Source organism: Leucopleurus acutus (assembly GCF_964270905.1).
Source record: "Leucopleurus acutus genome assembly, chromosome: 20".
Taxonomy (NCBI): Eukaryota; Metazoa; Chordata; class Mammalia; order Artiodactyla; family Delphinidae; genus Leucopleurus; species Leucopleurus acutus.
The window spans coordinates 45,358,853-45,430,941 of NC_139162.1; the positions used below are offsets into that span (position 1 = coordinate 45,358,853).

At 38.9% G+C, this 72,089-nt stretch overlaps 1 protein-coding gene and 2 pseudogenes across 5 annotated transcripts; 1 reads left to right on the forward strand and 2 right to left on the reverse strand.

The window, feature by feature from the left end:
- Positions 1 to 26,542: 26,542 nt before the first annotated feature.
- Positions 26,543 to 27,115, reverse strand: LOC309977295 (large ribosomal subunit protein P1-like; annotated as a pseudogene). The gene has a single exon. The product of its transcript is annotated as a large ribosomal subunit protein P1-like (transcript).
- Positions 27,116 to 30,616: 3,501 nt separating this feature from the next.
- Positions 30,617 to 31,691, forward strand: LOC309976582 (eukaryotic translation initiation factor 1-like; annotated as a pseudogene). The gene has a single exon. The product of its transcript is annotated as a eukaryotic translation initiation factor 1-like (transcript).
- Positions 31,692 to 37,934: 6,243 nt separating this feature from the next.
- Positions 37,935 to 57,529, reverse strand: ZFP30 (ZFP30 zinc finger protein). Of its 3 annotated transcripts, none has more exons than XM_082862971.1 (6): positions 57,375 to 57,529; positions 56,864 to 56,934; positions 52,013 to 52,100; positions 48,641 to 48,767; positions 47,555 to 47,653; positions 37,935 to 41,657 (listed from the first exon to the last, which is right to left on the reverse strand). In XM_082862971.1, the coding sequence occupies exons 3-6, from the start codon at positions 52,019 to 52,021 to the stop codon at positions 40,288 to 40,290; spliced, it is 1,605 nt and encodes a 534-aa protein (XP_082719097.1). In that variant the 5' UTR covers positions 52,022 to 52,100; positions 56,864 to 56,934; positions 57,375 to 57,529; the 3' UTR covers positions 37,935 to 40,287. The 3 variants fall into 3 exon arrangements, with proteins under 3 accessions (XP_082719097.1, XP_082719098.1, XP_082719099.1); XM_082862972.1 differs by having other exon boundaries at positions 56,864 to 57,025; XM_082862973.1 differs by lacking the exon at positions 57,375 to 57,529 and adding an exon at positions 57,034 to 57,138.
- Between the last annotated feature and the right edge of the window lie 14,560 nt (positions 57,530 to 72,089).

A 72,089-nucleotide genomic window follows, 5' to 3' on the forward strand; every position in this document is an offset into this window, starting at 1 on the left:
ATATAGGAAGTAAAGTAGGAAAAAGTGCAGTTAATCACTGCAGTAAGGTATGAGAGAGTAGAGGTAGGGAGAAATGTCTTTTGAGTGTTGTGAAATTATTTAAGTGATTATTATGATATTCAACTGCATTACAGTGACTTTGTAATATTTTCATCTAGTATCATAGTTTGACAGTTATCATTTTATTCTAAAGTTAATCATTTAACATCTGCTATGTCCCAGTCAATTTATTTATTTTGAATGAAATAGGAATTATATCTTCCTTTGGGATGGTTTGGGAATCAGAAACAGCAAAGCAAAGCAAAAATTTATGTATATGTGTTGAAAACTGTGACATGAAGAAAAGAATCATGATGTTGTGATTGAGAATAAACATGGATCTACTTATAGTCAGCAGGGCAAGCATTTCTTTGCAAGAAATGTTTAACCTAAGATGAAAGGATGAATAGTCAGCCTTTCATTGAGCCCAGGAGAGGTGATTCTTAGGAGGTGAAATAGCCTGTAAAAAGCTGTATGAAATGGAAAGGTTGTGGGCATAATCTAGGAGCTGAACAGTAGCAAGTGTCCTAAGAGAGTAAAGAGGACAGTTTCTTCCAGAGAAGTCTTTAGGTAAGCAAAGGCCATATTATATTCTATGGTAACATGTTTGGATTTTATTCTAAGAGTAAAGTAAATGATTAATATTATTAAATGGGAACTCCTAAACTTTGATTTATATTGGAATCATCTTGTGAAGTTATTAAACATGTAGATGCCCAATTACTCCTTTAGATTTGATTCACCTTGGTCTGGGGTGGTACCCAAATAGCTGTACTTGTAAGAAGCTCTCCAGATTATTCTGATTGACACCTAAATTTCAAATCACCACAATCTTACATAATCTCTCATTATTCTCTCAGCTCATAATTGTTTTCATTTAAAACTACCTAATTATATTGAAAGTTCTTTAAGCCATTTATTTCTTTTCAAGAGTTGTTTTCATTTTGTATCCTGTTTTTAAGATAGAAACTGTATGTTTTGCTGGCTGCTAGAAAGTTATCTTTGTTTGCTTTTTTGTTTTCTTTTAGGTTTACTCTCCAGGTATAAGACCAAGAAGTTATCTCCAGAGGACATTTATGAAATCAGTTTATCCTGATGGAAGATAATAGGAGGAAGTAAAACTCCTTGTCTTAAAGGATCTATTTTGAGAAATGAGTGGCAGAGCAAAAGTGAGTTTGAGGGTTAACAGGGACCTCGAGATAGATATTTCAGTCAAATGAAAATCATCTATAACATGCCAACATGTAGAAAACATTCATCTTTTACTCTGAATCAGAGAATTCATAATAGTCAGAAACTTTATGAATATAGGGAATGTGGAAAACCCTTTAGTTGTGGCTCAAATTTTGTTCAACATGAGGAAATTCATTCTGGTGATAAACTTTTGATTGTAAAGAATGTGGGAATACCTTTAATAGTGTCTATCGGGAGTTCCCTAGCTGTCCAGTAGTTAGGACTCGGTGCATTCACTGCCGTCGGCCCAGGTTCAATCCCTGGTCGGGGAACTAGGATCCTGCAAGCCACGCAGTGTGGCCAAAAAAAAAAAAAAGTGTCTAAGTGTACATCAGAAAATTCATACTGGTGAGAAACTATGAATGTAATGTATATGGGAAGGTCTTTAGTTGTAGCTATCAGCTTACTCTGCATCAGAGATTTCATACTGGTGAGAAACTCTATGAATGTCAAGATTGTGGAAGAGCTTTTCTACTTGTTTTTTTCCTTACACACCATCAGAAAATTCATACAGGCAAGAAACCCTGTGAATGTAAGGAATGTAGGAAAACTTTTAGTGCATGTGGTCAACTTACCTGTCAGCAGAAAATTCATACAGGCAAGAAGCCCTGTGAATGTTAAGGAATGTGGGAAGGCCTTTAGACTTGATTTTTACCTCATTGAACACAGAAGAATACATACAGGTAAGAAACCTTATGAATGTAAGCAATATGAAAAAACCTTTAGTGTGTGTGAACAGTTTAATTGATATAAAACTGTTCATACTGGTATAAAACCTTTTGACTGTAAGGTATGTGGGAAGGCTTTTAGTTGTAATAGCAACCTTAGAGTACATCATAGAATGCATACTGGTAAGAAATCATATGAATGTAAGGAATGTGGGAAGACTTGTGGGAGTATATTCTCAAGCTAGTGTACATAAGAAAATTCATACTGATGTGAAACCCTACAAATGTATAGAATGAGGGAAGGCCTTTAAATTTAGTTTCTATTTTACTGAGCATCAGATAATTCACACTGGTGAAAAGCCCTATGAATGTAAAGAACGTGGAAAGGCCTTTATTCATAGAACAGATCTAAAAGAACATCTGAGAATTCATTCTGGTTTAAAACTCTATGTATGTAAAGAATGTGATAAGGCCTTTAGTTGATGTGGACAGTTGACTCAACAGCAGAAAATTCATACGGGTATAAGACCCTATGAATGTAAGGAATGTGGAAAGGCCTTTAGTCATAGTGGAGACCTTAGACCATATCAAAGAATTCATATTGGTGAGAAATCCTCTGAGTGTAAAGAATGTGGGAAGGCCTTTAGACTTAATTCATACTTTACTGAACATCAGAGTTTTCATACTGCTGAGAAACCCTATAAGTTATGTAGGAAGGTCTTTAGACAACATTCACATCTTTATTGGCATCAGAGAATTCAGAATGTAATGGAATATAGGAAAGCCTTTCCATGTCATTTTCTGTTTACAGAAGAGCAAAATATTCATGCCAGAAAGAAATTCTGTGAATGTGACTCTTTCCAGACATGTTAATTTAATAAGTGTGTAACAGCCTTCTAATACCTCTCAATCCTTCTTAAATTTTAGGAAGTTCGTATTAGGAAATAAACCTGTTAATGTAACTGTTAACCAAGAATTCCAAGAACAGAGACCTGGTTGAAGAAAAAAAGGAAAAAAGCGCTTTTATTTGGGGTTTGTTAGAACTGCAGCCCAAGAAACACAACCCACTCGAATTGTGTTCTGCTGGACTATAAAATGGAGTAGGCTTAAAAAGGTAAAAAACTGCAAAGTTACATAAGTTGTCAAGAATTAGGATGTGAGCTGGCAAGAGGTAAGGGTGCTTGTTAAACAAGGATGCTTTGGGGTTACATAATTGTGTCAGGGGGTGGGAGACTTTTAAACTACAAGTTTGCAACTAGCAGCTGCTAGCAAATACTGTTTTGAAAACAGCTGGTGCTGTCCTTGAGTTTTAATACAATTCAGAGAAAATTCAAGTTCTCAGTGATGCATGAATGTGTTTCAGACCAGATCCTCAGTGTCTGCCAGATTACATTTTTGTATGCCTGAACTATGAATACTCCATTATAATTTCAATTTGTCATCAAAATAATTGTGGGGAAGTTTTTAATCAATGACATATACTTATCATCATTGCCTTTACTATCTGTGTGATAGTGGGCAACACATTTACCCATTTATAAAATGGTACCCACCTAAAAGTGTGGTTGATAGTTTATAACATGTACAATTTTGCAAAAACTACCTGGCCAAAAAACTCCTTTGAATGAAAAATAGATATGATAATTTTTATTATTATCAACATTATACTTAATGAGTTTCTTAATATAAAGACATAATGAAGGTAACAAATTTAGAAAGCCATTCATCACTTATTGTATTTCAGGAAATTCATCTTTGATAAAATCCATAAGAATATAAAGAACATGTAAAGATCAAATGCAGACTTCATTGCATAAGTTCTACTAGAAAATTAGAGCTGAAAAGTAACCCTAAGGATTTAATGAGTGTGAGAATATTAAGAATATAGCTGGTGAAACATCAGGGAATGGTGTGAAGGATTTTACCAATAATGAAGAAGTTAAAAGGATAACAAAGAGCATACTGCCTAGAAAATATTTACCAACTTTATTATGAAAAATTTCTGACAAAAACATAGAACGCATTCTGTAATGAACATCCATTTACCCTTCACCTAGATTTGAAAATTTACACTTTGTATATTTGCTTCATTTTTCTATAAAATATAATTTTTGCTGTACCATTTAAGAATAAATTGTAAACACTGTATCACTTTACCCTCAATAAATCAGTTTGTATCCTAGAAGTTAGGATATTACCAAAATATTACAATCATACCTTAAAAATTAATTCTATACATTCTAATATTCAGTCCATATTTAATTTTCCCTAATATTCTCAAGAATATCTTTTAACAAGGATTCACTCTCCAGGCTCATACTTGTTAGTGGTTATGTCACTTTTAAACTGAACAGCACTCCCCCATCTTTGTTTCATGGTTATGTTTTTTTGAAGAATCCATCACAGTTGTCTTAGAATGTCTTAAGTTCTTGGTTTGTCAAATTTATTTCCTCATAATGTTGTTCATCTTGTTACACTGTTTCTAAATTGGAACTTAAGTAGAAGCTTGATTTGCCTCTTGTTAAACATTTTTAGCAAGAACACTTCACAGGTATCTGTGACTGCCAGATCTCTCATTATAAAACTAGCTTATTTTTTTGCAATTAGTAAGTAATTGGGTAATAATTTGCACCTCCTCTTGGAAATGTATAATAATCTATATGTGTAAAACAAGTAACAGATTAAACTGAAAGTCAAATTTTAAATTATAACCCATTCAGAGAGGACTGGTACTGAAATGTTTGTATTTCAAAATTTGTGAGATGTAGCCAAACCTCTACTCAGTGTGAAATTAACATCCTTCGATGCATACAGAAAACTAAAATTAAGGGATGGGACTTTTTGTTATCTCCCACCTCAGCTCCTATTCCAGTGTCTTTCTCATATATTAGGCACTTGATAAAACTTGAAAAAAATAAGCAGTCAAGTGAAAAAGTTAAAAAATTACAAAATAAAACGAATGCTAACAGAAGGAAGTAGTTAATGCAATTTAAACTAGAAATTAATTTTAAAAAACACTCGTAGACTTATCCAATTTTTCCAATTTAAATTAGAAATTAATTTTAAAAAACACTCGTAGACTTACCCAATTTTTCAAAATTTGATAAAAGAAAATGACACAATTATAGCAGCATGAATAACAAGAGGGATATTATTAACACAGCTACTGATGTTGTTCTTTGTGAGGAAATATTATGTAAATTTATTTCAATATATACAAAATTCCAGTTAATGAATTATTGTCTAGAAAGTGAACTTTATTGAAATTGATAAAACATAATCAAGCCTGAAAAGACCATTAATGAGTGGGAAAGTTAAATTTAGCAAAAAAGCTCCTTTTTATGAGCCAGCACTTACAATCTGTTAGCTCCTTGGATAAAAACTTCAAGGAGATAATCCTTAACAGAATTTTCCCAGTTCATGCTGCATGACTGATGTAATCCAGATGACAAAACTAGGGAATAGTTATTAAAAGGCAAATCTAGATGAGTTCTAATTAAATAGAAAAGGCAAAAAGCTAAATAGAATATTTGTCAGCAAAATGATATAAAAGCATTATGCAGTAAATTCTCATTTATTTGAAATAAACCAGCATTGGAAATTTCTAATTATGTACATATCTAGCTTAAATGATTGAAAACAGAACTTGATTAATTCTCTTTTATCTTCTAGATTCATTCTCTTAGCCTTACTATCACTGATATTGTCCTGATTTCTCAAAATGAAAAAGTGCTCTCTCATTTTAACATTTTGAAGGTGATACAATTTAACAATCAGTGGCATCCTGTAATTACTTTCAAGTAAATACCAACCAAGATTTTTATGTGTATGAAAAGCTTTCATTGGTATTTTCTGGTAAGATCAACAGTGTTCCAGTATCAAAACATTTTATATTTGATGGAATGTATTGTATGTATATACACATGCCTATACACACTCTAGACATAAGGATTTAAATTTAATTCTTTATAAGAGTTTCTTGAAAACAACTGCCAAAACAAGGCACTTCAATGTTTTTATTTAGATTTTAATAAATGGTGCTGGGACTCTTATACATACAATGCATACCACATACAGGCAGCTCCTGAAAATCTAAATAACTTCTGGTGAATATCAGAGAATACCTGAAGTACTTGGCATTAGATCATCTAAGGAAACCCGATGATCTAATACCAGAACACGAGAGAATATACACCACAATTTAAAAAGTAAGTGTGGCATAATGTGATCTATGTCTAGGGTTTGTCACAAGGAGCATGAGTGGAGACAATGGCAACAGTGAGATTGCTGGGAGAAGTAATTTCACCTAGCATATCACTCTTTCTTAAACTAGTTAGTAAGTACTATTGTTTGCTTCTGGGAGAATGTGAGAGGCTACTGATTGGTATTATTCTGGAAAAAACAGGAGCATCCCTATACTTAGGACTAGCTGGCAAGGAATTTTGTACCACAATAGCCCTCCTGCTAGCCTGTCTCTCTCTAAAAACAAATCAGAGTACAAATCAAGGCAGCACATCCTAGTCCTGCCCTGAGGCAGATTACGTCAAAAGGATCCTCAAGTGTAAAACTGAGTATATGTCAGAATACCAAACATTTGATAAAAGTAGATTCTCATATAATAGAGAAACAAAGCTAACCAACTGGAAAGAATACCAGTAGAATAAACAGAACAGGACTTTTAAGTATGAATAGCATCCTCAAAATGATGTGAACATATATACTATATCCCCAAAACAGAATCTACTAGAGATTACACAAGTTATTTAAATGTTTTTGCGAAAATAACTCAGTAGAGGGACTTCTGTTTCTAAAAAGATGGAATACATGTCCTTTTCCCTGTTCTTCCTGCTAAATACAACTCAAAACTCTGGACATTATATATAAAACATACAAGATGACTCTCAAAGATGAAGAGAAGCTAGGGACCACAGGACCTAAGCAGCAACATGGGGTGAGTTCCACAGGTTTCATTTTTATCCCAAACTTGGAGCTAAAGAAGCTGGTAATTGAAATGCTAATGTGCAGAGACTGAAAAAAAGTCTCAAGAAAAGCCTCTTCTCTCCAACCAGAGAAACAGGAAAGGACAGCCTAACAAGACATGAAACTTTTAAACAACTGCTCTACTTCAGGCAAACACCACCAAAAAATCTGTGGCCCTATCCCCACCACTGACACCAGAGGCCAAATGGAGACTCTAGCCCTCTGACCTTTATTAGGTTGTAAAAAGTATCCCCAATGTCCCCACCAGATTGTGTCAGAAAAAGTTGAGTATGAAGTCCACCCTTTAATGGGCCCCTCCACTACCAGTACAATGTCAATGGTGCCTAAATGGGGAGCCTGACCTTCCATAACCAATGAAAATATTGTTCAGGAAATGAGAAATCGAGAACAGCCTCAGATGAAAATGATTTTTAACAACAGGCATACCCTCAAAGAATGACTTCCAGGATTTGTTGCCAACAAAACTATCCCCAAAGAATGCCTAAAGAAATACCTGTAAACAAAAATGAAACATTAAAGAATCGTGGAAAACAAGGAAGGTAGACAGAACACCATAAGAGCAAAACGGGGTAAAATAGATTTTCCTTTCCTTAATTATGTTTGACAGTTTAAACAAAAATCATAACACTGTCTAATGTGGTCTTCAAGAAATATTCAAGTCAATTAGAAATGAGAGAGAAGAAAGGAAAGTAAGGTTTCTATACTTACAGTGGATAAATGTTGAACCATTATACTTCAGTATGTACAGCTGGCCCTCCATGTCTGTGGGTTCCATATCCACAGGTTGAAAATACTTGAAAAAAAAATTCCAGAAAGTTCCAAAAAGCTAAACTTAAATTTGCCACATGCTGGCAACTATTTACATAGCATTTAAATTGTATTCCCAACTGTTTACATAACATTTATATTTTATTAAGTATTATAAGTAGTCTAGAGATAATTTATAGTATACAAGCATGTGTGTAGGTTATATGCAAGTACTACACCATTTTATGTAAGTAGGGAATTGGGCATCTGTGGATTTTGGTATATGCAGTGGGTCCAGGCATTAATACACTGTACCAGGGGACAACTGTATATATTATGTCATGCCTAGAACCACTCTTAAAAAAATATATAAGAGACCCCACAAATACTCTAAACAGAAAAATAGCAGAGTAGGAAACTACAGTAGTCCATCCAACCACAAAAGTAATTAATAGACTGGCAAAAACAGAATCGACTTTTTCAAAAATCTGGTAACTAATCAAGAGCGTACAGCATTCAGAGAACTTCTGAATCAAGAGAAAAACAAGTGTTATCATAATAAATGAAGTAAGAAAGACAAATACCATATGATATCACTTATATATGTAGTCTAAAATATAACACAAATGAACTTATCTATGAAACAGAAACAGACTCAAAGATATAGAGAACAGACTTATGGTTGCCAAGCGGGTGGGGTGGGGTGGGGGAGGGATGGATTGAGAGTTTGGGATTAGCAATTGCAAACTATTGTATATAGAATACATAAACAAGTTCCTACTATGTAGCACAAAGAACTATATTCAATATCGTGTAATAAACCATAATGGAAAAGAAAAAATAACCAAGTGAATCTCAGAGCTTTGTGGTATTTTAATTTACCCTGGTCCCATGCCTCATTCCCCAGCTCAGCAGCAGTCTTGACTACAACAGCCCACACTCCCAATACTGCTACCTAGAATCTATAGGAAAAGGGAAATCACAATAGGAAAGGCAAATATATATTAAGGATTGAAGATTACTTAAATAACCCAGTATGTAGATTAAAATTAAATTTTTAAAATTGTAAAAGTGATAACTACAATAAACAGTAAAAGGATAAATATGAAGATATAAAAGAGAACATCAAAATAAAGTCTGGGAGGGAAATATAAAAATATATATCTTTTAGAACATGACTAACTTGAATGGTTATCAGTTTAAAGCAAGTAGATATAGTTATGGGTCAACATACTTGAACTCCACAGTAACTACAAAGCAAAAACATACAATAGATTCACAAAATATAAAAAGAAAGGAACTCAAGCATATCACAAAAGAAAATCATCCGAAAAAAAAAAGGACTGCAAAAACAACTGCAAAACAAGGATTAAATGGCAATAAATATACAACTATCAATAATTACTTTAAACATCATTGGACTAAATGCTCCAATCAAAAGACATAGAGTGGCAGATTGGGAGAAAAAGAAAAAGAACCTGCAATATGCTGCCTAAAGACACTCACTTCAGGGCAAAAGACACAGACTGAAAGTAAGGGGATGGATAAAGATATGTCATGCAAATAGAAAAGAAAAAGGGGGTAGCCATACCCATATCAAACAAAATAAAGGCCATAAAGAAAGACAAAGGCATTACATAATGATATAGGGATAAATACAAGAGGAGGATATTACATTTGTTAACATGTACATACCCAAAACAGGAACACCTAAATATATACAGCAAATACAGACATAGAGGAAGAAATTGACAATGCAATATTATGAGACTTTAACACCCCACTAACATCAATGGATGGATCATACAGACAGAAAATAAATAAGGCAAGAGAGATCCTAAATGACACCAGTTGTACTTCATTGATATCTACAGGACACTATATCCAAAACAAACAAAAACAAACAGAATACACATTCTTTTCAAGCACCCATGGAATGTTTTCTAGGATAGACCACATACTAGGTCACAAAAGCCTTAGCAAAGAAGAGGATAGAAATTATTTCAAGCATCTTTTCTGACCACAACGTTTGAAACTAGAAATTACCAACAGAAAGAAAACAGGAAAAGAAGGAAAACATAGAGACTAAACAACATGCTACTTTAAAACCAATGGATCAATGATGAAATCAAAGAAATCAGAAAACTTGTGGCAAAAGAAAATGAAAACACAACATTACCAATTCTATGATGCACCAAAAACAGTTCTAGGAGGGAAGTTCATAATGATACAGGACTTCCTCAAGAAATAAGAAAAAAATCTCGAAAAAAAAAAAAAAACCCAGAAAACAACCTAGGGACCTCCCTGGTGGTCCAGTGGTAATGAATCCACCTTACAGTGCAGGGGACATGGGTTCGATCCCTCGTCAGGGAACTAAGATTCCACATGCTGTGGGGCAACTAAGCTCGCACGCCACAACTACTGAGCTTGCATGCTTCAACTACAGAGGCTGCAAACTACTGGGCCCACACACCCTGGAGCCTGCGCACCACAACTAGAGAGAGAAAACCCACATGCCACACCTAGAGAGAAGCCCGTACACTGCAACAAAAGATCCCACATACCTTGACAAATATCCCGTGTGCCACAACTAAGACCCGACACAGCCAAAAATAAAATAAATAATAAATGAATCTTTTAAAAAAAACCCAACCTAAACTACCACCTAATACAATTAGAAAAAGAACAAACAATGCCCAAAGTCAGCAGAAGAAAGGAAGTAATAAAGACCAGAGAGGAAATAAATAAGAGATTTTTAAGCTTCCCTGGTGGCACAGTGGTTAAGAATCCACCTGCAGGGGACATGGGTTCGAGCTGTGGTCTGGGAAGATCCCACATGCCACGGAGCAACAGCCTGTGCACCACAACTACTGAACCTGTGAGCCACAACTACTGAGTCCACATGCTATATCTACTGAAGCCCGCGTGCCTGGAGCCTTGCTCTGCAACAAGAGAAGCCACCACAGTGAGAAGCCCACACACCGCAATGAAGAGTAGCTCCCATTCGCCACAACTAGAGAAAGCCTGCGCACAGCAATGAAGACCCAATGCAGCCAAAAATAATTAAATTTTAAAAAAATAGAAAAGATCAATAAAACCAATAACGGGTTCTGTGAGAAGTTTTTAAAATGGACAAACCTTTAGCCACACTCATCAAAAAGAAGAGAGACAGGATCCAAATAAAATAAGAAATGAAAGAGGAGAAATAACCAATACCACAGAAATACAAGAAATCATGACAGAATACTATGAACAGTTACATGCCAACAAATTGGACAAGCTAGAAGAAAGGGACAAGTTTCTAGAAACAGCCTGCCAAGAATGAGTCAATAAGAAACGTAATTTGAACAAACTGATCACTAGAAGTGAAATAGAATCTGTAATTTTAAAAAATCCCTACAAACAGAAGTCCAGGACTGGACGGCTTCACTGGGGAATTCTACAAAACATGTAAAGAAAATTTAATACCTATCCTCAAACTATTCCAAAAAATTTAAGAGGAACACTCCCAAATTCATTTTTACAAGGCCACCATTACCCTGATACCAAAACCGGACAAAGACACTACAAAAAAAGAAATTACAGGTCAATATATTTGATGAATATAGATGCAAAAATCCTAAACGTATTAGCAAACCAAATCCAACAATACATAAAAAGGATCATACACTATGATCAAGTTTGATTTATTCCAGGGTCACAGGGATGGTTCAACATTAGCAAATCAATCAATATGATACACCACATTAACAAAAGGAAGAATAAAAATCACATGATCATCTCAACAGACACAGAAAATCCATTTGACAGCATTCAACATGCATTCATGATAAAAAATTCCTATCAAAGTATGAGAGTGTATATGGAACATATCTCAGTAAAATGAAGGCCATTTATGACAAACCTACAATTAACATAATACTCAATGTGAAAAGCTGAAAACCTTTCCTCTGAATATTCAGAAACAAGTAAAGGACACCCGCTCTTGCCACTTCTATTTAATATAGTGTTGGAAATCTTAGCCACTGTAATCAGATAAGAAGAAGAACTAAAATGTATCCAAATTGGAAAGGAACAGGTAAAACTCACCATTTGCAGATGACATGTTAATCTATATAGAAAACACCAAAGTGCCCACCCCAAAAATATAAAAAGTAATAAATGAATTCAGCAAAGCTGCAGGATACAAGATTAATATACAGAAATCTATGGTGTTTCTTTAATAATGAAATATAAGAAAAAGTGGGAAAAAATCCCATTTAAAAGTGTCAAAAACAATAAAATAACTAGGAATAACCTTAACCAATGGAGTGAAAGACCTATACACTGAAAACTATAAAACACTGATGAAGGAATTTGAAGATGATACAAAGAAATGGAAAGATACCACCATTCTTGGAAGAATTAATATTGTTAAAATGCCCATACTTCCCAAAGCAATCTACAGATTCAATGCAGTCCCTGTCAAAATACCCACAACATTTTCCATAGAACTAGGACAAATAATCCTAAAATTCAAATGGAACCACAAAAGACCCAGAATTGCCTAAGCAATCCTGAGAAAAATAACAAAGCTGGACGTGTCACCTTCCTTGACTTCAGACTATACTACAAAACTCCAGTAATCAAAACAGCATGATAAACTTCACTGTAGCACTATTTACAATAGCCAAGACATGGAAGCAACCTAAATGTCCATCAAGACATGAATGGAGGGGGCTTCCCTGGTGGCACAGTGGTTAGGAATCCACCTGCCAATGCAGGGGTCACAGGTCCAAGCCCTGGTCCGGGAAGATCCCACATGCTGCAGAGCAACTAAGCCCATGTGCCCACAACTAATGAGCCTGTGCTCTAGAGCCTGTGAGCCACAACTACTGAGCCCACATGCCACAACTCCTGAAACCCATGCACCGCACCTAGAGCCCATGCTCCGCAACAAGAGAAGCTACCATAATGAGAAGCCTGCATACCGCAATGAAGAGTAGCCTCCACTTGCTGCAGCTAGAGAAAGCCCGTGTGCAGCAATGAAGACCCAATGCAGCCAAAAATAAATAAATTTTAAAAAGAGAGAGAGGAATGGATAAAGAAGATATGGTATATATATACAATGGAATATTACTCAGCCATAAAAAAGAATGAAATAGTGCTATTTGCTGCAACATGGATGGACCTCGAGATTATCATACTAAATAAAAGTAAGCCAGACAGGAAAAGGCAAGTATCATATGATATCACTTATATGTGGAATATTAAAAAATAATACAGGGACTTCCCTGGTGGTCCAGTGGTTAAGACTCCATGCTCCCAGTGCAGGGGGTCTAGGTTCAATTCCTGCTCAGGGAACTAGACCCTGCATGCCGTAACTAAAAGATCCCACATGCTGCAATGAAGACCTTGCATGCAGCAACAAATATGCTGCACACCACAACTAAGACCCAGGGCAGCCAATAAATAAATAGATAAATATTGTTTTAAAAAGATACAAATGAACTTATTTACAAAACAGAAGTATACCCACAGCTACAGAAAACAAACTTATAGTTACCAAAGGTGAAGTGGGGGAGAGATAAATTAGGAGTTTCGGATTAACATGTACACACTACTATATATAAAACAGATAACCAACACGGGTCTACTGTATAGCACAGGGAACTATACTTAATATTTTGTAATAACCTATAAGGGAAAAGAATCTGAAAGATGTTATATGTATAACTGAATCACTTTGCTCTACACCTGGAACTAACAACATTGTAAATCAACAATTCATCAGTAAAAAAAAAAAAAAAAACAACAACAACAACAAAACAGCATGGTATTGGCACAAAAATAGTCATGCAGGTCAGTGGAGCAGAAGAGAGTCCAGAAATAAACCTATGCACCTATGGTCAATTAATCTATGACAAAGGAGGCAAGAATATACAATGGAGAAAAGACAGTCTCTTCAACTAGTTGTGCTGGGAAAACTGGACAGCTAAATGTAGGACAATGAGATTAGAACATTTACCTCACAACATATACAGAAAAACTCAAAACGGATCAAGAACCTAAATGTAAGACCGGAAACTATAAACTCCTAGAAGAGAACCTAGGCGAAACATGTTTTGACATAAATCATCACAATATTTTCTTAGATCAGACTCCCAAGGCAAAAGAAATAAAAGCAAAAAAACCCAAATGGGACCTAGTTAAACTTAAAAGCTTTTGTACAGCAAAGGAAACTTTCAAAAAGACAAAAGGACAACCTACAGAGTGGGTGAAAATATTTGCAAGCAATTCAACCAACAAGGGGTTAATATTCCAAAATACACAAACAGCTCATATAAATCAATATGAAAAAACAAACAACCCAATCAAAACATGGGCAAAAGACCTAAATAGACATTTCTCCCAAGAAGACATACAGATGGCCAACAGGCACATGAAAAGATGCTCAACATCACTAATTCTTAGAGAAATGCTAATAAAAACAACAATGAGATATCACCTCACAATGGTCAGAATAGTTACCATCCAAAAGTCTACAAATAAATGCTGGAGAGAGTGTGGAGAAAAGGGAACACTCCTACAGTGCTGGTTGGAATGTAAATTGGTACAGCCACTATGGAGAACAGTATGGAGGTTCCTCAAAAAACTAAAAATAGACTACCATCTGATCCAGCAATTCTATCCCTGGTATATATTTGGAAAAAATTAAAAACACTAATCAGAAAAGGTACATACACCCCAATGTTCACTGCAGCACTATTTACAACAGCCAAGCTATAAAAACAACCCAACTGCCCATGAACAGATGAATGGATAAAGAAGTTATGGTAGAAAACAAATGCTGGAGAGGGTGTGGAGAAAAGGGAACCCTCTTGCACTGTTGGTGGGAATGTAAATTGGTACAGCCACTATGGAGAACAGTATGGAGGTTCCTTAAAAAACTAAAAATAGAACTACCATATGACTCAGCAAGCCCACTACTGGGCATATACCCTGAGAAAACCATAATTCAAAAATAGACATGTACCACAATGTTCATTGCAGCACTATTTACAATAGCCAGGACATGGAAGCAACATAAGTGTCCATCAGCAGATGAATGGATAAAGAAGTTGCGGCACATATATACAATGGAATATTAGTCATCCATGAAAAGAAATGAAACTGAGTTATTTGTAGTAAGGTGGATGGACCTAGAGTCTGTCATACAGAGTGAAGTAAGTCAGAAAGAGAAAAACAAATACCATCTGCTAACACATATATAAGGAATCTAAAAAACAAAAATGGTTCTGATGAACCTAGGGGCAGGACAGGAATAAAGACACAGACGTAGAGAATGGACTTGAGGACATGGGGAGGGGGAAGGGTAAGCTGGGACAAAGTAAGAGAGTAGCACTGACATATGTACACTACCAAATGTAAAATAGCTAGTGGAAGCAGCTGCATGGCACAGGGAGATCAGCTCAGTGCTTTGCCACCAACTAGAGGGGTGGGATAAGGAGGGTGGGAGGGAGATGCAAGAGGGAGGGGATATGGGGATATACATATGCATATAGCGGATTTACTTTTTTATACAGCAGAAACTAACACAACACTATAAAGCAATTATACTCCAATAAAGATGTTTAAAAAAAGAAAATGTTATGGTAGAGATTGGTTCAAGATGGTGTAGTAGAAGGACGTGTGCTCACTCCCTCTTGCGAGAGAACTGGAATCACAACTAACTGCTGAACAGTTATCAACAGAAAAACACTGGAACTCACCATAAAAGATACCCCACATCCAAAGACAAAGGAGAAGCCTCAATGAGATGGTACAAGGGGTGCAATCACAATAAAATCAAATCCCATAACTACTGGGTGGGTGACTCACAAACTGGAGAACAATTATGCCACAGAAGTTCACCCACTGGAGTGAAGGTTCTGAGCCCTACGGAGGGTTTCCCAACCTGGGGGTCTGGAAATGGGAGGAGGAATCCCCAGAAATCAGACTCTGAAGGCCAGTGGAATTTGATGGCAGGACATCGACAGGACTGGGGGAAACAGAGACTCCACTCTTGGAGGGCACACACAAAGTAGGACCCAGGGGGAAGGATCAGTGACCCTATAGGAGACTGAACCAGACCTACGTGCTAGTGTTGGAGGGTCTCCTGCAGAGGCAGGGGGTGGCTGTGGCTCACTGCAGGGACAAGGACACTGGCAGCAGAAGTTCTGGGAAGTACTCATTGGCGGGAGCCCTCCCGGAGTGGAGTCCACACACCATTAGCCCCACCAAACAGCCTGTAGGTTCCAGTGCTGGGTTGCCTCAGGGCAAACAACCAAAAGGGAGGGAACTCAGCCCCACCCACCAGCAGAGAAGTGGCTTAAAGTTTTACTAAGTTCTGCCCACCAGAGCAACACCCAGGTCTACACACCAACAAGTCCCTCCCATCAGGAAGCTTGCACAAGCCTCTTAGCCTCATCCACCAGAAGGCAGACAGGAGAAACAAGAAGAACTACAGTCCTGCAGCCTGCAGAATGAAAACCATAATCACAGAAAGAAAGACAAAATGAAAAGGCAGAGGACTATGTCCCAGATGAAGGAACAAGATAAAACCCCAGAAAACAACAAAATGAAGTGGAGATAGGCAAACTTCCAGAAAACAAAATTCAGAATAATGACAGTGAAGATGATCCAGGACCTCAGAAAAAGAATGCAGGCAAAGATTGAGAAGATGCAGGAAACGGTTCACAAAGACCAAGAAGAATTAAAGAACAAACGGAGATGAACAATACAATAAGTGAAATGAAAAATACACTGGAAGGAATCAGTGGCAGAATAACTGAAGCAGAAGGATAAGTGACCTGGAAGACAGAATGGAAATCACTGCCACAGAACAAAGAAAAAACAATGAAAAGAAATGAAGACAGCCTAAGAGACCCCTGGAACAACACTAAACACACCAACATTCACATTATAGGGGTCGCAGAAGAAGTGAGAGAGAAAGGACCCAAGAAAATATTTGAAGAGATTATAGTCAAAAACTTCCCTAACATGGCAAAGGAAATAGCCACCCAAGTCCAGGAAGCAGAGAGTCCCCTACAGTATAAAACCAAGGAGAAACACACCAAGACACATAGTAATCAAATTGATAAATAAAAGACAAAGAAAAATTATTAAAAGTAACAAGAGAAAAATGACAAACAACATACAAGGGAACTCCCATAAGGTTAACAGCTGATTTCTCAGCAGAAACTCTATAAGCCAGAAGGGAGTGGCAAGATATATTTAAAGTGATGAAAGGGAAGAACCTACAACCAAGATTACTCTACCCTGCAAGGATCTCATTCAGGTTCAGCAGAAAAATCAAAAGCTTTACAAACAAAAACTAAGAATTCAGCACTACCAAACCAGCTCTACAACAAATGCTAAAGGAATTTCTCTAAGTGGGAAACACAAAGAGAAGAAAAGGACCTACAAAAACAAACCGAAAACAATTAAGAAAATGGTAATAGGTACATATCGATAATTACCTTAAATGTAAATGGATTAAATGCTCCAACCAAAAGACACAGACTTGCTGAATGGATACAAAAACAAGACCCATATATATGCTGTCTACAAGAGACTTACTTCAGACCTAGGGACACATACAGACTGAAAGTGAGGGGATGGAAAAAGATATTCCATGCAAATGGAAATCAAAAGAAAGCTGGAGTAGCAATACTCATATCATATAAAATAGACTTTAAAATAAAGAATGTTACAAAAGACAAGAAAGGATGCTACATAATGATCAAGGGATCAATCCAAGAAGAAGATATAACAATTATAAATATATATGCACTCAACATAGGAGCACCTCAATACATAAGGCAAATGCTAACAGCTATAAAAGAGGAAATTGACAGTAATACAAAAATAGTGGGGGACTTTAACCCTCACTTACACCAATGTGCAGATCATCCAGACAGAAAATTAATAAGGAAACACAAACTTTAAATGACATAACAGACTAGATAGATTTAATTGATATTTATGGGACATTCTATCCAAAAACAGCAGATTACACTTTCTTCTCAAGTGCACATGAAACATTCTCCAGGATAAATCACATCTTGGGTCACAAATCAAACCTTGGTAAATTTAAGAAAATTGAAATTGTATCAAGCATCTTTTCTGACAACAATGCTATGAGATTAGAAATAAATTACAGGGAAAAAAAAGTAAAAACACAAACACATGCAGGCTACACGATACGCTACTAAATATCCAAGAGATCACTGAAGAAATCAAAGAGGAAATAAATACCTAGAGACAAATGACAATGAAAACACGACAATCCAAAACCTATGGGATGCAGCAAAAGCAGTTCTAAGAGGAAAGTTTATAGTAATACAATCCTACCTCAAGAAACAAGAAACACCTCAAATAAACAATCTAACCTTACACCTAAAGGAACTAGAGAAAGAAGAACAAACAAAACCCAAAGTTAGTCGAAGGAAAGAAATCATAAAGATCAGATCAGAAATAAATGAAATAGAAACAAAACAATAGCAAAGATCAATAAAACTAAAAGCTGGTTCTTTGAGAAGATAAACAAAATTGATAAAATTTTAGCCAGACTTATTAAGAAAAAGAGGGAGAGGAGTCAAATCAACAAAATTAGAAATAAATAAGAGGAAGTTACAACGGACACCACAGAAATACAAAGCATCATAAGAGACTACTACAAGCAACTCTATGCCAATAAAATGGACAACCTGGAAGAAATGGACAAATACTTAGAAAGGTATAACCTTCCAAAACCAGGAAGAAATAGAAAACATGAACAGACCAATCACAAGTAACGAAATTGAAACTGTGATTAAAAATCTTCCAACAAACAGAAGTCCAGGACCAGATGGCTTCATAGGTGAATTCTATAACACATTTAGAGAAGAGCTAACACCCATCCTACTCAAACTCTTCCAGAAAACTGCAGAGGAATACTCCCAAACTCATTCTACGAGGCTACCATCACCCTGATACCAAAACCAGACAAAGATACTATAAAAAAAGAAAATTACAGACCAATATCACTGATGAATATAGATGCAAAAATCCTCAACAAAATACAAGCAAACAGAATTGAACAACACATTAAAAGGATCATACACCATGATCAATTGGGATTTATCCCAAGGATGCAAGTATTCTGCAATATACACAATCAATATGATACACCATATTAACAAATTGAAGAATAAAAACAATATGATCATCTCAATAGTTGCAGAAAAAGCTTTTCACAAAATTCAACACACATTTATGATAAAAACTCTCCAGAGGGACTTCACTGGTGGTGCAGTGCTTAAGAATCTGCCTGCCAATGAAAGGGACATGGGTCCGAGCCCCGGTCCGGGAAGATCCCACATACCATGGAGCAACTAAGCCCATGTGCCACAACTACTGAGCCTGAGTGCCACAACTACTGAAGCCTATGTGCTTAGAGCCCGTGCTCTGCAACAAGAGAAGCCACTGCAATGAAAAGCCCATGCACCACAACAAAGAGTAGCCCCTGCTTGCCACAGCTAGAGAAAGCCCACACGCAGCAATGAAGACCCAATGCAGCCATAAATAAATAAATAAATAACCAAATAATTTTATTTATTTATTTATTTAAAAAAAGACTCTCCAGAAATTGGGCATAGAGGGAACCTACCTGAACATAATAAAGGCCATATACGACAAACCCACAGCAAACGTCATTCTCTATGGTAAAAAACTGAAAGCATTTCCTCTAAGATCAGCAACAAGACAAGGATGTCCACTCTCACCACTATTTTTCAGCATGGTTTTGGAAGTCCTAGCCATAGCAATCAGAAAAGGAAATGAAATAAAAGGAATCCAAATCAGAAAAGAAGAAGTAAAACTGTCACTGTTTGCAGATGACATGATACTATACACAGAGAATCCTAAAGATGCCACCAGAAAACTACTAGAGGTAATCAATGAATTTGGTAAAGTTGCACAGAAATCTCCTGCATTCCTATACACTAACAATGAAAGATCAGAAAGAGAAATTAAGGAAACAATCCCATTCACTATTGCAAGAAAAAGAATAAAATACCTAGGAATAAACCTGCCCAAGGAGGTAAAAGACCTGTACTCAGAAAACTATAAGACACTGATGAAAGAAATCAGAGATGATACAAACAAATGGAGAGATATACCATGTTCTTGGATTGGAAGAATATTGTGAAAATGACTATACTACCCAAAGCAATCTACAGATTCAATGCAATCCCTATCAAATTACCAATGGTATTTTTCACAGAACTACAACAAAAAAATCTTAAGCTTTGTATGGCGACACAAAAGACCCCAAACAGCCAAAGCAATCTTGAGGGAAAAAATCTGAGCTGGAGGAATCAGGCTCCCCAACTTCAGACTATACTACAAAGCTACAATAATCAAGACAGTATGGTACTGGCACAAAAACAGAAATACAGATCAATGGAACAGGATAGAAAGCCCAGAGATAAACCCATGTACCTATGGTCAACTAATCTATGACAAACGAGGCAATGATATACAATGGAGAAAAGACAGTCTTTTCAATAAGTGGTGCTGGGAAAACTGGACAGCTACGTGTAAAAGAATGAAATTAGAACACTCCCTACACCATACACACAAAACCTCAAAATGGATTAAAGACCTAAATGTAAGACTGGACACTATAAAACTCTTAGAGGAAAACATAGGAAGAACACTCTTTGATATAAATCACAACAAGATCTTTTTTGACCCACCTCCTAGAATGGAAATAAAAACAAAAATAAACAAAATTAAAAGCTTTTGCACAGCAAAGGAAACTATAAACAAGATGAAAAGACAACCCTCAGAATGGGAGAAAATATTTGCAAATGAATCAATGGATAAAGGATTAACCTCCAAAATATATAAACAGCTCATGCAGCTCAATATCAAAACAACAACCCAGTCAAAAAATGGGCAGAAGACCTAAATAGACATTTCTCCAAAGAAGACATACAGATGGCCAACAAACACATGAAAAAATGCTCAACATCACTAATTATTAGAGAAGAGCAAATCAAAACTACAATGAGGTATCACCTCACACCTGTTAGAATGGGCATCATCAGAAAATCTACAAACAATAAATGCTGGAGAGAGTGTGGAGAAAAGGCAACCCTCTTGCACTGTTGGTGGGAATGTAAATTGATACAGCCACTATGGAGAACATTGTGGAGGTTCCTTAAAAAACTAAAACTAAAATTACTGTATGACCCAGCAATTGCACAACTGGGGATATACCCAGAGAAAACCATAATTCAAAAACACACATGCACCCCAATATTTATTGCAGCACTATTACGATAGCCAGGACATGGAAACAACCAAGATGTCCATCAACAGAGGAATGGATAAAGAAGATGTGGTACATATATACAGTGGAATATTACTCAGCCATACAAAGGAATGAAGTTAGGTCATTTGTACAGATGTGGATGGACCTGGAGACTGTCATACAGAGTGAAGTAAGTCAGAAAGAAAAACCAAATATTGTATATTAACACATATATGTGGAATCTAGAAAAATGGTACAGATGAACCGGTTTGAAGGCAAAAATAGAGACACAGATGTAGAGAAAAAATGTATGGACACCAAGGGGGAAGGGTGGGGGGGAGATGAATTGGGAGATTGGGATTCACATATATACATTAATATGTATAAAATAGGTAACTCATAAGAGCCTGCTGTATAGAAAAATAAATAAAATAAAATTCAAAAAAACCCAAAAACCTGCTGTATAGCACAGGGGACTCCACTTCGCTGTACAGTAGAAACTAACACAACATTGTAAAATAACTATACTCTAATAGAAAAAAAAGTTGTGCTATATATACACAATAGAATACTATTCAGCCATAAAAATGTATGAAATTCTGCCATTCGCAGCAACATGGATGGACCTAGGGAATATTATGCTTAGGGAAGTAAGTCAGAGAGTGAAAGACAAATACTCTATGATACCACTTATATGTGGAATCTAAAGAGAAACTAGTGTATATGTAAAACAGAGACTGACTCACAGATAAAGCAAAAAAAAACTAGAGGGTACAAAGGGGAGAGGAAAGAGGGAGGGGCAAATTAGGAGTATGGGATTAAGAGATACAAATTACTATGCATAAAATAGATAAGCAATAAGGATATATTGTATACACAGGAGATTATAGCCATTATCTTGTAATAAACTTTAATGGAGTATAATCTGCAAAAATACTGAAGCACTATGCTGTACACCTGAAACGAGTATGATACTGTGAATGAATTATACAAATAAATAAACAACAAGGCATAAAAAAATAAAATAAAAATAAAAAAAAACAAGGCATAATAAATAAAACAATAAATGAATCATATTACATGGATCAATTTAATGAAAAACAAACGAATACTAATCATTATGAAATAGATAATTTGAATAGCCCTATATAACTATTAAGGAAATTGAATTCATAATTTAAAATCTCCCCAAAATACAATCTCTAGGCTCAGATAATTTTGGTAGAGAATTCTACCGAACTTTTATTTTTCCTTTCATTTTAGCTTTCCACAGGATCAGTTGAACTGCCAAACATTTAAAGAACCAACTCCAATTCTAGACAATCTCTTTGAGAAGCATAGGATCACTTATGGAGCCAGTAAGAACTTTATACTGAATGCCAGTATTCATTCTATGAAGCCAGTATTGACATGACACCAAAACCAGACAGTCCAAAAAAGAAAACTACCAACAAATATTTCTCATGAATATAGCTGCAAACTCCTTAGCAAAATACTAATAGAATTTAGCAGCATATAAAGAATTACTATTAACCATGACAAGTAGGGTTCATTCAATACATGCAAGGCTGGTTCAATATTTGAAAATCAATGTAATCTGCCATTATTAACAGACTAGAAAATTACTTGATCATATCAATTGATGTACAAAATGTATTTGACAAAATTCATAACCCATTCATGATTTAAAAAAAAAAAACTTTCTGAAGCTAGGAATGATTGGGTAGCTTCTTCAACTTGATAAAGAGTATCTACAACAAATCTACAGTTATCATCATATGTAATGGTGAATGACTGCTTTACCCATAAGACTGGGAACAAGGCAAGGACGTTCACTCTCACCACTGCTACTCAACATAACTCCGTAAGTTCTACGCAGTGAAATAAGGCACAACAGGGATTTAAACATTTACAGCTCAGAAAGGAGTGCCTAAAACTGTCCCTTTTTGCAGATGATGTGATGATTTCTGTAGAAAATCCCACAGAATCTACTACAGATGAACTTCTAGAAATAAGTGATTTTAGCAATGTCATAAGATACTAGATCAACTTGCAAAATCAGTTGTATTTCTATTACTAGCAATGAACATGTGGAAACAAAAATACAATACCATTTACAACTGTGTCAACAATTAAATACATAGGTGCAAATCAAACAAAACAAGTACAGAACTTATAAGCAGATAAGTACAAAACACTGATAAGAAATTTAAGATCTAAATAAATAGGTATTCCTTGTTAAGAGATTGGAAATTCAACATAGTCAAATGTCAGTTCTCCCCTAACTGATATACAGGTTTAATGCAATTCCTATCAAAATCTCAGCAAGGTTTTTAATACAATATTCTAAAATTTATGTGGAGAGACAAACAGCAGTAGCTAATACAATTCTGAAAAAGAAGAATAAAGTGGTAAGACACCCTCTACCCAGTTTTAAGGCTAATTACATAGCTATAGTACTCTACTGTATGATATTGGCAGGGGTTGGGTATAAAGTCAATGCAACAGAACAGAGGATAAAGAAATAGCCCTACACAAGTATGGAAAATGGATTTTTGACAAAGATGTAACTCAGTACAATGGAAGATGGATAGTCTTTTCAACAAATTGTGCTGGAAAAATTGAATATCCATAGGCAAAATAATCTACCTAAAAATTACACCATATACAAAATTTAGCTTACAATAGATAATAACTTGTAAAAGTATAAAACTTTTAGAAGATAAAACAGAAAATATTTCTGACCTAATTGGTGGTGACACATTACACATGATACCAAAAGCATGATCATAAAAGAAATAAGGGATAAATTAGACTTTATCAAAATATAAAACTTTTGCTCAGCTAAAACCTTGTTAAGCAGATGAAAAGACAGGCTACAGACTAGAAGAAAGTATTTGCATATCCAACCAGAAATCCAACAAATCCCAATTATCTAACAGAGAACTCATAAATAGAATATATAATGTGCCCAAAACTCAGCAGTTAAAAACAACAACATTATATTTAGAAAATGGGCAAAAGGCATGAAGAGATATTTCACCAAAGAGAATTTATGGATGGCAAATGAGTACATGAAATGATATTCGGTGTCACCAGCTATTAGCTAAAAGCAAAATTAAAACCACAAGGAGAAACCACCACATGCCTATTAGAAAATCCAAAATTGAAAATAGCAACAATACTATAAATTCTGGCAAGGATGTTGAGAAACATATCTCTTGCATATTCCTGGTGGGAATGTAATATGGTACAGCCACTCTGGAAAAATAGTTTGGCAATTCTTTAAAAAATAAATGGCAGGGGTGGGGAGTAAATTAAGAGTTTGGGATTAACAAATACACACTATATGAAACAGATAAACAAGGACCTACTGTATAGCACAGGGAACTATATTCAGTATCTTGTACTAACCCATAGTGGAGAGGAATCTGAAAGAGAATATATATATGTACACACACAAACTGAATCACTTTGGTGTACACCTGAAACTAACACAGCACTGTAAATCAACTATACTTCATTTAAAAATACATATATATATATATATATATATATATATATATATATATATATATATAAACTTACCATATAACTCAGCAGTTGTACTCCTGGACATTTATCCCAGAGAAATGAAAATTTGCCCACATAGCATTGTGTGCCTGATTGTTCATAGCAGCTTTATCTGTAGTAGCCTAAAATGGAAACAACAAAAATGGTTCTCCATACCACGTAATACTACTTAGCATTAAAAAGGAATAAATTATTGATACATGTAACAATTTAGATAGATCTCAAGAACATTATGTTTAGTTCTGGAAGCCAATCTCAACGGGTCATGTACTACACAATTCCATTTATATAACATCCTTGAAATGATGAAATTATAGAGATGTGAAACAGATTAATGGTTTCCAGGGATTAGGGATGGTGGGGTGGGGTGCAGGTGTGATTTATAAAGGGGTACAGAAACATCTTTGTGGGGGTGGAATAGTTCTGTATGTTGATTGCAGTGGTGATTACATGAATCTATGCACATGATAAAATGACATAACTATATAAACACATTGTACCAACGTCTAATTCTGGGCTTTGATATTGTACTGTAATTATGTAAGATGTAACCACTGGTAAAAACTGCGTGAAGTATAATCAGGACTATCTCTGCACTATCTTGCAACTCCCTGTGTATCTATAATTATTTCAAAGTTTAAAAGTTAAAAAAAACTTTCCATAAATGGGCTGAAAAGCAGAATGCACACAGCTGAATTGTGAACTAGGAAGCCAGGGATTAAATTGCTATACAGCCCAGAAGAAACCAAATGTAACAAAAAGGTGCAATGTATGGAACAAAACGACATAAAAGATAGAAACTGATTTTCCTCCAACCATTTAATATAAGTCCCAGAAGACAATAGAGCTAATTGAGGAGAGATAGTAGTAATCAATGAAAATTACCTCAAAATAAAGAAGGATGTAAGTCCTTAATTTGAGAGAGGCCTACCAAGTTAATAAAATTCTATTTAATAATTATTCTGACATATTTTTCATTTTAACATCTATGAAACTGAAATGCATCTTTATATCAGAGACATGTCATAGTTTAATTCAATGTTTTCTTTCCTTTTCAATGGTACATAAAATAACTGTGGTCCTAAACGTGACATCTATGAAAAAATTAAGTAAAAAATAAGTACCAGGCTTCCCTTGTGGCGCAGTGGTTGAGAATCCGCCTGCCGATGCAAGGGACACAGGTTCGTGTCCCGGTCCGGGAGGATCCCACATGCCGCGGAGCGGCTGGGCCCGTGAGCCATGGCCGCTGAGCCTGCCCGTCCGGAGCCTGTGATCCGCAATGGGAGAGGCCACAACAGTGAGAGGCCCGCGTACCGAGAAAAAAAAAAAAGTACCTACATCTAGGCACATTTTAGCAAAATTTCCAAAGAGAAATAAAAAGATAAAATACTGAAAGCTTCAAGAAAGATTTTTAAAGTTTACTTTCATGGGAATAAGAAATCAGTTTGGGACAGAAATCTGTTTGCAGCTGAACTTGGTCCTCTCCCTCTCAGACTGCAGTCAAGGTGTCAGCTGGGGCAGCAGTCATCTCAAGGCTCAAATGGGGAAGGATCTGCTTCAAAACTCACTCATATAGTTGCTGATAGAATTCGGAGTGTGAGCCTTGGTTCCTCACTGGCTGTTGGCCAGAGATCATCCTTAGATCACAGCGTGGAAACTTGCTTCATCAGAGAAAGCAAGAAGAACCAGGGTGTTGTGAGCAAGACAAAGTTACAGACCCTAATCTCAACAGTGAGCTCCCATCACTTTTGCCATATTTTGTTCATTAGAAGCAAGTCACTAAATCTAACCCACACTAAAGCAAAGGAGATTACAGAAGGATGTGAATACCTGGAAGCAGGGATCAGCGGGAGCCATTTTAGAAGCATCCTATCTATCGTATCTTATTACTTGCTACTCCATCTCCCATCCCCCCCAGACAATTTTCTCATTTCTGAGCCAGAGAATACTGTTACAGGTTAATCCAGAGTCACACATATATCACCTGAAATCAGTACATGCTCTTCAGATACAAAATGGACCCTACTATAGGTTTTCACCTCTCAGGAATTCCCAGCATGGATCTGTAAGCAGGCTCTAAATCATTTCCTTGCCCACCCCTAAAGGTCTCACAAAGCCTGGGATTTCACCACATTCTTTTTTTGTTTTGTTTTGTTTTAGGGAGTTCAGCTTTTTATTGAACATGTAACAAAAGAGGTTTAGTCAAAGAGATCAAAGCCCATGTCAACATCAGACTCCTCAAATTCTTCTTTCTTTGCTTCCACTTTCCCCTCCTCAGCTGGGGCAGAAGTGGTGGAGGGGGGAGGACCTCCTGCTCGTGCAGGATCAGCTGCTGGGGCAGGTCCCTGAGCCCTTATATTGCAGATGAGGCTCCCAATGCCAGAGCCTTTGCAAACAAACCTGGCCAGAAAGGTCCAACATTTACACTGGCTGCTATAATTAGGGCATTGATCTTATCCTCCATGACTGTAACCTCATCGTTGTTCAGGATGAAGGCCCAGTAGAGGCAGGTGAGCTCTGAGATGGAGGCCATTGTGTGGGCGAATGCTAAGCGGGGAATGCTGGGCGCGGTGCTAGCCTCAGGATGAAGTGAGGGCCTAAGCCTAAAGCGGCCTGCAGCTTCCTCAGAAGGACTGAGCACCTTAGCAGCAGCTGAGGCCAATCAACACTAAATCCTATTTTATCTACAGACATGGGTCTATGGAAAAGTTCAGAACTTTCCCATGTGCAAACGAAATCATCCTTTATCATCAAATTGCAGAACTGACAAGAGATGGTCAAGTATCTCTCTGAAGGGACTTTGTTTTTGCTTCACCTCTGGTCTAGACAGAAGACTGAGTACCTAGGAGATGCTGATTTCTCCAGTACACATTTGAACAGTGGTTTGAGAAGATGGGGGCACAGAGGAGGGACCTGGAGTGCATTCCTCCAAAAATAGGAGGAACTGGGGAAGTTTCAGAATAAAAAATTAAAGTCTTCACATAACCTAAAAAATGACAGAATTTAACACCGAAAACCAACTTACATGACCCATGAGTTTAGAATTGCAAGAATTAGACAGTCTTCCTTGGAATTCATCTACTCAAGAATCCTAGAATCCAGGGAAGTCTTATCTGGGAGGAGGAAAAAAATAAGGCAATGAGACCAGATTTGCCATGGAGTTCACAAAATGTCAAGGTTTTTCTCCTCCATTTTTTTCTTCCAAACCACCCTCCCCCCATATATACATTGGGAAGATAAGGTGGAGTCTAGGGACCTCTATGCTTTCTGCAAACCCCAGGGAACCCTGATGTAAACAGATGGATTCCTAGCAGATGTTCTCCTGCATTGAAACAGAAGTGTGGACACTTTAACAGGATTTCCACCAGTACTGCGTTCTGGGATGCTGAGCTACACTTGTGACTAGACTGTTCAAACTTGCTCTTCCAGGCCAGAGGAGGGGCCATATCATCCATATAGAACCTCCTTTAAGGTTTCTGGAGCCTGGTTGATCTTCCACCTCTGAAGTGAGAAAACTGCACAGACCATGCATTCTTCTAAGCCTACATTACAACTCTCAGATTCTCATGGCTCATCACTCTCATTTAGTATCCAGACTGGGAAGGATGAAATCGTGCCCACTGTAGCCAGCCAAAAATGAATACATTTTTGTCTTTTTTTTCTCTTTTAGTCCTAATCATCAGACCCTGCTATGAGATTAAGAACCATCAATTAGCAGGCTTTGTTGAAGGGCCAGGTGTCCATGAGCCACACACATTAATCTACACTAGGGAGACATCAAGAGGCTATTATTAAATGGCCCCATCCTTCTTCCCCTTGATTATTTAAATTGAAGTATAATACACATAAAGTATGTAAAAGACACTGATCTTAAGTATACAGCTTGATTATTTTACGTGTATAGGAGGGTGACTACCACCCAGATTGAGATACAGGGTTTTTCTAACATACAAGTTTTAGTCATGCCCCTTCCCGGTCTATACCACCTGGGTGACCAATATTCTGACTTCTATCATAATTGGTTAGTTTTACCTACTTTTGAACTTCACTTAAATGAAATCATACAGTACATACTCTTTTGTGACTGACTTCTTTCACTCAGCATAATACCTTTAAGACTCATCTATGTAAATGTACCAGTACTTTCTTTTTTCAGATTGTTATGTAGTACAATTTTCTTATGCATCCTGCTAGGGCATTTTGGTTGGTAACATTTTTGGGTTAAAATAAACAAAGCTGCTATTAACATCCTTACCCATATAACTTTGTGGATAAATGTAATCATTTCTCTTGAATATATACTTAGAAGTGGCATTGGGACTTCCCTCGTGGTGCAGTGGTTGAGAATCCGCCTGCCAATGCAAGGGACACGGGTTCGATCCCTGGCCTGGGAAGATCCCACATGCTGCAGAGCAACTAAGCCCATGTGCCACAACTACTGAGCCTGCGTGCCACAACTACTGAAGCCCACGTGTCTAGAGCCTATGCTCTGCAACAAGAGAAGTCACCACAATGAGAAGCCCACGCACCACAACGAAGAATAGCCTCCACTCGCCACAACTAGAGGAAGCCAGCGCACAGCAATGAAGACCCAATGCAGCCAAAAATAAATATATAAATTATATAAAAAAAGAAGTGGCATTAAGGATCATAGGATAGTATACCTTTCTCTTGATTTCGTAGAAAAGTTAAAGATACTCTTACAAGAGCTAGTGTATTTATGCTGAATGACTTTTCTTTACCCCTTCGTGTTCCAAATACATATCTGAACAAATCTATGTTTCCTAAGTATAACTATGTTGGATTACTGGGTAGAAAAGTATGGCTAGTAGTTCCTGAGTAATGAATGTATTGATTAAGTCTCATTGCTGTTTTTCTTCGTATCTTCCTGATCTTCTAGCCATAATGTTCCTCAAAAGCTGCTGAAACATCTTATACTAATAATCTCACTTTGCATCTAACATCAGTGTAATACAAAATGTAAAAGACATGTAGCTGGCTGCATGAATCCATTCATTTCCAGAGAGTCCATGAATTCAAAATAATTTTCAGCTTGCTAGAATGTCTTCCATCTATATCTTCAGAGGTATATCATCTTAATTTAGTCTAGAGGCCTTTATCACCCCCTACTTTAGATTTATTCCTGTAAGGATTACATTTTTCTTGCTCAATTGTAAAGATCTGAAGGATAGCAACTACACTTTTAATGCTAATCTTCAAACACTAGCCCAGGGCCTGCCATATTGTTAGCAGTTACTAAATACCTGATAGTCATTCAGAAATATAACTTCTAGGAAACTGTCATTGGGAAAGAGTTATAAAATGCACAGTGATACATGCACAAGGATGTATATCAAAGAACGATGTACAATAAGCACAAGTTAGAAACGTAAATACCTAATAAAAGATTAAATAAATTATTATCACCAGTAAGGTGATATATTATTGCCATCAATAGTGATGGCATATTCCACAGATCTGTTAATTCATCATATTCCTGATGAAGTACTGAGATGGAAGGCATTAAAAAATGCATGACATTGAGAGGTGATATTCAATCATAATTTTTTTTAATGGGCTTTGTCAAACTTCTCAGATGTGAATCTCAGCTATCACAATAACTAACCATGTGCCCTTGGACAATTTAGTTTTGGGGGCCAATTTCATCATCTTACTTTAAAATGGAGATAATAATTTAGGGCTAAGTAAAATACAATGAACAGGTTTTAAACACACACAATTGAAGACGCAGAGGGAGAAAAGGGGCAGAAGAATATTTGAAAAAATATTAGCTGAAAAATGTCCCAAACTAAATCCATCAGGCCATAGTTCAAAGAAGCTGTCAAAAGGCCAAGAAGAATAAATACAAAGAAAACTCTGTTGAAAAACCAAAGAAAAAGGAAATTATAAAAAGTAGTGAATGGGGCTTCCCTGGTGGTGCAGCGGCTAAGAATCCACCTGCCAATGCAGGGGACACGGGTTCAAGCCCTGATCCGGGAAGATCCCACATGCCGTGAAGCAACTAAGCTCCTGTGCCACAACTACTGAGCCTGTACTTTACAGCCCGTGAGCCACAACTACTGAAGCCCGCGCACCTAGAGCCCATGCTCCGCAACGAGAGAAGCCACCGCAATGAGAAGCCCGCACACCGCAACGAAGAGTAGCCCCCACTCACTGCAACTACAGAAAGCTGGCACGCAGCAACGAAGACCCAACGCAGCCAAAAATAAAATAAGTTAAAAAAAAAAGTAGTAAGGAATCACTAAGCCGCTGCCATGGACTAAGCAGCCTCCCCCTCGAGCCCCCTCGCTTCCCGATGCTCGGTCCTCCGCGCCCGCTTTCTCCAGCCGCGGCCTTCCGCAGGCCGTTTCCCCAGAGGAAAAGGAATTGTATCGTATGTTTGCTATCCAGAACCTCCACTCTTTCGACCCCTTTGCTGATGCAAGTAAGGGAGATGATCTGCTTCCTGCCGGCACTGAGGATTATATTGATAAAAGAAGTCAAAGGATAACCGGCAGGAAGACCCTTACTACAGTCCAAGGGATCGCTGATTACGATAAAAAGAAACTAGTGAAGGTATTTAGGAAGAAATTTGCCTGAAATAGTACTGTAATTGAGCATCCAGAATATAGAGAAGTAATTCAGCTACAGGGTGAAAAGTGCAAGAACATATGCCAGTTCCTCGTAGAGCTTGGACTGGCTACGGACGACCAGTTCATGGGTTTTAAGTGCGTTTGGCTCACTGAAGCTTAAGTGAGGATTTCCTTGCAATGTGTAGAATTTCCCTTCTGGCCCTTGTCACAAGTTTAAAAACCTCACAGCTTGTATAATGTAACCATCTGGGGTCTGCTTTTAACTTGGACTAGTGTAACTCCTTCATGCAATAAACTGAAAAGAGCCAAAAAAAAAAAAAAAAAGTAGTGAGAAGTAACAGTAAGACTGAGAACTGACTTCTCCAAATCAACAAAACTAAAGCCATAACAATTAAGTAATCTGGGACTTCCCTGGCAGTCCAGTGGTTAAGACTGTGCTTCCACTGCAGGGGGCACAGGTTCGATCCCTGGGTAGGGGAAATAAGATTCCACATGCCACGGGTTGTGGACCAAAAACATTAAGTGATGTCTTCAATATGCTGTATAAATGTCAAACCAGAATTCTATACTACATAAAAACAGCCTTCAAAGAAGTGGACTGGGCACTTATTCTTGAAATAGGTTTGCCTTATCTCACTTATAATTCCACAAAACTGAATGTATTGTTCATCATATTATCCCACTCAACACTGATTTTGACGATGGAACTTACTGTACAGAAAAAGTGAATCAATTAGCTAAAATCCATGGATTCACTAGGTTTAGGTATACATCTCCTCAATTAACTGATATTATACAATGGTGGAAAGAACTACTAAAGAGTCAATTATGTTGTCAGCTAAGAGGAATACCATGCGATGTTGGGGCACTATCCTGTAAAATGTATTTACTTGAACCAGAGATCAGTACATGGTACTATTTCTCCAATAAACTTTTTTTTTTTTTTTTTTGCTTTACGCGGGCATCTCACTGTTGTTGTCTCTCCCGTTGCGGAACGCAGGCTCAGCGGCCATGGCTCACGGGCCCAGCTGCTCCACGGCATGTGGGATCTTCCCAGACCGGGGCACGAACCCATGTCCCCTGCATCGGCAGGAGGACTCTCAACCACTGCGCCGCCAGGGAAGCCCTCCAATAAACTTTTATACATGGATAGGTTCAGGTAGCAAGGGTAGAAGGAAGTCAGACTAGATATTCTGTGGCTCACCACAAATTTTGGTTCCCATCAATATTGGGTTATACTAATTTAGAGATCTTACTGGTATTTCGATAAAATTGAAATTCTCACTTTCCATTCCTAGCCAAAAAGAATCACAATATACAAGATAAAGACCTTTTGTACTTTTTGTTACAAGCAGATGCTATCATTCGTGGAAGATGTGCCAGATAGCTAAAACTGTCACCATCCTGTGCCAGCAATAATGAGGCAGCTCCATGACACAGTCTATGGAAATCTGCTAAGGCTGTGAGTTTTGAGGAGAATCCTGACTGCCAATCTGTCCCAGGAATAACCTGCCTATGTCTTCCCCCCAGCTGGTGGACAACTTCAAATGCTATGTGTACATGGAGCCTGTCTACTACCCTGACCTTGCAGTAACTAGGAACTTGATTTAAGTGTGAAATAGAGACTCATAAAATAAAACCCCAAATATCCAGGATACAATAATTACACACACACACACACGCATATCAAGAACTAGGGAAAATCTTAAAGTGGATGATAAAACATAATCAACAGATATCAACAGGAAGTTAACAGATATTGGAATTATCTGACATGGATTTTAAACTATGAAAACTCATCCAAGATGAATAGTCTGATAACTATTAATTAAATCCATAATTTACCATTTTCAGAAGAAGAAATCTCCAGGCCTGTATTAGGGTTCTTCAGAGAAACAGTACCAATATGATATCAAAGGAGATTTGTTTTAAGGAATTGGCTTATATGATTATGGAGGCTGAGAAATCCCATGATCTGCCATCTGCAAAATGGAGACCCAGAAAAGCCAGTGGTGTAATTCAGTCAACAGTCCAAAGGTCTGAGAATGAGAGGGTCAATGATGTAAATAAATCCCAGTCTGAGGGCAGAAGATGAGGTGAGATGTCTCAGCTCAGAAAATAGGGAAGGGGAGAATTCCTCTTTCCTCTGCATTTTTTTTCTATTCAGGCCCTCAACGGATTGAATAATGCCCACCCACATAGAAGAGGGCAAACTCACTTTACCAAACTCACTGATTCAGATGCTGATCTCATTCGGAAACATCCTAACAGACACACCCAGAAATAATGTTTAGCTAGGTATCTGGGCATCCTCTGATCCAGCCGAGCTGACACATAAATTTAACTCTTACAAATGCACACTGTCAAATTGGCACTCATACCGCTCTCCTTAAACCATACTTAATCTCCAAATAAAAACAATAACAAGGTCATAATTTCACCTAACATGATACAGCTATTCTGGGTACAACTGAAAACTCGGTAAATTTTTCCCAGAAGAGGATGCGAAGTCCTTGGGTGATCTTTACACTTCTTCTAGGTACCCTGTAATTTAAATATGATGATGTAAAATTAACAACGTTAAATACTATGATATAAAGTCAATACTTGAATACTATGATGTAAAGTTACAAGGTATGGGATCAAGAAAGAAAAGAATATAAGCATAAACACACAGGTTCATAACAAAACAAGGAGGAATACTCATGACAATTACAGTCCTCATTTCTGTAACTGGTCACATGATCATGCTTCTTTACCTGGTGGAGTGACACAAATTTTCATTCCTGCAGGGTCTGGATCATTGGTAGTCCTGCCTGGATTGGGTTGTTGTTTTCCACTGACCTTAGTCACAGGGCCATGGTGATAAGAGATGCCCTAAGTGATCTCCTGTATTCCAGATGTATACTTCCTTACCTCCATTGTGGGATAGTAGTCGAATTTCCCCTCAGTAGTCAGGATCAATCATCCTAGCCAACACCGTAACTCTCCTTTGCCTGTTGATTCAGAGGTATGAGACCAAGGTGGCCAGGTGGCAGTCTGAACTTCCAATTCACTGGAATCATTACTGTGCCACCTGCTGGAAGCAGTCTTCCTTCTGGAACTAAAACCTCTAACCCAGAAGGGCATAAAGTCATGGGAATGGGAAGCAAAAATTTTGATAGTGGATCACTAGGGGTAATAGTTTTACCACTACCATTTCCACCTGTAAAGGAAAACCCACAGTTCTTCCCTGTGTTTCTTCCTTGTGCGTCTTCTTTACTATTCACACAGAACACTTCACTTCTGGTCACCAAATGTCGGGGGTGGGGCCGCGGTGCATGGCAGGGTGGGGGGGTCAGCTGGGTGTCCTACAATTTAGTGTCAGACACACAGGTTAAGGGCTCAGTCCCACAAGGCTGCTCACCACTTCAGATGCCAATTGCAAGTAGTAGGTCCCCATGTTACAACTTCTGTCTGATTTGGCTACAAATTCAAGGTTCCCACGACCCCCTCCTCAGGTTCAAGTAATTTGCTAGAGCAGCTCATGGAACTCAAGAAAACACTTACATTTACCAGTTTACTGAAGTATGTGATAAAAGGATACAGATGAACGGCCAGATGAAGAGAAACACAGGGTAAGGTGTGGGAGGTCCCAAGCACAGGAGCTTCTGTCCTTGTGGAATTTGGATGTCTCCCTCCCAGTGTGGATGTGATCACCAACCTGGAAGTTCTTTGAACCCTGTATTTTGGGGGTTTTTATGGAGGTTTCTTCATGGAGGCATGATGGATCATTAACCCCATTTCCAGCTATTCTCCCTTCTCAAGAGAAAGGTGAGCAGGGTTGAAAATTCCAACGTTCCAATCATGCCTCCTCAGTCTTTCTGGAGACCAGCCCTCATCCAAGGACCATCAAGGAGCCCACCCAGAGTTGCCTCATTAGAACAGAAGATACTCCTATCGCCTAGGAAATTACAAGGGTTTCAACAGCCCTTTGTCAGGAGCCAGGTCAAGGACAAAATATTAGAGTAAGAGATGCCCCTAGTGTTCTTATCACTTAGGAAATTAGCAGAGTTTTAGGAGCTCTGGTCCAGGAACTAGAGGCAGAGACCAACATATATACAGTTGACCCTTGAATGGGTTTGAACTGTGAGGGTCCACTTATACATGGATTTTTTTCAATAAATACCACAGTACTACACAATCCAAGGTTGGTTGAATCCACGGATGCAGAAACACAAATACAGAGGGCCGACTATAAAGCAGTATGCAGATTTCTGACGGCACGGGGTATCGGCACCCCTAAACCCTGGGCTGTTCAAAGGTCAACTGAATTTTGTTATCTCACACTATTCCTCGACTCCTGTATCCATGAATCCTGGCTACTAGAGAAACTATCACATATTGGATTCTGATTCAGAGCATATACAGCCTTCTGGAGAACCCAGACTCAGCCTGCAAGGTACTGCCACCAGCTGGATCTATAACTGAGTCTTCAAAAGGCCATGCCACCATTCTATCAAGCAAACTGCTTCAGGATGGTGGAGAACATGTTAAGACCAGTGGATTGCATGAGCATGGACCCATTGCTGCAGTTATTTTACTGTGAAAGGAGATCCTTGATCAGAGGTGATGCTGTGTGGAATACCATGACAGTGGATAAGGCACTGTATGTATATGAGTCCATGGATGGCAGTTTTGGCAGAAGCACTGCATGCAGGGATGGCAAATCTGTATCCAGAGTAAGTCTCTATTCTAGTAAGGACAAGCGCTGCCCCTTGCACAATGTAAGTGATACAATGTACTCAACCTGCCACCAGGTAGCTGGTTGAACACCTCTCAGGGAATGCTGCTATATTAGGGATTCAGTGCTTGTCTCTGCTGGCAGAATGAGCACCCAGCAGTGGCCACAGTCAGGTGGGCCCTGGTGGGTGGAAGTCCATGTTTCTGAGCCCATGCATAATGTCCATCCCTGCCACCACTATGTTCCTAAGCCCACTGGATGATAATGGGGGTAGCTGGGGAAAGAAACTGTTATCCACAGAACAGGCCATCCTATCCACTTGATTATTAAAGTCCTCTCTGCTAAGGTCACCCTTTAGTAGGTATTTATACAGGGCACAAATACCTTCAAATGTTTTGCCCAGAGAGGTCTATCCACACATCTCTTTCCCAGATTTCACTGTCACCAAATTTCCAATCATGTTCCTTCCACCATTATTCCACATCCTTAGTATCCATTCCCATACTTGTTCCCTAGATTTGCCTGTAAAAATTAGAAAACTCAAGTAATTCTTTTGGAGTGTAGCACACCTCCTCCTGGGTCACACTTTGTACTTCACCTTTAGGAGTCTGCTGGGATTTGAGTCTAGTGATAGGCCCATCAGCATCATCTTGCATGGCCACTGCCTCAGGGGAGGTCATGGTTTCTTCAGGCAATGCGGGGTTAATCCCCTCAAATGGAGGTGGAAATGCCATTGCCACTGTGGATGGGGATGCCACTTCCATTAGTAAAGCAGACTCTAAACTCAGGAGCTCAATGTCCCCAGCTTCATCCCACATGTCTCCCAACCCAACTTACAGGATGCTATTCTTTCCCAATCTATGCCCTCACTTTAACACTATTTACTCAGCTAAGAATTTTCCAAATCTTTACATTCTGCTTCAAAAACTCCATCTTTAAGTCATTTCTCTCTTCTTGAACTTCATTATAATCAGCCAGAAGAAGCAAAGCCACACATTAAATTTCATTGCTCAGAAGATCTACTTTCCACAAAATACTAGAACACAAACACAATTTAGCCCTGTTCTTTGCCACTATAAAAAGAATGACCATTCCTCCAGTTTCCAATAATAAGTTCCTCATTTCCCTCTAAGACTGCGGCAGAATGGTCTTTACTGTCCATATTTCTACTAACATTTTGTTCATGATTATTTCCTAAGACTGAGGTTTTCTCTTCAGCTCTCCTCTTTTCTGAGATTTCACCAGAATCACCCTTAACATCCGTTATTTTTTGCATGCACGTCAAAACTCTTTTCAGCCTTTATCCACTCACTATTCAGTTCCAAAGCCACTTTCATGTCTTTTACATTAGTACCCACTTCTAGTACAAACTTGTCTTATTCAGCTTGGGCTGCTATAACATGGTACCACAGACTGGGTAGCTTGTAAACAAATTTATTTCTCACAGGTTTGGAGGCTGGAAGTCTGACATTAGGGTGCTAGCACAGTTAGTTTTGGTGAGAAACATCTTCCAGATTGAAAACTGTCATCTTCTTGTTGTATCCTTCTCACATGGCAGGAGAGGGTGAGAGAACTCTCTGGGGTCACTTTTATAAGGGTACTAATCTCATTCAGAAGGGCTCCACCCTCATGACCTAATTATCTCTTGAGAGGCCCCACCTCCTAATACCATCACATTGGGGGTTAGGATGTCATCACATTTTAAGGAGACACATTCAGTCCATTGCAAGGCCCAAATGGTTTCACTAGAATATTCTACCATTCAAAGAATAACTAACACCAATTCTACACTACCTCTTCCAGAAATTAAAAGGAAGCAACATTTCCAAACTCACGTTATGAGAACACCATCAACCTGATACCAAATGAGACAAAAATAGAAAAAAACTATAGACCAGTATCCTTCATGAACACAGATGCAAAAATCCTCAACAAAACATTAGTAAATCATAGCAATCACAGCAAGTACAGCAATATATATAAATATATTTAAAGTACAGACAAACGGAGTTTACTCCAGTGATATAAGGCTTAATATTTGAAAATCCATGAAGGTAATCCATCATATTAACAGAGTAAAAAAAAAATCATTCTATTCATTATATCAATTGGTGCATACTTCAAGTAGAATTTCAAGGAAATAGAGGGTTCACGACAGTGTTTACAGGTAGCAAAGGGTTCTCAAAGTTATAATGGGCCTGAGAGGGGAGGAAAACTCAAATATGTGGTGCTGTCCTGAAAATGTCACCCCAGGGTAAAGATAAAGCCAACTTGCATCCTTTCTGTGAAACAGCGTGGCTTCTAAGAATTTCAAAGTCGTTTTTCCACAGTAGTCTCACAGGGAACCCAATACAGAGAAGAGCCTGTTGATCTTTTGTCTAACTGAATGAACCCTAATAAAAATCATAGAAAACACAGTCTTAAAGAGAATTGTACTACTTGAAGCACTGCAAGCTTGAACTTAGTGGGAAACAGTATAAAGTAAAAAAGGGCCTTTGGCTGCCGAAACATCTACAGGCTATAAACAGTCTGAGAAAACTACTCAGCTGTAAACACAGGCAACGTTTTATGAAGAGAAGAAAAAAAAATTCAGCATGACTCGGGGTAGAACCAAAGAGACCAAAGTGTGTAAACATGCTGCTACTTGGGAGCAGAGACATACTTAAATTGGGTTCTGTATTGTGCAGTAATGCAATCCACTGAATATCACAGCTTCCCAACAACAGCAGAGAAATGCTGTGAGAAACTGACCTGTTAGATATTTTTTTAGAAGTATTCAAAACTTGCGTGTTTTTTACACTTAACACCATCTTAATTTGTACTAACCACAATTCAGGCTCTCAATAGCTCAATTTTAAGTGTTCAACATGTTGCCAGCAGCTACCTTATCAGATAAAACAGTTCTATTCCATTAATTTCCATAAGTAGTTGTAATTGCTCTTTTTACTCACTCTTGAAATATACGAAGTACTATGGGACAGGCACTGCAACAGATGTAGCATTAGGTGAACTAGATAAAATCTGGATCCTCAATCTTAATTTCCCAAATACATTATAGCACATTTAATATCCCTGTGTGTAAAACTTTAGCAACATCCGTAAGTTCTGATATGTAGCCATTTACAAACATCATTCACTTTAAGTGGGTTATAATTTCACAGATACTTTATCTTTAAAAAAAATTATGGAAAATTTAAAATACATGAAAATAGAGAAAAGAGCAAAAACAAAATAAGCAAAAACGACGCACCTGACTCATCTTACCATGATTTTGACAAACAAGTTATCCATCTTCAATTTTCTTTTGCATGAGCATTTTAAAGGTAATTCTAGACATATCATTTCATGTGTATAAACTTGCTAATTTATCTCTAAGACACTTTTACATAAACACAATGCTATTTGCACATCTAACAAGAACATAATTCTTAATATTATCTAATACTGTCAATAGTCCCATTTCCCCGTCATAAAAATGTCTTTTTTACACTTGTTCAACTTGTGATCTAAATGAGAACCACTCATTCATTGCATTTGATTGATACATCTCTTAAGACTCTTAATATCTAAGAGTTCCACCTCCCTTTTTTCAATCCATTTTATTGGTTGAGAAGCTGTCATTACTCTTGTAGAATTACCCACATTTTAGATTTGTCTGCTTCTTGCTGTATCATGTAATTTGTTCTTGTTTCCTGAATTTTCTCTAAACTGGGAGTTAGATCTTGATGCTTTAATTAGATTCAGGTTCAATATTTTTTGTCAATGGTATGTCTTATTGTATCATATCAGGAGGCACAAAATGTTTTGTCCTATTTTTGATGAGATTAAAATTGATCAGTGGGTTCAGATGTTGTCAACCTGATCTATTCACTATGAAGTTGACATCAACCATTCACCTAATGGTCTTAACACCTCTACTGAGAATTGTGCCTAGATCCATTATTTCATTATGTCCTATAAAAATCTCTAATAAAGAACTTTACCTCATCAACTTCTAGTTGCCTTGAGATATAGTTTATACAGGAAATGCAGGCTAAATCACATTTCCTTCCTTTTATTTATCAATTTCCAGAATGAGTTGGTGCCCTGGCAACTTCCATAGGTATACTGTACAAAGAACAGAGGTGATAACAGGTAAGATCAAAAGCTTTTCCACATTCACTCCTTTAAGAGAGTTTCTTTCTAGAAAGAACTTCCTAAAGTTTAACATGGTTTGAATGGTGATGAAATATTTCTATATATTAATTAAATTAACCTATTCTTTTAAAACCTCTTATTTTAATTTTGAGCATGAAGCAAAAGGGATTCCTACATTCAAACACTTTTCCTCCAGAATTTATTTTCTACTGCCCCTTAACACAAAATTCACAATGGATGGCTTTCTAATAATTATTTAGTGACCTTATGAACTCGCTGATGGTAAGTAAGATGTGAATGTTGTCTAAATGCCTTCTTACATTCCTTACATTTGTATGGTTTCTCACCAGAATGAATTCTCTGATGTTGAATAAGTGATGAATGTAGTCTAAAGGCCTTTCCACATTCCTTACAGTCATAGGGTTTCTCACCAGTATGAATACTCTGATGTTGAGTAAGTTGGGAGAGCAGTCTAAAAGTCTTCTCACATTCCTTACATTTATAAGGTTTCTCACCAAAATGAATACTCTGATGTTGAGTAAGTTGTGAGAACAGTCTGAAGGCCTTCCCACATTCCTTACAATCATAGGGTTTCTCTCCAATATGAATACCCTGATGTGAAATAAGTTCTGAGTAACGACGAAAGAACTTCTGACATTCCTTACATTCATAAGGTTTCTCACCAGTATGAATTCTCTGATGGAGAGTTAGATGATAGGCACGACTAAAAGTCTTCCCACATTCCTTACAATCATAGGGTTTCTCGCCAGTATGAATTCTTTGATGGAGAGTAAGTTGTTGCCGTACTCTAAAGGCCTTCCCACACTCCTTACAGTCATAGGGTTTCTCACCAGTGTGAAGTTTGTGATGTACTCTAAGGCCTGTACTACACAGAAAAGCCTGCCCACATTCCCTACATTCATAGCATTTCTCAGCAATATTAAGTCTTTGATGTCGAGTAAGGTGTGCATATTGTCTAAAGGTCTTCCCACATTCCTTACATTCATAGGGTTTCTCACCAGTATGAATCCTTTGATGGAGATTAAGTTGTCCTCGCACTCTAAAGGCCTTCCCACATTCCTTACAGTCATAGGGCTTCTCACCAACATGAATTCTCTGATGTACACGAAGATCTGCACCACATGTAAAGATTTTTCCACATCTTTTACATTCAAGGAGTTTGTCAGAAGCATGAATTCTCTGATGTCGACTAAGGTGGGCACACTGTCTAAAGGCTTTTCCACATTCTTTACATTCATAGGGTTTCTCACCAGTATGAATTCTCTGATGGAAAGTGAGTTGTTGGCGTACTCTAAAAGCCTTCCCACAATCCCCACATTCATAGGGTTTCTCTCTATTGTGAATTCTCTGATACAGAGTAAGAGATGTGCGTTTTTTGTTCTTGGGCATTTTTTCAGAGGTGGTTTTTTTCACTTGCCTGAAATACGCCTCCTGAGGACCCTCTTGTCCCTCAAACTTTTTATATTCACAATCTTTCCTGAAAAAGGAATCTTCAAGGCCACAACTTCTAATTCTTTCCATTATCTCCCACTGAGATACATTCATTTCACAAACATCCTTTACTTCAAATAAATTTTTGGTGCCATATCTGGATTCCAAATCTGAAAGAAAATAAGATAAACACATGCTATTTTCTTATTCTAGAAAAAGTAAACAAATAAGCAAATAAAAATTTTATAATAGGAAAGTCCAGTTGAAGAAAATGTGCTTAAAAACTCTTTAAAAATCATGTAGCTTGAAAAAAGCTAAGAGGAATAAAGAAAATGAGTTAAGACCAGATAATGCAGAAGCAAATCAAAGTCTGAGATCTTTACCTAAACTTTTTAATGATTTCTCTTTTTAATAAGAATACAGTAGAAACACTTTATTATGAATAACATGGCCTTTGTTTACCAAAAGATGTCATCTCAAGCTACTGCCCCCTTTGCACCCTACATCTGTCACACTTACCTCCTTTCAGTTGCTAAAATATGTTACAATCTTTCCATTTCTTAGAGCTTTTTACTGGCTGTTAAATCTCCCAGGAATGCTGGCGGGCTCTCCACATGGTTGGGTTCCTTTCATCCTTTAGGTATCATGATAAAAGTCAGAAAAAATACCTGTGCTGACTTCATCTAATTTATATCCTTTATTTTCTATCCCAATAACTTGTTCCTTGCTTAACACTTTTTTCAATTCTGCTGTGGTATATTCATTAACTTTCCCAGTTTTTATTCTATTTTCTTACCCCAAGGGCAGAAACAATCTTTCACTTATCACTGAATAACAAACCCATAGCACACAGTAACTATTAATTATTAAATTTCCATAGTTAATAGTAAAAATGTATATTTTGCCTTGTCTCCAATCTTACACCTTCTTTTTTATCACTTCCTATAGAGATGGGAAACAAAAGCACATCTAAGCTATCTCAATCAAATACGTACATGGAAAAATTTCTTTACACCTGATCATCCTTCCAATGGCCTCTCCACTTTCACTTGCAGATATCTCCACTTCAGTTCATTGTCTACGTTGCATAGTTGTGAGTGAACCTCACTTTCACGATCAAGGTAATAAAAGGTTCTACTTATTTATCTTCATTTGAGTTTATTAACTATACACACTATGTTACAAATACTCAACCTGTTTTGTTCCTTCATACACTTTCCTATATTCTCCCTGAAGTCTTCATAGCCAATGCCATTTAGGTACTGCCTAAAAATATATTAGTGATTTTTCAGTCACAGCAACAGGTTTATAAAAGAGTAACATGCTAATGAAATTCTGAGCAGAGACGTATTTTTCTCAAATGTATATTTTCTCAAAATTTTTGAAATAAGATTTCAATATTTTTCAAAAAGAAAAAGGTATTTTAAAAAATCTACAATACAGCAACATTATTTTTAATATACCCAAACTGGAAAGAATCTAAGTGTTCATCAACAGAAGAATGACAAAGAAAATTAAGATATGTGGATACAATGCAATAAGAGCAATGAGACAAACTGTAACAGCAATGAGAATGAATAATCTACAAGTACACACAACAACATGGATCATTCTCGCAAACATAATGGTGAGTAAACAAAGCCAGGCATAAAAGAATTTATACTATTCCATTTTTATAAAGCTTGAAAACAGTAAAACTAATCTATGGACTTGTTAGAAGTCAGGTTAGTAGTTAACTTTGGTAGGGAGGAATGACTGGAGAAAGTTAGGGGGGAGCTTCTGATATACTAGTAAAGCTCTATTTCTGAATCAATGTGTAATTACTTTGTGAAAATTCAGTGAGCCACATATTATAATTCTGTATTTTTTATATCTGTTCGTATTTCAATAAGTTTACTTTAAAAAGGATACACTAAAAAGACGTTAAAAGGGAATAATGATTTAAATAGTGTAGATAATTTGTGAGCAGAGACAAAAAAATGAATGGCACAGAAAATACTCCTATGAAATCTGAGTGTCTTTCTCCATGCTTCCCCCTCCCTTCCCTCTCTCCTGTTCTCCTTCCTTTACTCCTCTCTTTCTCTTTCTCCCCCTCCCTCTCTCTCCTCCTGTCTGTCTCTATCTCCCCATTCAAGAAAGCAATATAAAACTATGACAATTTTGTAGAAATTTGGGGGAAAAAAACAATTTAAGGTCTCATTAAGACAAATAAGATATAAATTATATATAAAATGAACAGTAATTAGCTAGTCATAACAGTAGTAAATAAGCAGGCAGGTATAAAAGTATGACAGTTGTTATTAAGATGGTGATTTCAAAGGATTTACTTGCAAATTAAAAATTAAAAACGAGTGATCTAAAGGAAAGTCACAGTCAAAACCAAAAGTGAAAGCCCAACCATTTGTAAGAAAAATGAGAAATTGTATACAGCAGAAAAGCCCATACAAACTGTATAAGAAACATTAAACAATGGAAAAAGTAATGGAATAAAGGAAGTGAGTAGAAAATGCACAAAATAAAAGTATAAACAAACTTAGGGCAAAATGTCCATATTCACTCATAAAAAACAAAGTAGAAGTTATAAAACTTATCCTATAGAAGTTGAACGTTTTAATTTAAAGAACAAACAAAATATTCCCAGTGTGGATATAGAGATGCTTATATGGCTTCCCCACCTAAATGACGTGTCAGATTAAGGCTTTGGCACGCTGAACATTCTCATCTAGGAGACTATACTACAGTTGACCCTTCAACATAGGGGTTAGAGGGGACAATACCACCCCCTCCCCCCACCCCCCACTGAAAATTTGTGTGTAACTTTACAGTTGGACCTCCATATCCGCAGTTCTGCATCCACAGATTCAACCAACCCCAGGTCATGCAGTACTGTAATACACATTTACTTTTTTAAACCCATGTATAAATGGACCCATGCAGTTTAAACCCGTGTTGTTCAAGGGTCAACTGTATAAACAACTGAAGTGTAATCTTAAGATTTCTGTTAAAAGTCAGCCATAATTGTTCCCAAATTTGTTTATGCCAGTTCTTTCCCCTTCAAGAAACTGAAAGACAACCATTTCTATCTATGAAAACTAGGTTCAGTGCTTTGCAAGTTCTGGCTAGGGATGCACATTGCATTGTTCTCAAAATAGGCATGAGTGAGAAAATAGTAAAGATTGATGGGAAATGTAAAAAGTCATGAAGGATTCTGCACACAGTTTGCTTTACAAGTATCTTTAGATTCTTGTTCTACTTTAAATAAATTGAAACTGGAAATAATAGCCTATGCATTATATGTATGATTTAATCAAGAAAAAACTGACTGGACCAACTCTAAAACAAAAGGCCAAATTAAACATCAAAAGACATATATAAAATATTTAACTACTCAAAATTAATAAACCAAATATTAGTTTGTATTCTACTGAATCAAAGGACTTTATTCTAGTAAATAATGCTAATGTGAAAGCAAAATATTAACCCATCTTAAAGCAATGTAAAAGGAGAAATATTATTTCCATTTGCAGGATACTAGCTTTAATTAAAAAGAAAATATGAAGTAAATTACCTGTTCATAGAGTTAATTAGTTTCCTGAGATATGATGTCTTCAATAACCTTTGCTGATACAAGATGATACAGATACAGATATTTATGACAGAGGCAGTTTTAGGCACATTAACACCAGGGTAAATGCAACCAGAGATCTGTAAATGTTAAAACCCTATAACCACAGAACTGTACTTCTGAAAATCAAAACTGATCAAATATGGGGTTGGCCTAAAGGTTCATTCCGGTTTTTCCATAAGATGTTATGGAAAAACCCAAATGAACTTTTTGGCCAACTCAATATTAAATAATCCATACTGAATTCCAAATAACCTTCACATTCTGCTGATAATTTTACTGCTAATTTCATCAAGAAATCAGAAGCAATTTAAAGAAAAATGTTATTCTTCCCTTCACCACGTTATCAAACCAACCTGTGTCCATATTCTTATCATATGCATTGGTTTTCCTTCATAAATTGACTCCTACCCATTTACTGAAAGTCATTGCTTACAGAATTCCCTCTTTCTCTACTCCATCAATTTTCCCTCTTTGAAATCATTCCCTTCAGCCTATATACATGTTCTAATACCTCATCACACCTTAAGATACTTTCCCTGTACCCCATGTGTCTGCTTTTATGGCAAAATTCCTCCAAGAGTTATATATATATTTATTTTCATCACTGCCTCACTTCTCATTTTCTTTTCACCTCCCAATAACTTTAAAAGAAACAAAATTTTATTACAGAGCATATCTGACATACACAAAAGGAGAAGAGTAATTATAAATGTCCATGTATCTATGGCCAGCCTCAGCAACCACCAACCAAGCCCAGTACTGGCCTATGCAGACCCTAATCCACTCTCCTCACATTTTCTGAAGCAAATCCCATAATCTAATGTTTTTTGTTATCACTTCAGGATGTATCTCTAAAAGGATTTAAAAAAATAATCATAATACCATTATCCAAACCTGAAAAAATGAACAGTAATTCTTTAAGAACATCAAAAATCAGTGTTCACACTTCCAATTATCTCATACATAAAATTTTAAACAATTTAAAAATAATAACTGATCCAAAGTCCATAATGTACAATGGTTGACATGTCTTCTATGTGTCTAAAACCTACAGACTGTCCTACTATCTTTTAAAAATATTTATTTATTTACGGCTGCATTGGGTCTTCGTTGCTGCACGCAAGCAGGTGCTACTCTTCGTTGTGGTGCACGGGCTTCTCATTTCAGTGGCTTCTCTTGCCGCGGAGCATGGGCTATAGGCGTGCAGGCTCAGTAATTGTGGCATACGGGCTTAGTTGCTCTGCGGCATGTGGGATCTTCCCGGACCAGGGATCAAACCCATGTCCCCCGCATTGGCAGGCAGATTCTTAACAACTGCGCTGCCAGGGAAGTCCCTGTTCTACTATCTTTTGATTTCCCTTACAATTTATTTGTTGAAGAACTGTTTTTGACCCTATAGCATTTCTCATATTCTGAATTTTTCTGACTATATTCCCAAGGTGTAATAGAACATGCGCCTCTATCTTCCTCCAATAAATTGGTGGCTTTAGAAGCTCCATTAGACTTAGGCCCACTTCATAGGTCATATTGTATCCTTTCATTCACCCCTTCATTCACTGTCTCTATTTCTGTGATGCTATCAGCACTGATGTTCAGTGCCTAGATCCAATAGCTCACTATGGGTTCCAAAGTGATAATATTCTATCATTCTTCATTTATTCACTGAATACTTTTATTAAGAAAAACATCCCTCCATCTATTACCTATTGGTACAGTTCTTACAAGGAAGACAGGATAAACGCTTCTTTTTTCTTTTAAATTTATGCTTTCCAAATAAGTTAGTTCTCTAGTAGTTTCCAATGGTGAACAATCTGCTGTTAGTATCATTAAGAATTTATGGAATTAAGCATGCGGTATTTTATGTGGTTGCAATACATTGCAGTTATGTATACAGATGCTCAAATGATTCCATCTTTGACAAGTTGAAGAGCCTCTGCTAACTGGTTCTTCTTCCCTGACCACCCTATCTAAAATTACCCCATTAACCCATCATAATTCTCCATATTCTTATCCTACTCACTTTTCTTTATAATACTTAAATCACTTCATGATATTTAGTAATCCACTTGTTTATTGTATGATTACCCTACTAAAACGTAAACTCCATGAAAAGAAGGCAATGAAGAAATACATACATAAAAGCCAAATACAAAAGATGAGCTAGAAAGAAATTAGATGCAAAATACAGGTAAAATGGTGGTCTTTGGTGAAGAAAGCTTTCCCCCATTGAAATGAGAAAGAAACATGACAGTGAAGAAAGAAGAGGTAAATGGAAGTAAAGATGAAATTTCTTTGGTGGTTCAGGCTGAAATCTAAGTTTTCTTCCCAGGTTTCAGGTCTCTCCTTCATAATCAACATCTAAGTGGTGTGCCTCCTTCCCAACCAGCAGGAATATGCCATGCCACAATAGCTTACCTTTCCTTATTAGCACTTACTCACCTAGGCTCCGTCTTCTTTTCTCATCCCTCACAACCATCCAGGGTTCTTTCCCTTGCTCTAACAGAGTAATTACATCTGGTTTAGAAATGGAACATCCTCCTTGAGAAAACATAATACAGAAAGGATATACTTGACTAAGCCTTCAGAACAAAGAAGAGTAAATGAACAGAAAAACATTGATATTAGAGTTACTTCAGGATCATAAGAACAGAGAGATAGGAATAGTGCCTTATTTTAATTGCCAATTCATACAGCCTCTGTCTCTTGAGAAAGTAACCACTGACAGCAGTGGTTTCAAATCCTGCCTCTGTCACCTGAACAACTTACGGCCTCAGTTTTCTCAGTTGGAAAAATAATATATACCCATATGTAAATAATATATAAAATAATACATAAAAATATATAAAATAATAATGTATACCATTATTATAATAATGTATAGGATTGTGTGAGGTTTGACTTAATAAACAAAGTGCTTGGATGAGTGCCTAGTACATAGTAAGCACTCTACATGTTTATTAGGTACTATTTTTGCTTTTCTTTAAATACTTTGCTAAAAGGAATATAGTTTCTTGCCAGTATATTCATCCAATGTTAAATGCAAAGTTCATATATTTTAAACTTTTAATCATAAATCAATTAAAAGATAATGTTTGTTGCAATAAATTGAATGTGTCCACTTGAGTTTTTACAAACTACTGATTTAACCCAGTATCATATACATTGTATAAGCTTTTTCAATAGGTATGTAGAGCCAGACACCTCTGTCTTCCTACTCACACTGCAGGTAAGTTAATAGATAATAGACCATCTACAGCAGTATGAAACCAGATTTCTTTGAAAATGGTTTTGCTCTGAGCATCTAAGAATTTATATCAAACTGTCATTCAAGAGAAGCAATTATGGAAAAGGCAAAGGAAAATGTAAATGTCACTGATTTATGGGGAAGCTAAAGGTGCTATTTAATAGTTTTAACAGCTGAAGGTGCCTATTCCCAAACTACAAAGCAGATATTTGGCTTTTAGAAGGATAGCCCTGAAATTCAGTCATGTGAATTTCTACATTACTTGACACAGATAAACTTACCCAGTGACACCAGGTTGCTATAGTTCTCTAATATCACATCTCTGTACAAATTCCTCTGATTTGAGTTCAGACATTCCCACTCTTCCTGAGAAAAGTCTACAGTTACATCTCTGAACATCACCAAATCCTGAAATGACAAACCCATGTTTTATTTGTAAAATTATTTATTTCTGTATAGGGCCACATGCCACATATTGTCACTATTTGTATATCCTTCTCCTTTCCCTACTTTTTTAAAACAATTCTTTCAAAAAGTAATTAACTCATAGATTGTACAAAAACAGGCCATGGGTTGAATCTGGCTCACAAGCTGTAGTTTGCCTACTACTGCTACAGACGAAACTTCCTATATAACTGTGGGATACCTAATTTTACTTATTTCCAGATACGTTCAGGTAATTAATCAGAGTTTCACTAAATTGTAGCAATATTTTCTTAGATCAGTCTCCAACAGCAAAAGAAATAGAAGCAAAAACAAACAAATGGGACCTAATCAAACTTAAAAGCTTTTGCACAGTAAAGGAAACCATCCATCTTCGTTGATGGGCACAAAAGGAAACAAAACAAAAAGACAGCCTACCAAATGCGAGAAAATATTGGCAAACGAAGTGACCGACAAGGGGTTGATATACAAAAAATACAAACAGCTCATACAACTCAGTACCAAAAAAACAAACAACCAAATCAAAAATGGGCAGAAGACCTAGATAGACGTTTCTCCAAAGAAGACATCCAGATGGCTAATAGGCACATGAAAAGATGCTCAACATCACCAATTATTAGAGAAATGCAAATCAAAACCACAATGAGGTATCGCCTCACACCAGTCAGAATGATTATCATCCAAAAGTCTACAAATAATAAATGCTAGAGAGAGTGTGGAGAAAAGGGAACCCTCCTACACTGTTGGTGGGAATGTAAATTGGTGCAGCCACTATGGAGAACAGAATGGAGGTTCCTTAAAAAACTAAAAATAGAGCTACCATATGATCTAGCAATCCCACTCCTGGGTATATATCTGGAGAAAACAGAAACTCGAAAATACAAAAATTTGAAAAGATACATGAACCCCAATGTTCATAGCAGCACTATTTACAATAGCCAAAACATGGAAAACAACTCAAGTGCTGATCAACAGAAGACTGGCTTAAGATGTACAACTGAATGCTAGCCATAAAAAAGACTGAAATTTTGTCATTTGCAGCAACATGGATGAATCTAGAGAATATCACACTAAGTGAAGTAAATCAGAGAAAGACAAATACTACACGATATCACTAATATGTGTAATCTAAAAAAATAATACAAATGAATTACATACAAAACAGAAACAAACTTATGGTTACCAAAGGGGAGGGGGAGGGAGGGAGAGACAAATTAGGAGTACTAACAGGTACAAACTACTCTATATACATAAAATAGATAAGCAACAGGATTTACTGTATATCACAGGGAATTATATTCATTATCTTGTAATAACCTATAATAGAATATAACCTGAAAAAAAATAATTGAATCACTTTGCTATAAACCTTAAACTAACACAATATTGTAAATAAAAAAGAAAAGAATTTCACAATTAATTGAAATAGTGTCCATAAAAATACTGCTAGCAACGGGCCTAAAAAAAATAAATGTGATTTACTATAGGGACTTCCCTGGCGGTCCAGTGGTTAAGACTCCACACTCCCACTGCAGGGGGCATGGGTTCAAAACCTGGTTGGGGAGGTAAGATCCCACATGCTGCAAGGTGCGGCCAAAAACAGAAATGTGATTTACTCTAACCTCTTTCCCTTTAAGGGTTAGAAAAAAATAATCAATGGAATTTTTTCCCCCCAGATGAACCATAAAATCTCTATTTTTAAAAAGTAGAGTTTGCACAAAATTAAAGAATTTCTTCCAGACCCAATTTCATCACTATATGTATCATTAGCACTTTCCCTTATTATAACAAATCTTTTTTTTTTTTTTTTTTTTTTTTCCGTACGTGGGCCTCTCACTGTTGTGGCCTCTCCCGTTGCGGAGCACAGGCTCCAGATGCACAGGCTCAGCGGCCATGGCTCACGGGCCTAGGCACTCCAGGGCATGTGGGATCTTCCCGGACCGGGGCATGAACCCGTGTCCCCTGCATCAGCAGGCGGACTCCCAACCACTGCGCCACCAGGGAAGCCCTATAACAAATCTTTTATTGAATATTTTAAACTTATTATAAAATACTCCATTTAATAGATATGTTGGACTTAATAATGATTCCATTTAGATTATTTCTATACTCTTAAACATATTAAATTATATTTACAATTTAGGTTACACAAAATTTCTAAAGCTACAATGTCCAATATGCTACCTTAGACACGTGGTTACTGAGCACTTGAACTGTAGCTAGTACAAATTTAGATGTGCTGTAACTATAAAATATACACCAGATATTGAAGACTTTAGAGGAAAAAAAGAATGTAAAATACCTCAATAATTTTTACACTGATTACATTTTGAAATGATAGTATTTTGCTATATTGGGTTAAATAAAGCATTAAAATTAACTGCACGTTTCTTTTTAAAATATGACGCTAGAGACTTCCCTGGTGGCACACTGGTTAAGAATCCGCCTGCCAATGCAAGGGACACTGGTTGCAGCCCTGGTCTGGGAAGATCCTACATGCCGCGGAGCAACTAAGCCCATGTGCCACAACTACTGAGCCTGCACTCTAGAACCCTTGAGCCACAACTACTGAGCCCATGTGCAGCAACTACTGAAGCCCACGCGCCTAGAGCCTGTGCTCTGCAACAAGAGAAGCCACCGCAATGAGAAGCCTGCGCACCACAAGGAAGAGTAGTCCCTGCTCGCCAAAACACTAGAGAAAGGCCCACGTGCAGCAACGAAGACCCAAGGCAGCCAAATAAAATAAAATTAATTAAAAAAAATTTTTTTAATAATAAAACGTGACACAAAAGATAACATATGTGCCTTGCATATTATTCTCTACTTATTATGAGACTGCCATGAGGCCTACTGTGCTAATAAGGCACTAACTTTGTATTTTTAATATTGGACAGTGCTGCTCTAAAGTGTTCTCCAGTCCTGAGAGTCTCCTCTCAGTTGTCTCCCTCTAGGGACTTCATTTCTGCTTTATCTCTGTTCTAGACAAAGAACGAACACACAGGAGACCTTGAGTAATTTGGTCAATTCACACAGAGAGGGGCACACAGGAGGGGCCAGGCTGTCTGGCTCCATCCTTCACTAGAGTGGGAGCAACTAGGGAAAAGCTGCTGGATGGGGCTCTGTTAGGAAGTTTTGGGATAATTAACGAAAATGCTTACATAACCTGAAAACAATTACAGCATTTCAAATAGAGAGAAATATCAACTTACATGAGCCATGATTTCAGATTTGCAAGAAACTGGTTAGTTTTTCTCAAGGGTCATTTGCTGGAGAAGCAGAGTCCACAGAAGCTAAGAGCTGGGGGAAGAATATGAAGCCATAAGAACAAAATTGCCTCACAGCTCCCAAATTTTAAAAACTCACACCACTTTTCCATTCCTACATGCAACACCCCTCTACCCGCCCCTCCCAACACACAAACAAGTGATGAAAGGTAAGAGGTAATTTAGACAAATACATGCCCTCCCCAAAATGACAGGAAAATCGTTGCACAAGGATAGACAGAGCAGACTCCCCTGCATGGTAGGACATATCCAGCCATTTTAGCAGGAGAGATTCCAGTTACTTCCCCACCCCAGCGAGGCCCATCTGGACCTGAGCATAGGCTGTCCAGACCTGTCCTGAGCAGAGCCACCTCCCCTCGTTCCCACCTTCCCCAGCTGAGAAGTGGCTACATCACCTAAACCAGAACTTCCTTCTGAGAGTCAGGAATCTGACTTGCCTCCCTAACCCTGAAGGCAGAAAACAGTACAGACAAGAATTTCCCAAACTTTGCCACACACTGGAATCACCAGCAGATCTTTAAAGTATACTGATGCCTAACTCCCATCCCCCAAACTTTCTGATTTAATTAGCAGGGAGTGTGACCTGGGAATCAGAATTTTTAAACCTTCCCCAAGTGATCATAATGGGCAGGTTTGGTAATCAAACTTTGTATGCATCAGATCACCTGAAAGGCTTATTAAAATACAGTTTGCAGGCCCCCACTCCTCAAGGTTGGCATTTACTAGGTTTGGGGTTGGGCTTGAGAATTTGCCTTTCGAAAAAATTCCTAAGTTGATACCGATGCTGCTGGTCCAAATGCCACAATTTGAGAATCACTTGCACAGATCATGCCTAGCAGTTTTTATAACGGCAAGACTGTACTTGCACACTGGGATCCCATCCTTAAGGCTGAACTATCTTTCCCAGAATACTCAGAGCTCACTGTTCACCATCTTCCTATTAAGAATCATCAATACTGCCTACATGATCTCATTTACCAACCCAATTCTCTTGGTATCCAGGCTGGGGAAAAGTGAATTTGTAAAAGTGAGTACAGATAATTCTCTAGAAAGTAGAAATAACCCACTAGTTAAAACTGACTAGTAACTAAGGAGTTGAATTTAAAGGAATTTGATTAGCAGATTTTAAAAACTGATAATACTTCAGAGTATCACTAAGGCTGTGGAGAAATGGACACTTGTGGTATGCAGTAAAAAGAATGAAATGATATGTGGAAAATGGTTATAATGGGACCAAAAAAGCCAGAAAGAATCTAAATATCCTTCAACAAGGTTAAATAAATTATCATGCATTCACACAACAGAAAACTAAACACCCACTAAAAATACAAAGGTAAAATTCTTATTTGATATCATGGAAAGATGGTCACTACATATCGTTGGGAGAAGAAGATAGTTTAGAAAACAGTATTGTGTGTGATTCTATTTTTGGCAAGAAAACTACATACATATGCATACATATATTTATTATGCATGTGCATGAAAGTCTGTGGATGGACTTGGAATAAAATTTTATCATGTTACCTCTACTGGATGGTATTCCGGGTGATCTTTATTTTGTTCTCCTCTGGAGTCTCTTAATTTTTTAATCAAAAAATTTTAAATTTGTATCACTTGTACCTGGCCATAAATTTAAAACAGCCCTACAAGGAATATCACAAAAAGCCCCAACAATTCCATCCCTGCTACTCTTTCTTTCTCCCGTCTTCCAAATCTAGAGGCAACAATTTTCACCTCTTTTAGCTTTTTCTTTTGTTACTTAAACACCATATATTCAAATAACATGCTAATATTGCTACTTCTGAATTCTCAGTTTTAACCATTATCTACTGACTTCCTACTATGGAAAGCATAGTTCTGGCTGTCTTTTATCCACCCATCTCCCACTGCACGTATGCGTAGCTCCATCTCCCTATCCTTCCAATATGGTTTTGTTCTATCACAGGGTAAATGGATATTCAATTTCCATTATTATGACTATGTAAATACCATTTCCAACTGAGCTATACAGTATAATTAGATTATTTCGCCTTCCTTTCGCAAGTCTTCTCTGAGGTTAAAATAATTTTGTTTCTTGTAAGGTTATCATTAATTCATTTCTCAAACTCTCACTCAAATGAAGGATCAGGAGGATGAAGCTTCTGGCATAAAATAGCAGAACTGTCCATTTCATATTCTAAGACTGTTTCAGAAATTCAGCCAAATACTTCAGAGTTATCACCTGAACCCCAACTTGGCAAAAGTCAATGCCATGTTCCTAAATGTTCCTACCTCTGAAATCCCACGTGACCTTGAAGTGAAAAGCTGATTAAGTAATAGGACCTAAGAAAGGCTGTTTAAGGAATTGCTTAGGCAGTTTTGAACATCACTTCCCAACAACTGATTTCTTAAATAATTTATAAAACATCCACAAAATAGAATAAAGTAATCATTAAATGCTAAGTTTTAGAAAACTGTTAAGGAATGGAAAATATCCAAACACATAAAAAAAAAATCAGTTTAAAAAATATATGGGCCTTCCCTGGTGGCGCAGTGGTTGAGAGTCCGCCTGCCGAAGCAGGGGACGCGGGTTCGGGCCCCGGTTTGGGAAGATCCCACATGCCGCGGAGAGGCTGGGCCCGTAAGCCATGGCTGCTGAGCCTGCGCGTCCGGAGCCTGTGCTCCGCAACAGGAGAGGCCACAACAGTGAGAGGCCCGCGAACCGCAAAAAAAAAAAAAAAAAAAAAAAAAGCTATTCCCATTAAAAATAATTTTTTAATGATTTGGGAAGGTGGGTACCTTATAGTCATTAAAAAAAACTGATTAAATAGGCCTGCATAAGTAGTAACAACAGGGAAATCAATGTCACTGAAAAAATAATTCTTACCAGTTCTTCAATGTTGTAGTTCATTAACACCCAGAGATCCTTCTGTGAAGGATCACAAAGCTGGTTCGTGACATTTCCAAAGATTAAGAGACAGCATGCACAGCAGACAGAAAAAAATGCTTATTTCACAGCAGCTGCTCAATCATTTGAGTTAACTCCTCCTGCGTGCCAATGAATAACCAATTATTAAATCCTTGCAAAAGATCTTGTTAATCCTTACCTTAGCGTTCAGGACACATATGTAACTTAACAATTTCTTAAAAACTTTTTATTCAGAACAATAAGTACTTCCCAATATTACATTATATGTTTTTTTCTTATGACTTTATAAACATAATCTTTATTATCGCGTAACATTCCATCACATGTATGGACTGTGAGTTACTTAACCAAATTGCTAGATACTAATTTTTTAAGATTATCCCAAAAGTCATTCCCAGTTATCCCAGACTTTGATTCTAGACCAGTGAGAATCAATCTTGTTGGGTCTTATACAACTCTGATAATATGAAATGATAGACTTCTTCCCCCAACTTACCCATTGACAAATATATACAATATTTCTGTATATATCTTAGATTTTTCTTGTCCTGAAAACTCATAAACAGAGTCCAAAGACTTCATACTAAGAATCCCTGTTCTGGTCCACCTGAGCGGGATTCATTTTCCTGCTTGCAAGTATTCATCCTAATTAACTTCACGTTTCCATTATTCTTGGGAATATACAAAGTTGATAGGGAAAGACTAAGAATCATCACTAACAGCAACAGCTAATATTAATTAAGCACTCTTCTAATGTGCCAGGTAATCTTCTAAGAGGTTTAACGGATATTAATTCAGGTAATCTTCAAAACAACCCTGTGAGGTATATAATAATTCCGATTTTACATATTAAGAAACTGCAACACAGAAAGACTGCCCACACTCACTCAGATTTAAGTGGTTGTCAGGATTAAAACCCTCTAGGTTCAAAATTTTCAACCACTACACACACCTCTCTTCCTCTATCCAAAGACATACCCAAAACAAACTACAAACTTTCAGTTATAAGATAAATAAGTTCTGAAGACCTAATGCACAGCATGGTTACTATAGATAATAATAATAATGTATTATATACTAGACATTTGTCAAGAGAGTATATCTTAAGTATTCGTGTCACACACACCAAAAAAGGTAACTAAGAGAGGTAATGGATATGTTAATTAGTCGGTGTGGTTAGCATTCCATTCCACAATGTGTACATATATGAAAACATCATGTTGTACACCTTAAATACATACAATTTTTCATTTGTCAAAACTAAATAAAACAAACTCATGCTATCAAACCTCTAACTACATCAGGCTGGTACCAAAAATTTCCACTCATGGATTCCCTTGGGGAAAAAAAAAAATCCCCACTCCTACTCCGTAATAATTACAGATGTCTAAAGCCCTAAACTACTACTCAACAAATCACAGTTAAAAAGAAAACATAGGGCTTCCCTGGTGGCGCAGTGGTTGAGAGTCCGCCTGCCGATGCAGGGGACACGGGTTCGTGCCCCGGTCCGGGAGGATCCCACGTGCCGCGGAGCGGCTGGGCCCGTGAGCCATGGCCGCTGAGCCTGCGCGTCCGTTAACTTCCAATAGGGCTATTTCCATCATTAGAATCCTTGGAAAAGCTGTGCTCACAGAGCAACTTAATTTATAGCACATGGTTAACTAACTGCATAACTGAATTAAGTGGGCACTAGAATGGGAATCTATAAATTAGGTCCCTGCCCTTAATGAGGTAGAGAAATCCTCAGGCCCAAATCAATAAGTAGATCATTCTTTTAAGCAGGATATCCCAAGGGAAGGAAATAAAAAAATCTCGTGTCCTGAAAACCAAATGCATTTCACGGAAACAAAGAAGCAGCACAAACTCACAAAGAACCTGGCTTTTAGAGCTGCAGCAGCGATTCGGTTCACTTCACAGGCCTCCTCTGGAGACTGACGGGCTGGGGAAGCAAACAGGGTTCATTACACCGCAGGCGTTTCTTGTCTCGGTCAACAAACGTCCACGTCCCCTTGACTCTCGCTACCCACCACCTGCATACAGGAAATGGAAACAGGGAGACGGAAGAAGGTCCTTGGTCACCCTTGTCCGGGTTCGCGGCTCTGGGTCCGCTGTAGTTCCGACACCACAACCGCCCACCCCCGGGGCTGCCCACCGCGTCTTTGCAGGGCACTTTCACCCAGTGGCTCCACCTCCCACTTCCCTCCCAGACCTTTCCTCCACGCCCGGGCCTGGGTAGGTGAGGCGAGGAAAGTGAAGCGCAGGACCTCCGGGTCGCGCATTACAGACTAGGCCGGGGAGGCGCCTGATTACCGCCGCCAGAGCTTAACCCCGCGGCGCCCGGTCTCAGAACTACAAGCCCTCACTCCGGAGGAAACGCACAGTGGCCTGAGGCCCTCGATCTCGTCCGCAGAACCTGGCCTGTCCCGCGCTCGTTTCCTTCAGAAGAGAAGCGGCCGCCTCCGAGCCTGCCTCACCGCCCTCAGGCCTCGCCTGCCTCGGAGGACAGCCCAGCGTTCAAGACTTCGGCGCTGGAACTCCGGGGAGTTCCTTCTCAGTCCCGGGTGCGCAGGCGCGCAGGGGGCGGGGGCAAGTCCCCAGGCTCCTCACTTAGCGCTTGGAGAGACGGATGGGGCTAGATCCCCGTGGGGCGGGGCGGGCAGAGAAGCAGGGTTTCCTAATAGGCCGGCTCCCCGCCTGTAAAGGTGACCTTGTGAGTGACCCATGCTATCGACCTGACCTGCTCCCCTATTGGAACTGTAGTCCAAAATCAAAGCAACTGTATATTACGCCTTTTCTCACTTGGTTCTTGGCTCTGCAACGGGCGCAGGCCCGGAGCTCCGCCCCCACCCACGAGAGTCCTGCGCTCAGGCTCCTGGGAGGTGCTGTTTCTGTCCCGCGTGCGCAAGCGCACGGGTGGACCCGTTCGAACCTGGGGTTCTCCGTGGGGCTGAGGATGCTCTTGCGGCGACACACGTTGAGGGCTGGAGGGTGGGATGAGTAAGGGGGGCCGGTATGAAGAGGTTGGGGCCAGGATTCCAAGTTGGTCTAGGGTGTCCAGATCTTTAGGCTTTTAAGAGTGATTGTGATATCCCAGTGTCCCAAGCATGGTCCCTGTGATATTTGCCAAGGGACTGGCGTTGGCGTGGTGCCCCGTGCGCCTGAGTGTGTGATCATGGATGGGGTTGTGTTTTCATGCATGGAGTTGTTTACTGAGTGTGTGCCACTCATTGGATGCTGGACTGAAATGGTGCCACAGAGAAATGAAACTAAGCAGGACCCTGTGCGGCCCTCCTGGCTGCAAAACCCTTTCAGTTTCAGCCTCCTACAACTTTCCAGAGTACCAAAGGGCAGATTGAAACAGTTGCTAATCAGAAAAGTGAGGCAATGCAGAAACAAAGGAGAAGCAAATCAAGAAATGACAGTGCAGGGACTTCCCTGGTGGCGCAGTGGTTAAGAATCCGCCTGCCAATGCAGGGAACATGGGTTTGAGCCCTGCTCCAGGAAGATCCCACATGCCACGGAGCAGCTAAGCCCGTGTGCCACAACTACTGAGCCCACGTGCCACAACTACTGAAGCCGGCGCGCCTAGAGCCCGTGCCCCACAATAGCAGCAGCTACCGCAATGAGAAACGTGCACACCACAACAAAGAGTAGCCCCCGCTCGCCGCAACCAGAGAAAGCCGCACGCAGCAACGAAGACCCAATGTGATGAAAAATAAATAAAATTAAATTAAAAAAAAAAGTGCAGCAGTAAAACAGTGCTAGTCCTTCCTCGAGGAATACACATAATAATATATCTTTGAGTTCTTCTGCAGGAACTAAACCTACCCCCACCCCCCCCACCGCCCAGTTGGAGGATGGCAACTTCAGGCTGAGCACAAATGTCCTGGGACATTGTCCTGTTCTCTCACCACCAACCGATCAGAAGAAAGTCACACACCATGCAGCCCTCACCCCAAATTTTGCCTATAAAAACTTCTCCCAGAAAACCATTAGGGAGTTCGGGGTTTCTGAGCACGAGCCACCTGTTCTACTTGCTTGTCCCTGCAATAAACCTTTCTTTGTTCCGACGTTTCGGTTTGGCCTCGCTGTGCTTTGGGTGCACAAACTTGTGTTGGACGACAGAAGGTTGCATGCTATTACGCTGGACTGTGACGCCGGGTTTAGGGGTGTCTGGTTGTGTCGAGGAGGAGGAAATTTTCCTCCATGCTTCCAAGTTCTGTCTGGTCTTGTTACCTGAAAACTGGGTTCACCTCTTGGTGGGTGTCGAGCCAAAAGACACAACCAAGCCAAAGGTCGGGAGAAGGAAGGAATTCTTACTTGCAGCATGTAAGGAGAACACTGGGATCTTTCCCAATGTAGTGTCTCCTTAAACAGCAAAATTGGGGAAGTTTTAAGGTAAGGGTACATGCATATTCATGAAGGGGCTTGAGCAGAGGAGAATTCAACATAGAATTGGGGCAAAGGTCAACAGAGTCCAAGCTTTAGTTGACTGGTCAACATCATCATCTGTCCTCCACCTCAGGTGGTGGGGCCTTAATTCCTGCAGAACTCAAAGATATGTTATTATGCATATCTGAGGCAGGAGACAGAAGGGCTTCAGGCTAGGCATCTACAACTGACCTCCTGTTTACGTTTCTTGGGGCAGAAAAAGATGCCTTCAGACTGGACACTTAGAACTAGCCTCCTGTTTGCATTTCCTGAGAACAGGAGATAGGTGGGCTCCAGGTAAGATATTTACACCCAGTCTCCTGTTTGTACTTGAAATAGAAACAACAACAGAAACAGAGTAATAGCCAGGCTTTGTCTCCTGAGGACACTTGAAGATAACGGTCATGGCAGGAACAGAGAGGGGCTAAACCCTGTCTGAGTAAAGGATCAAGAGGGCATAGATCTCCCATCCTTGGGGCAACAGAGACATTGCACATGCACAGAAAGGCTCCTCAGGGTCAAAAAGGAGCGGTCACCACCCCAGAATAGGTGGTGCCAAGGCCTCCCACAGGCCTCTGGGCTGGAATCCATCTTGGAAAAAAGTTGCACACATATGTTGGGGAGGGTCCTAGGGCAGGTCAGGTGCGGAAAAAGAAACCATATAGTTGGCCAAAGGTAAACAAGGACCCAGAAAAAGTGCCATATATAAATGAGTTAACCGCCTCTTTACTGCGCTCCTCATTAGAGAGGATGACCACATCCTTTCTCTCTGGGTGTGTATCTCTGCCCTGCTTCTGTCTTAACTAAACAAACTGTTTCTCTGTGTGCTCTCCCACTTGTTGTGCTGTGTCTCTAATAATAAACTTTGTACCTGTTTTTACAGTTTTTGCCTCGAGAAATGCAGTTTTCAATGGAGGGAAGAGCCAGGGAAATTTTGCTTCTAGCCTCTAGCCCTTGCTGGTTTAGTGGCTAGGATTCCTGGTTTTCATCCAGGCTACCCAGGTTCAATTCCTGGGCAGGGAACTAAGATCTCGCTTCACGCCACCGCTCACTGCTGCTGCCTCTCCAATATCATATCCCTTGAGGAGGAACTAGGACTCTGTTTTATCGCTACACTATTGTTTGACTGCCTTTTCTCTGTTCCTACATTCCTTTGTTCCCTTAAGATCATTTATTACTTAGCCTGTTCAAGAGCAAGTATTGTGGCCAGGCTCAGATCACAAAATGGCTTAGGCCAAAATTGCCTCTCTTATGTCAAGAAAGCCATTCCTGGTTCTCTTTCTCCAGGGACCCCTTACCCTATCTGCTTACAGTCTAAGAGTTAAGTTGACATGAGACAGGTTAACAGAATAAAATCAAACAAAATTTTAATAACATGTATACTTGGGAGAGATCCAGGAAAACTAAGTAACTTGCCAAAATAGCTGAAGCCCTTCAGCTAAAGACAAAAGAGGATGTTGGGGGTAGTGGTTTGGGACTTCAAAGGGAAAGAAGGCAATTCACACGGAAAAGCAAACATTTGGTAAGCAAATGTTTGCTGAGCTACTCAGAAACAATGGGACTTGTAGTGGACTCATCTCCAGCCCCTGCCAAGAGTTTCCCCACCACACTTAGCCCCTGTTCTTTGCAGATATCTCTGGTGAGATATCTGCTCTATTCTGGGAACAGCCCTTTATCTAAACTCTTTAGGCAGCTCAGGAGGAGGTAAAAAGAAAAACTTCCCGAGTCTTCTGTTTCTTAAAAATAATCTGCCTGAATTAATCCTCATGCCAAAGATACACATTTTGGCGTGGCAAAGTTTGCTGCCCTACAGTTGCTTCCTTGTGAAGTGCCTGAGATTATGTGTATCTGTGAAGACTGTGCCCTGAAGGAAACCACAGTATGTCACCCCAACATATGCCTCTTTGACATAAAAATAGTTTTAAGGGCTTCCCTGGTGGCGCAGTGGTTAAGGATCCGCCTGCGAATGCAGGAGACAAGGGTTCGAGCCCTGGTCCAGGAAGATCCCACATGCCGCAGAGCAACTAAGCCCATGCGCCACAACTACTGAGCCTGCACTCTAGAGGCCGCGAGCCACAACTACTGAAGCCCGTGTGCCTAGAGCCCGTGCTCTGCAACAAGAGAAGCCACCGCAATGAGAAGCCCACGCACCACAACGAAGAGTAGCCCCCGCTCACCTCAACTAGAGAAAGCCCACACGCAGCAATGAAGACCAAACGCAGCCAAAAATAAAAATAAATTAATAAATAAAAATTTAAAAAAAGAACAGTTTTGAGCCAAGGGCAATTTAGAAGCATCAAATGCAGGAAAAGCTCTCTCTACCCTCCCCCATTTCTGCCTAAAAGCAGGATATAAATTCTCCTTTACTGGAGACAACTCTAGATTCTTAGCCCATAGATGGCACCAAAGGAATCTACAAATAAACTTTACTCCATTAGTTTCCTCCCACAGTTTGCCACCCTTGGAAGCTGAAAACTGCTTTTCTTTATCCTGTCATTTCTCTATAAATTTATGTTCTTTGTTGAAGATGCTATAAAAGATGGAGTTCTAAGCCATACTTTGAATTGCTCTTGTTAAGGCTTTCCCATATGACATGTGCACACAAATTAATAAATTGTTTTTCTCCTGTTAATCTTTTTTAAAGGGCCCCTGCTGAGACCATAAGATGGCTAGAGGTAAGATTTTTCTTCTCTTATAGCCCTACTGTGTGTTATTTCTGGGATGGTTTTGACAGGCCAGCACTTCTGGTTCTTGCTTTCCATGGGCACTGTGTTTGAGGGTACCTGTGTTACTGGGTGTTAGATGTTTGATGATCAGTGTCTTAAGCGTACCCTCCGGAGTGTGGTGATTTGGCAGTTGGATGAGTAATTACAAGCACAGGCAACATTGGAAAAGAAGAGGCAAGGTTATCATTATTGCTGAGACCTAGAATTGTAGGAGTATACTGATGAGAGAGATTTTCACACATTGAGGTATGGGGAAATCCTTCTGGCTTATACATGATTTAACTCAAACTTTATGCTAACTAAAACGGGCTGTTTGTGGCCTATCAAACATACATTGTACATCTGCTTCAGTTATTAAAGAAAAAGGTGCAGTGATCAGAAGAATGTCTGTTTTAAAGATAAATGTTAAATGCCTCCCTTCCTGAGACGCCAATGTTGGTACTCCTTTGACAATAAGACTCACTTCCTTGGTGCCAAGGCCATACTGACTCACTGTGTACATGCTGATCTGTTTTTGTTTTGTTTTCTTGAAACCTTGAAGGAATGTATCCCTGACTTGTTTGGTGTTCTTTTTTTCTGACAAGATATAAAACTGTGCTGAAAACCATGCTTCTCCAGAGCAGTTCCTCCAAGTTATCTCAGAGGCTGTCTTCAAGAATATAGTCCTCAGTTTGGCTCGAATAAAATTCTTTTCTGTTCCTATTATAGTTTATTCATCATTTTTGTGGACAATTAATCAGAAAGTAAAGTTGAAATTAATAGGACTTCATAAAACAAAAGAGAGGGGCACTTTATTTTCTCTCATAATTGCACTTGCAATATTCCTCTGTGGTTGAGGGGTATTTTTCCCCCTTCTCCTAGATGAAATCTTGGATGAATTCAATGTCTTCATTGGATAATAAAGGTTTTTTGAACAGTTTTTTTTGTTTGTTTGTTTGTTTGCGGTACGCAGGCCTCTCACTGTTGTGGCCTCTCTCGTTACGGAGCACAGGCTCCGAACGCGCAACCTCAGTGGCCATGGCTCACGGGCCTGGCCGCTCCGCGGCATGTGGAATCTTCCCGGACCGGGGCACAAACCCGCGTCTCCTGCATCGGCAGGCGGACTCTCAACCACTGCGCCACCAGGGAAGCCTCTTTAAACAGTTTTAAGTTAAAAGATCAGTCTCATTTTAGTAGTTAAAAATATCCTTAGTGTCAACTGAAAAAAAATATGTACAACCTAAATGTTGAGAATTTTATTCAGGACATTACCGAGGAAGATAGCCTGGGATACAGCCTCTCAGGTAGCTCTGAGGAATTGTCCCAAAGAGGTAAGGGAGGAGCCAGGAGGTATAAGAGTTTTTTGCTGAAAAAAAACAAAAATCAAAAACAATAAAAGGAGTCAAACATCAAAATATTACTGCTAGGGCTTCCCTGGTGGCGCAGTGGTTGAGAGTCCGCCTGCCAATGCAGGGGACACGGGTTCGTGCCCCGGTTCGGGAAGATCCCACATGCCACGGAGCGGCTGGGCCCGTGAGCCATGGCCGCTGAGCCTGCGCGTCCGGAGTCTGTGCTCCGCAACGGGAGAGGCCACAGCAGTGAGAGGCCCGCGTACCGCAAAATATATATATATATATATTACTGCTAATCACAAAAACCAGATATGTCAAGTTAATGATTTTAGTGCTTTTCTGTGTATGGGAAGATGCAAGAGTCTGAGTTCATTGAGATTATTCCTTTGATATGCATCTTAACTATCTAGGGCCAGTATCCTGTTTTTCTCCATCCTGAATTCTTCACAGGTCTCACCTGCGGGTGTGGCTGCAATGGCAGATGGCTTGATGGTGGGCAATATTTTCTGTTTACTGAAATGGAAGGCAACATTTTTTTGTCCACCTTAGCAATAAAAATGTACAGTGTAACAATCAGTACTTCATTTAAAGCAAAACAACTTCTACCTTCTTGTTTCTCCTTGACCACCTTCAAATATGGTTATATCTAAATTATTGGTTATGTCAATATACTAATTATGTAAATTATTTTAAATTCAAAACCAAGTATATTTTTTCAAAGATACATTTTTGTTTATTAAGGATTTAGTTAGCTTCCTTTGTACCTGTTGCTAGTTTTTAGAGATGTTCCAGTGGATGTGTTAAGTGTCCACTGATTTTTTTTTCAGTTGTTCAAATATCCAATTAGAATCTCTCAGGCTTCCATTCTGTGGCTCTCATTTCAAGACTGTACACTTATCATGAAACTTACTTCCATTGTCTTCCTGAATTGGATTCCTGTTTCCTGGAATTAAGTTAATTTTTGCTAATTTTTCATTTCTGCTCAAGTTCTTTTTCCAACAGCTTCCTTAAGATGCACGTGTTAGAGGGAATTCTCTGGCGGTCCAGTGGTTAATACTCTGCCCTTCCGAGGGCCCGAGTTTCAATCCCTGGTCGGGACACTAAGATCCCACAAGCCGCGCTGCCAAAAAAAAAAAAACAAAAACATGCGTGTGTTACAGATAAATATTTGAGTCTTTTGTGCTTGAAAATGTCTTTATTCTACCTCACACTTTGCCAGTATTCACAATTTGGAAACATTACTTCAAAGTTTTCTGGTAGCTCATGTTGTCAAGTCTAATGCCAATTGTTTTCTCTTCCTTTGTATGCAATCTTATGACTCCTTCTCGTTCACCTCCCAATACTTACTGCTATTTATATCCCCAATATACTGAAATTTCATGATTTATGTTGTGGATTTTTAAACATTTTTTATGCTAGGTATAAGTGAGCACTTTCAGTCTATAGGATCTAGTTCTGTGGGTGTTTCTTGTATTTTTGCTTTTTGACAGTCTTCTCTATTTCAAGTTTTTTGTTCTCTTCCTGGAATTAGTATTTGATAGAAGAATTTTTCATGAGTTGTGCCTAATTTTTCCTTCTTCATAGCTTTCTATTCTTATTTACAGAAGCAACGTAATCTCTGATCTCTCAGAGAGTAATTATACTTGTTTAAACTTTCCTTGTCCATTTTTGCCTTTTATGTCCAAATCAAAAAAAAATTTAATTTTTTGAATTCTTCTCTCCCTTTTACATTGAATACTTTCCTGAAACGTGTAGCAATTCTTGCCTCCAGTCAGGAGGTAAAACTTCTCAACTGGTAGACTTCAGAGCCAGCCTTTTCATTGGGATACTGCCAGAGCTCTGTTCTCTGTTTTTTAGTTTAGAGCAGAGAACAGTTCCAGTCTCCTAAGTTACTGGTGTTCGGGGCCAGGATGGGGAAGGTCCTGAGAGGCCCAAAGTCTGGGGTATGGTTTTTCACTCTGTCTATCCCTCAGTACTATCTTTCTTTGTGCAGGTATACGTCCTCTCCAGGTCAATACATCCAGAGATCAAACCCCCCGTTTAGTGTATTTGATTACATAAGACAAGAAAGTAAAGCAGGAGAGCAACCAGTTGTGTACAAGTCTTCAACCACTCTCCTGTTTTCAGATCCAATATCTCTACAGGGTCATCACTTTCGTACCTGAGCCTTCAGAGGTTGTATACAGTTAAATTGCCTCACAAATAGATGTCTAACTGTGTAGGGCCTTTGATACCAGAGTTCTTCAACAGTTCCTATTTGCTGTCATCCTCGTTTTCTTTGGTTCTCACATGTTAATACATTTTGTATTTCTCAACTAAATGAACTCACTTTAATCTTTTTTTTTTTTTTGGTAAAGGAAAAATGGGAAATAAATGCGTCCACTTGTTCTGTTTATGGGGAAGCCTTTCTTACTCTTCTTAAATAATAAGATTTTGCTTTTTGACTAGAAATTTTTTCTCTTATACCACATTTGTTCTTTTAGCTACTGCTTTCCTTATCCATTTCATTAATTTCCACTTACATCTCTACTAATTTCATCTTACCACTCTCTCAGAGTATATTTTGTCAATGAAAAACAAATTAATACTCAATCTAAGAAAGAAATAGAGGGACTTCCCTGGTGGTGCAATGGTTAAGAATCCGCCTGCCAATGCAGGGGAAACGGGTACGAACCCTACTCTGGGAAGATCTCACATGCAGGGGAACAACAAAACCCATATGACACAACTACTGAGACTGCGCTGTAGAGCCCTGGAAGCCACAAATACTGAACCCGCGAACCTAGACCCCGTACTCCACAACAAGAGAAGCCACTGCAATGAGAAACCCCTGCACCACAAAGAAGAGTACCCCAGGTTGATGCAAATAGAGAGACACCCTCGCAGTAAGAAGACCAAACGGAGCCATAGATAAATAAGTAAATGAATGAATGAATGAATGAATAAAGCATTGATTATAACCCCTGTTGACAGAGGAAGGTGCCAGGAAAATCGTGTGCTCCACTTTGGCTCCAAACAAATGACTTTAGCTCCAATAACTCTGTTCTTTTCCTATAATGGATTGTTTCTTGATGATAATCATCATCAGATGGATGTATGGTTCAAAAGGCAAGAAGGACTGACGGATGAGTAGATGGACGGATTGTTGGGGCTCCCAAGAGTGGAGGAAAGGCCGGCAAGGGCCAGCCCAGGCTTACCAAGCAGGATGGAGCGGGAGGGGCGCGGGGGGGCGTAGAAGGTGGGGGCTAGTTGGGAAGAACTGCGTGGAGTAGGGCCTTGCATCACATCCCTGCGAGGCACGGGGAGAGGCAGAGGCAGGGACCCCCGTCTCACCCGCCACCCCAAACCAGTGTGGCACCAGGGCATGGGCCTCCTCTGCCCACGTCTAGGGGAGGTACCACTTTCGGGGTCAGTGGATTTTCTGGTGACACGACCACAGTTCACATTTCAAGCCGGGACTCTGGGATGTTCCTCGCCCCCGCCTCACCAGATGAGATCGCACACCCTCTTCCCATTTGACACCATTCCCACCCATGCCGATCCAGATTTGGATACACAGAGGTACCCGGCGTGCTTTGGTCTGCCCACCAGCTTTGGCAGCCACTGGCGGAGACGATGGCAGAGACCAAGAGATCTAGGATGTCCAGAACCTGAGGACAGGAGGGCTGGCGCACACTCCCTACATCCCTCGCTGCCCTCCGTCCTCCTCTCTCCCCTCCCTGGGCTCTGACAACCAGCATTCTACTGGTGGAAGTCTGCCCTCGAACCATGCGGGCGCAGACAAACGCCTTCGTTGCCCCGGGTTTCCCGTTTGTTGCACTGCCGGGTTACTCAGTAAACGGGGGCGGGGGTCTGCGTGATAAGGGTGCGCCCTCTGGCGGCTCGCCGGCCTAGGGGCAGGCGCCGCCTGCGGCCCCTGTGCCTTTGGCACAGGGATGGAAGCAAGGATAGATGAGCGGATGGAAGCAGGCAAGGAAGGAAGGGAGGAAGGAAGGAAGGGAGGAAGGAAGGGAGGAAGGAAGGGAGGGAGGGAGGGAGGAAGGAAGGAATGAAGGAAGGAAGGGAGGGAGGAGGGAAGGAAGAAAGGAAGGAAGGAGGGTGGGAAGGAAGGAAGAAAGGAAGAAGGCTGGCTGGCTGGAAGGAAGGAAGGAAGGAAGGAGGGAAGGAAGGAAGGAAGGAAGGAGGGTGGGAAGGAAGGAAGAAAGGAAGAAGGCTGGCTGGCTGGCTGGCTCTGGGGCCGGCTGGCTCTGGGGCTGGCTGGCTGGCTGGCTCGGGCCGTGTCCAGTGCTCTAGAAAGGGCCTGGGGCCTAAGTTTTCCAGTGGTCTAGCAGATCGATAGACGGAAGAAAGGATGGACGGATCCACGGCCCAATGGAAGGTTGGAGGAATATACGGACCGACTGTTGGGGCCTCGCAGAGTGGAGGAAAGCCTTGCCGAGGGGCGGCAAGGGGAAGGGAGGAGAAGAGAGGGGACGGGATGGGAGGGGAGAAGGAGGCGGGGAGAGGTTGGGGGCCTAGTGTGGAAGCATGGCGGAAAGAAGAGGCTTTCCACAGTTTCCTGCAAAGCAATGGAAGAGGCAGAGAACCCGCCCAGTGTGATGGCAGGGCACGGGCGGCCCCTGCCCAAGTCTAGAGGGGGTTACCGCGCTCTCTCCGGGTCAGTGGTTTTCCCGGCAACGTGACCGTCAGTTTGAGCGGGGACGTGGGGATCTTCATGCCGCTCGCCGCCTCACCAGGCGCCAGATTCCAAGCCACCCCCCTTTCTCCATACAATGGACTCCAACAGTATCAACTTACTACGCTCATAAAGAGGATCATCCAGCTGCACTCAAGCCTTGAGAAAGCTGCAGCCTCATGGGAAACCCCAAGCCATGATTGCCCAGCCACCTATTCCCAAAATTCTGACCTGTAAAAATGATGAGAGGTAATAAATGTTACCGGTGTTGCTCAGGAGTAGATATTACAGAACGTGTTAATTAAATTAAAATATCCAACAGATCTCATGGTGTGAATGTTGCAGGCATAAACAAGCAAGAATCCCTATCTTTTGTGAATTTATCTCCATTTCAAATTGTCTGATATTCGATTAATACATGAGTGACAATTGGAAGCTCTTTTATGTTGAGTAGATTATATTATCAATTCCTTGATATGAGAAAATTTGGAGTATGTGCTAAGAGAAGGGTTGGAATATTTGCTGAAGGCCTATCAATATAATTCATAATCAGAAATTTCCCAGTAGTAGGAATTATCTGATGCTAAGCAGAGATTGGCTATGCCTAAAGGAATTCCTAGATTCCTTATATTCTAATCAATTCAGACCAATATGAATAACTCGATGTGCTTTAAGGGCTGAACCATCTCTAATGGCCAACCCACATTTCTTTCACCTATAGGTTTTATCACTAATATGAATTTCTCATGTTGAACAAGATGTGAGACATGATGAAAGGCCTTCCTTCATTGCTTTCATTCCTAGGGTTTCCCACCAGTATAACCTTTTGATGTTAAGGCTCCCGTGTACTCTAAGCACCTTTCCACATTCCTTACATTTCTGGAATTTTACATAATTTTAATTCTCTTTTGTATAATAAGGGTTGAAGTAAATGCAAAAATCTTCCAACATTCAAAGTATTTCAGATCAGTATGAATATTCTCATATTCAGGAACTTGACAGTCACTTATAAAAGCCTTTCCACATTTCTTAAATTTATAGGGTCTTCCACCAATATGAATCCACCTATGTCAAACAGGTTGAGAGGCATGTGTAATGCTTTCCTACATTCCTCATGTTTAGATTTTCACACCACTATGAATTTTTGTGTTGGGTAAGTTTTTCATGCATTCTGCATTTCTTTTCACATTTCCTATATTCACAAGGTTTTATATCATCATGAATTCTTTTATGTGCATTAAGGTTTGAACTAAGTTTAAAGGCCTTCTTGTGCTTCTTGTGATCATTTCTCACCAGGAAATATTTTTCCATGCTTCAATAAGAAATTAACCCTTACAAAGGCCTTCCCACAGTGTGTTTCTTTTTTTTTTTAATAACTTCTCTTTTTTTTCCTTTAATTTTATTATTTTTTAAATTTTTGACTGCTTTGGGTCTTTGTTGCTGTGTGTGAGCTTTCTCTAGTTGTGGTGAGGGGGGCTACTCTTCGTTGCAGTGTGCAGGCTTCTCATTGCGGTGGCTTCTCTTGTTGCAGAGCACAGGGTCTAGGCACGTGGGCTTCAGTAGTTGTGACTGGTGGGCTCTAGAGCGCAGGCTCAGTAGTTGTGGCACATGGGCTTAGTTGCTCCACGGCATTTGGGATCTTCCCAGACCAGGGCTCGAACCCATGTCCCCTGCATTGGCAGGTGGATTCTTAATCACTGCACCACCAGGGAAGACCATCATTAACTTTGAAAAAAGATTTCAACCTTTGTATTTGATGTGAACTCTCAAGGGGAGTTAAGTAAATAAAAACTCAGTATCTCATTTGAAAAGAACACATGGCTGTGCATAAGAAGGAGTGAACCACAGTGGGGGAGACATTTGTAGTTTTTAGTGGCATTGTAATTATAGAATCACCAGGCATAGATATTCACCTTTTATTATTTATACATTTGTATATACCTACATTGTATGTGGGAGTGGTGTGTTAGAGCTGGGCAATAATGTCATGCCAGGGCCAACCATGCACATCTCTCCCTAACTCTATGTTCACTGAATTATATCAGTACATTGCTATTGGCCATGGTAGGAGTATTTACACTGTGAACACTGGTAAACACTACAAAACAGGGGTGTCTCTCTCTGTGTGTGTAGAGCTGGTTGTTAAATACTTAACAGCACTTCACTCCATAAAATCATGTTTTTTTTTGAGCTCTCCTTTCAGTATTTCAAATTTTATAACTGTTCTCTGACCCATCTCTACTGGGGAAGATTTTGAAATTTCTATTAATGGTACTATAGAACATTTCCTTTTTCTTGCCATGGAATGGTAATTTTTTTTTCTCATTTAGTTTAGATTTGGATTCAAGTTATATAATAATCAGCCATAGAAAAACGTTTATATATGAAAAACATTCATCTCTTTTTCTGTATCAGATAATTCATAGTGGTGAGAAGCCCTATGAAGATGAAGAATGTGGGAAGGCCTTTAGTTGTGCCTCAAACCTTGCTCAACATGGAAGAGTTCATATTGGTGAGAAATCCTGTGTATGTAAGGAATGTGGTAAGGCCTTTAGTGATGCTCCAATTCTTAGATTACATCATAGAATTCATAGTGGTGCGAAACCTTTTGAATGTGACAAATGTGGGAAATCTTAAGTACATTTCAAGCCTTAAAGCACACCTGAGAATTCATACTGGTGAGACAACCCTATGAATGTAAGGAATGTGGGAAGACCTTTAGTGTATATGGACTTACTCGGCATTAGTATTTGTACTGATGAGAAACCCTACGAATGTAACACGTGTGGGAAGTTCTTTAGTGCAAGTTCAACCCTTAAAATACATCAGAGGATTCATACTGGTGAGAAACCCTATGACCATAAGAAATGTGGAAAGGTCTTTAGAAGGTGTGAAGGACTTATTTGACATAATAGTATTCATACTGGTGAGAAGCCCTATAAATGTAACAAGTGTGGGAGGTCCTTTAGTGCCAGTTCAACCCTTAAAGTACCTCAGAGGATTCATACTTGTGAGAAACCTTATGAATGTAAGGAATGTGGGAAAGCCTTTCACACTGCCTCATACCTTGTTATATATAAGAGAATTCATACTGGTGAAAAAACTTTTGTGTGTCAGGAGCTTTGGAAAGCTTTTAGTTACAGCTATCAACTTACTATACATTATGGAGTTCATAGTGGTGAGAAATCTTATGAATGTAAGGAATGTGGGAAGACCTTTGGTCTGTGTGGAAGACTCACCAGTCATCAAACTACTCATAGTTGTAAGAAACGCTTTGAATGTAACAAATGCGGGAAGGCTTTTACATGCATTGCAAGCCTTAAAAAATATAAGAGTATTCACACTGGTGAGAAACACTATGATTGTAAGGAATGTGGAAAAAGCTTTCATCTAGCCTCAACCCTTGTAACACATGACAGAATTCATACTGGTGAAAAGTCCTATCAGCATAATGAATGTGGAGAGGCTTTTGGTGAGACATCTTGTTAGTCATGAGAGAATTCATACTGGTGATAAACCCTACGAATGTGAAGAAATGTTGGAAAGCCTTTCATTGTGCTTCATATCTTCTTACACATGAGAAGATTCATACTGGTGAGAAATCCTATGTATGTCAAGAGTGTGGGCAAGTTTTTAGTAATAGCCGTCAACTTACTGTACATAATAGACTTCATACTGGTGTGAAACCCTTTCAATGTAACATATGTCCTTCAGGCTTAGTTTAATCCTTGAAGTACATCAGAGAATTCATAGTGGATAGAGACTTTATGGTATATATATACACACTAGATGATGTACTGTACATGGATGGATTTATATAACTGAGAAACAGTTTGAATGAAGACAATAGAAGGCTTTTAGATAGGGTTCCATTCCTATAAGGTACCAATTTATACTTGTATGAACAGCTTGGAATGTAAATAATGCTTGA

Coding starts and splice junctions, on each gene's coding strand:
- ZFP30 (XM_082862971.1), bottom strand. Junction 47,654..48,640: donor TAGCAACCTGGTGTCACTGG/GTAAGTTTATCT, acceptor TGTTTTCTCAAG/GAGGATGTTCCATTTCTAAA. Junction 41,658..47,554: donor GAAAAGAAGACGGAGCCTAG/GTGAGTAAGTGC, acceptor ATTTTCTTTCAG/ATTTGGAATCCAGATATGGC.